This window comes from Ceratotherium simum, chromosome 30 (assembly GCF_057802395.1).
Source record: "Ceratotherium simum simum isolate JZ-2026a chromosome 30, ASM5780239v1, whole genome shotgun sequence".
In the NCBI taxonomy this organism is placed as follows: domain Eukaryota; kingdom Metazoa; phylum Chordata; class Mammalia; order Perissodactyla; family Rhinocerotidae; genus Ceratotherium; species Ceratotherium simum.
In genome coordinates, this window is record NC_141929.1 from 29,896,021 (window position 1) to 29,968,109 (window position 72,089).

The 72,089-nt window shown below is 44.7% G+C and overlaps 1 protein-coding gene, 1 long non-coding RNA gene and 1 pseudogene across 4 annotated transcripts in view; 2 read left to right on the top strand and 1 right to left on the bottom strand.

Moving 5' to 3' along the window:
• The first annotated feature begins 459 nt into the window (after positions 1-459).
• LOC106802017 (liver carboxylesterase 1-like) lies at positions 460-34,046 on the top strand (annotated as a pseudogene).
• On the bottom strand, positions 26,594-38,088 carry LOC147913139 (uncharacterized). Its single transcript, XR_015549168.1, has 3 exons — positions 37,865-38,088; positions 28,007-28,105; positions 26,594-26,889 (listed from the first exon to the last, which is right to left on the bottom strand). It is a non-coding gene; the product is annotated as an uncharacterized LOC147913139 (long non-coding RNA).
• A 26,562-nt stretch (positions 38,089-64,650) lies between these two features.
• LOC147913140 (liver carboxylesterase-like) overlaps positions 64,651-72,089 on the top strand; it is a 29,162-nt gene continuing 21,723 nt past the window's right edge. For 2 of the 3 annotated variants that reach the window (XM_087420237.1, XM_087420238.1), the window contains exons 1-3: positions 64,651-64,702; positions 67,622-67,826; positions 71,245-71,389. In XM_087420237.1, the coding sequence (XP_087276363.1) occupies positions 64,651-64,702; positions 67,622-67,826; positions 71,245-71,389 (402 nt within the window). Of the gene's footprint in view, positions 64,703-67,618; positions 67,827-71,244; positions 71,390-72,089 lie in introns of all 3 variants that reach the window. The other variant, XM_087420236.1, reaches the window with a different exon arrangement.

Below are 72,089 nucleotides of genomic sequence, written 5' to 3' on the forward strand. Positions count from 1 at the left end.
CCAAAAACCTCCCCACTTTTGTCCACAATGATGGCTTCTGATTATTCAGCCAAAGCTGAATTTGAGACTTAAATGTGAGTTCTGGATAAGTAGACGGAGTTTTATTTAATGTAGGAAATAACTATCACTTATTGAGGTTCTGGCGAACTGACCCCTAGACAGCCTAACATGGAGGCCTTTATCTTTGATTTAACACATTTGCCAATTTGACAGGAGGCTTGGGCTGGAGATTCTCGCCCTCAGGAGACTCCGAGGCCTGCAGAGAGAGCTTGGGCATGGAAGGCGAACTCTGGGTGGGCAAATCCTGGCCAAGCAACTTACTATGCTAGGATCTTATTTCCCCTGACTGCAACTTTATTATCTATAAAAGGGGGTCAGGCTGGGGTTCTGGGGCCTGACTACACAGCCCCTCCCAGCGGCGCAGAGACCTGCAGGCCCAGGAGCTGCTGTCCTTCCACCATGTGACTCTTCGCTCTGGTCCTGGTCTCCCTGGCCACTTCCACAGTTTGGGGTGAGTCCTTCTTAAATACAAATAGTGGGGCACACTGGAAATCCTTGTCCAGGGATGAGGTAAGGCAGAGACATATAGGACAAAGGCGTGACAGGTCCCGTTCCACAGCAGCATGCCCTCCAGACTTGGAGCGCCCAGCCCAGCCAGCCTTGGCCCGGGAAGGATAAACACCCTGAGACCTCAGCTGCTGATGCCAAGCACAGGAGGGCACCAGCTAACTTCACACCTCGCAGATGAGGACTTTGGAGAGTTCAGTGTATTTCCCCTTAATATTAGTCCAGACATGTCCAAATCCTAGAGAGTGTCTTAACAGAATATAAAAATCAACTCTGGGGCCAGAGTACATGGGCTCGAGTTCCAGCTCAGCACTTACTAGCTGTGTGTCCTTAGGCAAGGTACTACACTTTTCTGTGCCTCAGGTTCCCTCTCTCTAAAATGGGAGTGACAACAGTGCCTACCTCACTGGGCTGTTGTGAGGAGGAAATGTGTTGCTGTTTCTAAAGACCATAGTGCCTGATATGGAGAAAGTGCAAAAAAGGGATTCATAAATAAATGGATTGTTTTAAAATATGATATATTAATAGAAATTTGAGGTATGGTAAGACCGACAGACCAGGAGCTGACTGCCACTGGAAAGATAGTTTGTTACTCACAGTTCCCAAGGGGAGGGGGCTCGTCGTCGCGATGGTGAGCCACAAAGTGAGGTACACAGGGGGTGGGCAGGAGGCAGAGGGAGGAAGAGGAATTGTGGACAAGAGTCTTTATCATAGTCTTTGGGGGGAGGAAGGGGTGAGGCAGGATAAGCGGTTTAGGGTTGGCAAACTAAACAGTTTCAAGGGCTCTGGGGCCTCGGGGCTGTCTATAGCTGTCAGGTACCTGGCCCTGGAGTGATTAGGGCAGATGCCTGATAAAAAAGATGGCTGAGGTAGGGGCTCTAGCATGCTGGAAGGACAAGATGATTCCCATCTCTAGGAATGGCAGACTCTGGGAGGGGCAGTCCCTCCAGGATCCGCAAGGCCCCAGATGTCAAAGCACCAAATACAGACAGTAAAAGACCTGGTTAATACAGGGGTGTAGCAGGGGCCTCAGAATGCATCTGTGCCATTTGATGGATGGAGAAACTGAGACTCAGACAGGGAAATGTACTTGTCAAAGGTCAACTGGAAAATCATGCTCTGGACTCTCTCTGTGACTCCTGAATCAAGGGCCAGTGCTCTGGCCATCAGTGTCCTGACAGCCCAAGCCCCACCTGGATTTTATCTTCTTTCTGGTGGTGTGACACCATGAGAGGCCTTGAACTGAGAGTAATGGCAGAGTAAGAACCAAATCAGGAGGGATCATTCCCTTACCAATGGTCACCTACTGGCAAGTCCATCCTATTTCCATGTTTAGAGAGTCCATAATGGCTGCCTCCATTTCCTCAGCTTCCTCAACTGTAAAATGGACATATGGACACCAACCTAGCCAGGCTTTTGTGAAGATTAATTAAAGTGACCTGGAATGTGCATCCAACACATAGGAAGTGCTCAGTATATAAACATTTCCTATAACATGCGAGGTAACCACTACTCTTATCATTATTGTTGATGCCTCTCATCCCATCACCCACTTTCTCACCCTTGACAATCTGGCTTCTCTCCACTTCATCTCTCTTGAAGGTTGGCATTGGATATTCTTGTGTAAGAACAATCTGGGTTATTCTTTCTGTTGTAGCAACACATTTTGAGGGACATGTTGACCTTTTGTCTATATCTAAGGGGAGCAGTTGGAAGGATGAGAGGCTAGACATCATTTCCTATGAGGAATGCTTAAACAAACTGAAGACACATAAGAGAAGACCTGAGAGATGGGCACCATCAAGTGTCTGAAAGGCCACCTGCCCCATGAAAGCTCCGGATGGTCCCACAGCAGGTAGAACCAGGGCTGATGGGGAAGCTGCAGGGAGGTGAGTTTCAGCTCAGTGAGGAAGCACTGTCTGCTCCACAAGAATGGAACAGAGAGGAATCTGACCCCCGTCTCTCCCCCTCTGGACGACCCTGCTCAGAGCCACCCGAAGAATCCTCTTCAAGCTGATTGTGTCACTCTCCTGCACCCCAGAACTGTTCCCTGCTGCTCATTTACCCGCTAAATAAAGCCCAAACCCTTAGCCTGGCATTCAAGGCCCTCCCAGACACGAACCCCTCTCATCCCAGGATTCTTTTCCCCTCCCCATAGACTCCCTCTGGCTCAAATGGTCCATCACTCTTCCTCGGGCAGGCCTTGCATTTTGCTGTCTCAGAGCCTCAGTACATTCTCTTCTCTGCTTTATACCTTTATGCCCCCTCTTCCATCTCCCCTTGCTCAGTCCTCCCCCTGCTGCAAGTCCCAGCTCCATGGTCACCTTCTCCATGATGCCACCAGTGGAAGCCCTCGCTCTCTCTTCTCACTCCTGTAGGACCTTACTGGTGCCTCTCTCAGGACACTGACTGCTTTCTTCCCAGCAGGAGGGTCAAGTATGTGTGTGGCTCATTCTTCCTACAAGATTCAGAGCTTCTGAGAAGAGGGGCTGACTCTTGTTCATCCTCCCATCCAGCATGCAGCTCAGCGCCAGGATCCTAGTGGATAATTGTTTCCAGAGGCTCCTGAGAGTGGAAACTCAGTGTCTGTTCACTCCCAGCAGCTCTCCTTCTTGTATTTACTTTTCACTCGATGCTGTTTTACCTCCAATTCCAAGATGCTCCTTGAGATAGCCCTATGAGATAGGAAGGACAGTTAACGTCATCTCCCTTTTACATAAGAAGAAATTGAGGCCTAGAGAGTTGAGGTCACTCATTCAAGGTCAGAGGCTGAAAGTGGGAGACCCACCTGGAATCCAGGTCAAACCTTCCACCCCTCCCTGATGTGTCCTCATTTCCTCTCCATGTCCAGCAGGGCACCCATCCTCACCACCTGTTGTGGACACCGTGCAGGGCAAGGTCCTGGGGAAGTACGTCAGCTTGGAAGGATTTGCACAGCCTGTGGCTGTTTTCCTGGGTGTCCCTTTTGCCAAGCCCCCTCTTGGAACCCTGAGGTTTGCTCCGCCTCAGCCTGCAGAACCAGGGCACTTCGTGAAGAACACCACCTCTTACCCTCCGATGTAAGCCGGGGGAGGGGGGCAGCGGGGCTTGGGCATCTTTCAGTGGGATGTTTGCCTCAAAGTGATGCAGGAAGGAGCCCAGGTAATCCTTTGGGTGACTAATACTTTGTTTTGGAATCCTCAAGATATTGTAGATGCTTAAAGACATTCCAGAACTCTCCCAGCATTCTAGAGCCCTTTATTCAACACATATTTACTAAGCACCTACTCTGTGCCAGGCATGTTCTAGGTTCCTGGGATCCAGTATCGAACAAAACAAAGATCCTTTCCTTCATGGAGCTTACATTCTAGGAGGGAAGACAGATAATTAACAACATGCAAATTAATGAATTATGTCATATGTTAGAATACGGTAAGTGCTTTGGAAAAAAAGAAAAAGGTGAGCAGTGAGGGGGATCAGAAATGGTGGTTCTGTTTATTCTCCTGTCTTGAACTTTGCCATAGTTGGGAAGTGGTGTGATCGAGGCAGTGTGTCAGTGGGGAGTGCTTTAGAGTGTGGACCAGACAGGTCCTCGACTCCCAGGTGTGTCTAGCCACCTAGTGATGAGCAGAGCAATGGTTTGTGTGTCCTAGTCACTCTTGCCAAGTTAAGCAGAGAAGCCCTTCAGCCACCCGCCAGGGAGCCTTCTATACCTACTTGCACCCACTCAGACATTCATCTCAGCAAGGCATTGCTGGGAATTTCTAGGGTCCTGCCTCTTGCTGCCTTCTTTTCTTTTCTTTCTTTTATTTTTTTTCCTCTTTTCTACTCTTCTCTTCCTTTCTTCCTTCCTCTTTTCCTTCTTTAAAAATAATATTCACTGCTTTTATTTCATGATTGCAAGTGTAATATATATTTATTACAGAAAAGTGAGGACACACAGGTAAGGAAAGATAAGAAAAGGAAAATCATGTCCGATTTCACCCCCTGCAGAGAAGCGCTGCTCGTGTTTTAGATTCTGTTGTTCCAGTCTTTTATCCGTTGTATATTTTCTCCCTTAAAAATAGAACCAAGTAAGATTCTCCACCCAATTCAACCTTATGATTTTTTTCCCGTGCCAACAAGCAATTCTCAGATAGCAGCTGGGTGTCCTACAATTCAACTCAATTCTGGCACTATTTACCAGGAGATGGTGTCAGATGCCACAAGTTAAGAGCTCAGTCCCACAAAACTACTCTGCTTCAAATGTCAATCACAAGTCCGGGTTGTTGCCTGTGCTTCTGACAGAGAATCTATAAATCAGAGGTTCACACGACCCTCTCCTTGGGTTCCATTACCTTGCTAGAGCAGCTCACAGAACTCAGGAAATTAGTTTTTCTCACTTGATGACGGGTTTATTATGCAGAATATGACAGGATACGAATCAGCATCCAGATGAAGAGATACACATGACAAGGTCCTGAAGAAAGGAGGTTCTGTCTTCGTGGAGTTTGGAGCCCAGCACGGTGGCACATGGAAGTGTTCTGTTTCGCCAATCTGGAACCTCTTTGAACCCCCGAGCTTTTGTTTTTTTAAGGAGGTTTCATTACATAGGCATGATGGATTAAATCATTGGCCGTTGACCATTGATTCAACCTCCAGCCCCTCTCCCTTCCCCAGGGGTCAGGGGGGTAGACTGAAAGTTCCAACCCTCTAATCACTGGTTGGTTCTCCTGGCAACCAGCCCACATCCTTAGGTGAATTCCAAAAGCCACTTCATTAATATAACAAAAGACACCTTTACAGCTCTCATCACTTATAAAGTTCCCAGGGTTTTAGGAGCTCTGTGGCAGAAACTGGAGAAAGACCAAATGTATATTTCTTATCATCAATTACAGCATCACATCACACCAGACAGAAGATTTGGACGCTGCTTGCTCACTTATCAGTACATCGTGAGCATCATCCTACATCATTAAATATCACAGCCTAACATTTAATAGCTACATTACCTTGGGTGTGGAATCACAGTTTATTCACCCAACCTCTTGTTTGGACTCATTAAGTTGTTCTTGATGTTTTTGATAATAAAAATAGCACTATGATGAACATCTGGTAACTAAATCTTTGTGCACCAGCATGAAAATTTTTGGATAGTTTTAAGAAATGACATTTCTGACCAAAGCATATGTACCTTTTGTTGAATTTCCCTCCAGAAATGTTCCAACTACACTCCTTTCATTAATATATGAAAACCTCCATTCACTGGACCTTTGGCAATGCTTGGGGTTATTAAAAAATGTTTTTTGTTGACGGGTTAGCAAAATAATAGTTATTATTATCATTATCATAATTATATATGTATATATAATTTTGCTATTTATTCTGCATTATTTGAATACTAGCATTGTTCCCTATTTTGACATATGAATTTCTTCTTTTATGGATGTTATGCCCCCTGATCTTAGTGATCCAGCAAAATTTCCCCCAGGATGGAGATCAGGAAGTCGTCTTTGCAGGCTCTGACTCCGACACTTGACAGCTGTGTCATCCAAGCACCTTAGTGCCTCAGTTCCCTCATCTACAGACTGGGGCAGTGACGCCTGCCTTCTGGGTACATTGACATCAGGAAATGTTGCTTATAGTGTCCTTGGAAACATAAGCACTCCATAGTGTGGATCTTTCTGGCTGTGTGAAGGAAGGATTTCTAACCTCTCTTTGCCTGTATTTTCTTGTCTATAAACTCTGTACAATAAGAGAACCTATGTCATGGGGCTGGTTTGAGGATTAAATGAGTTAGCCACATAAGGAGTATTTAAAATAACAACTGGCATGCTGGAGGACTCAGCAAATGTTACCAATCATAATCTGTTTTGAATCTTTAAGATCTGTTATTAAGGCAACCAACAACCGTTGCCTGGGTGGGGTGATGATAGAATCTTAGTATGTCAGGGCTGCAAGACCCTTATAGAAATAACTTCCCTCACCAGGACTTGGAAGATTGAGGCCCAGAGCAGGGAAGGAATTTAACCAAGGTCACTCAGCATCTTAGTGGCTGAGGCAGAACTAGAACACATTTCTTTTAAATTTGCACCACGAATGTTTCATCCCTCACTTGTTGTCCGTCCTAAATGTCTGCCATTTGAGTGACTTCCCATGGTTTATGGAAGTCTCCCATGGACTAGAACACCTGGTTTATGTGGTGTGAACATGGTCACCCTGCAGCCCACCAAAGGAAGCCCAGGGGAGCCAGGGTGTGCAGGAAATGGCCCTATCCCAGGTGTATAGGCGGCCTCCTCTCCTTGACCCGGGGCATCCTGAAGGCTCCAGCAAGGCGACAGGTGCCAGACTTCCTCACTATACACAGTGTTGGAAGACCTTAGTGAGCCCCATCGCCCCCCACCCAGGTCCCCAGGCAGCCTCCTGCCCATTCCAGTGTCTCCAGTCTAGGAAGAACAACTCTATTATAAGCCTAGACATCCCAGTCCAAGGCCCAGCCTGACGACAGGAGACATCTCCTTGCTTAGCTCTGATTGAACTCCAGGAGTTCTTCCTTTCCCTCCTCTCCCAGGTGCTCCCAAGACCCAGTGGTGGGGGAAATGGCCTCAGACCTTGTTTCCAACAGAAAGGCGAACATTCCACTCAAGTTTTCTGAAGACTCTCTTTACTTAAACATTTACACGCCTGCTGACTTGACGAAGAAAAATAGGCTGCCAGTAAGCAGGGGGACCCACTGGTCAAGGCTGGTGAGTTCCAGCCTCCAGGATCTTCTGGTGGAGACTGGAAGAGGATGAGGCAGTTTGGGGTGGGGACATCACCAGCCAAGGCTGTTTCAGGGGCCCCAGGGCTTTCTTTACCCACCACAGCCAGACCACGTGACAACAGGAAACTGCAGGAAATGAAAATTTTTCCCTTCTTCCTTACTAGGTGCTTTGGCTGACCTAATAATCAATTCACATAAGACAGATTAACAGGAGAAATACAAATTTAATTTTTTACTACAGTAGCTCATAAAAATATAAGACTCAAAAAAGTGACTAACGCAAGCAGTATTTATACCTTTCCAACAAAGAAACAATTATTTGTGAAGATTTGACAAAGCAAAGGAGTTTGGGTTGGGGTAACAAGTTAAAGAGGAAGTAACAAAGGTTGTTTACACAGCCTTCTCAGCCTTGAACTCCCTATCTCTATTCATAGGGATGCCTTTTACCCTCCAGGTGCAGGGAGGGTACCCTTCACATGGGAGACTTATTTCCTGCTCTCAGGAGACAAAAGAGGATTAGAGTGTCTTTCTTGCACTTGGTGTTTCCTAAGTAATTTGCTTAAATATGTTTATTAATCAGTATACCAAAATGGTATATTTTGGGGTGGCATATTCTGTTCCCTTTCAACCTGAATTCTCCTGTAACAGACATGGGATCTTCTGGGGAGTTTGCTATACATCTGTAATGCACCTTTCAAGTTTTTCACCTTCTCTTGTGCTAATAGAAGAAGAAGAATGAATATTCTTGGTTCTAAATTAGGAATCTGATACTCAGAGCAGCTAAGACATAATTTCCAGTAAAGTTAGAACTGGAATGTATCTTAGAAATGGGCCAACAACTTAACCCTTCCTTTACAGATAGAGAAACTGAGGCCCAGAGAGGGGAAGGTGAGGTCACACATAGGGTTGGGAGGACAAGAGCATGAGCCTTCCGAACTTCAACAAGTGCTCTTTGACACAGCTGGGAAATTGAGCCTGTGTGTGGCCTGTCCTCAGCACACAAAGATCCCTCTCTGAGGGTGTCCTGTGAGGGAAATGTGGGGACAGAATGTGAGTCAATCCAAGAAGCACTTTCCTTTGCCTTTGGCCAACTATCTGGGACTTAGTTGTAGCTAATTTCCCTCTGTGATTGTCTTTGGCATGGGCTGATGATCCAGTGAGTCAGCATTTACTGAATAAAGGGAGGCCCATAGATGGGGCAGGCTTCCAGACCAGGCTGGAGGGGGAGGGTCTGCTGGAAAAGGAGGGGATCCTCGGGTGGAGAAGGGAGAGTTGTGACTACCCAGCCATCTCCCAGGACACACCTGGCATGATGCCCAGGAGTGGAGGAGGCATCTGTGAACTTGTGACTAGAAGTGGCACTGCACAAGGTGGGGACAAAGGTTCACTCATTCATTGATTCATTTATTCATTCTTCCATTATATACTCAGTGCCCCATAGCTACGCTTGTGGGTTAGGAGAAAGGAGGAACACTATACCGTTACCAAGGAGCCCCTGGCTTTGAGGAACTTACTATCTGGGCTCCACAGACAGAGACTAACTTCAGCAAATCACTGCTGACTGGACTTTGGCTCAGCCTTCACTCAGAGGTGACTCAAACTCAGTCCCTCCACCTGGAGGTAGGGAGGCATCAGATGTGTGGGCCGAGCAGAGGCTCTGGGAACCCGGAGGCAGAGAGACCTCTACTTATGGACCCAGGTTCTGGAACTAGAGTCTCCATTTGAATCCTGGTTCTGCCTTTTACTAGCTGAGAGACGTGGCTCTGTTTCCTCAAAATGGGAATAATCACATTCGACTATTCAGTGATGAATATCAAGATTTATATCAGTGCCTGACACAGCACACAAGACAAGTACTCCTGATATGTTAGAGTTGAAATTGTTCAACTAAAATAAACAAACAGCCAGCTGTTTACAAGCAGAACGGGTTTATGCAGCAACAGCAAATAATTGCAATTCAGGACATGCAGTCTATGGCTAACTTTGTGCAAATCTAGAGAAACAAAGGAGAGAAACTTTCCTTTATGAAGTTGGGAGGGCCTGTTGTAAACAAAGAATCCATTGAAAGAGACTGGGAATTTGAGGTGTAGTGTCTTTTCATTGACTGAATTATGGCAGTCTTTCATCAGCTGAGGTCTTGTTGAACAAGGAGTAATTTCTTCTTCTGCTGGGGTGGTAAGCAATATCACTTGCTGTCTGAGATGCAAGGTCTGCCTCTTCCTGTTGGGATCTGTAGGGTGGGTTGAGTGGCATTTGAGTGAGAGTTCTCTCTTCTGGCCTCCTGATTCCATTTTAATGTGAGATTTCTGTTTATTAATTTTCGCATTTCCCCTTTTGACCAAGATCTTTCTCTGAAAGCATTTTTGATCAAGAGTCAGGTTTCTCTGGTTTTAATAGCCTTCTGTCCCTTGATGCCAGGAAGGAACTTTTCTGGGTGTAGCGTCCCACATCAGAGGGAAAGCAAACAGACTGGATACCTGTTGTGGTCTCATTTAACTAACAAGGGGGTATGGGAGGGAAACTTCTCAGGCATTTCCCATCCAAGTGTATATCCTTCTGATAGGCCTGGTACGGACATCTTGGGAAAGCTGTCTCACCAGAGGTCATCTCCTTCAATTCTGAGAAATCTTTATCTTTAGGTTACCAGACAGTGTACAGACCCACACAGGACTTGGTGCTTTCTTTAGATGTCACATGAATCCAAGAGTCTATTCCCTAGAGTTGGCAGCACAAGGATTAGTCAGCAGTACCTGATAGGAGCCTTTCCAGCGAGGTTGAAGAGAGTTTCTGGAGGTATCTTTTCCAACAGTTGAAATCTCCAGATTGCATGGTGTGATGCTTAAGGTCTTCATCCCCCTGGAGTGCACTGTGAAAAGATTGCTCTACCAGAACATGGTTATTTTTGATAAAAGCAATTAGGCCCGTACAATATTGAAGTATATCTCCTTTTATCAGCTGTAGATCAAGAGTCTGGGACAAGGTGCACTGGGCATCCTGTGGCTCTCTCAAAGGGTGAGAGTTTATGAGTTCCAAAGGGGGTGGATCTGATATTTAGAAGGACCAACGGCAATGCTTTTGTCTGAGGTGTTTGGAGGGTCTCTGAAAATTTGCCAATTGAATCTCAATAAGGCTGCTACTGCATTCAACTAAACCAGGGGATTGAGGGTGTAGCAAGCACAGTGAAAGTGGTGTAAAACCAGCCAAAAAGCAATGACTTGTCAGAGCACCTGACTAGTGACATGGATTCTCATTCACTGTGAAGTTCAAGAGGGGTTCCCCAGGTAGGAATAATCTTTTCCAAAAGGACTTTAGCCACAGAAGAGGCAGTAGCCTGTCTACAAGGGAAGGCTTCAGTCCAGTCGGAAAACACGCAGACCATGACTAAAAATATTTATATCCATGAGACAGGAGCAACTGTATGAAATCCATTTGCCAAGCCTTGAATGGCCCATTAGGCAATTTAAATTTCTGGGAGCAGTGCAAACAGACTTCTCTGGGTTGTGTTTTGGACAGTGGGACAAGTGAGATAGGTACTTTTTGAAGACTTACTAAGATTTTCCCACCCATATTGATTCGGGAATACTATCATCTTGTCGGTGGAACAATGATTTAATGCATGTACAGTGGTTAGGGATGGGAATTTTAGAGTCTCTGAGAGGACTGTGTTGTTATTTGGCCCAAACCAGAGCTTTCTCTTTTTATTAAACGAACAATTGTTGAATTTCCAACCTTGTTTTTCGTTTCCTGGCTCTGATTGTTGGGCTTCTCTGCAGAAAAGAGAGAGAGGTCCCCAACAAGGCCTGGAGAGCTTCACAACACAGAGAGATACAGCCCAAGATCCAGGAGAAAACTCACCTTCAAACTCCAAGGTAGGCGAGAAAGCAGTAAGCTGAATGGGCTTTGTGGGTACTGCACCTGTTTACCCACCAGCATCAGAGCTTTTGGGCGTCTTCCCTGGATGCCCATATGGGTCACCAAATACTGTTGACCATAAAAAAATAAACATCCTGTTATTTTACCAGCAGAATAGATTTTCAGGAGCAGCAAAGAATTGCAATTTGGGACATGTGGTCTAAGGTGAACTATGTGCTTGACCAAAGAATGAAAGAGGAGAAATGTTCTTTTATGAAGTTAAGAGGGGCTGTTGTAAACTAAGTGTTCTTTGGTGGAGACTGGGAGTTTGAAGTGTAGTGGCTTTTTATTGACTGCATTATGGCACTCTTATTGGCTGAGCTGTTGCTGGGCAAGGAGGATTTCTTTCTTTCAGCTGGGCTGTTAAGAAATATCACTTACCATTGGAGATGCAAAGTATGTCTCTTCCTGTTGGGGTTTGTAGTGTGAATAGAGTGGCACGTGCATGAGAGTTCTCTCTTCTGGCCTCCCAACTCCATTTTAAATCGGGGTTCTGTTTATTAACTTTCATAAAGGGAAGATCTTACCTCTACCCTAACAGTTGACCTTCTGTACCGTGGCCATTGGCTGCCGTGTGCTGGGCGACTCCCCCTGTGGACTCTGGAGCCAGACAGCCTGGGTTCATGTTCTGCTTCTACCACTTATTAGCTGTGTGACCTTGGGCAGATTAAGTGCTTCAGTTTCTCTACCTGTTAAATTGGACAATAGTATTCCCTACTTCATGGGTGGTTTATTTTAGAACTGTACTTGGCACACAGTACATTTTATAAGTTCTCTTTTTGAATAACAAATTTTTATAATAACAAAATTATTATAATATTATTATTTTAGGCACTCTTCACTTCCCTGCCGCATGAACTCTTTAAATGCAAGAGCCATGAGTCGTCAGTTGTTTTGTGCACACTCATCCTCAATTTTTATCACAGTCCCTGGACCTGGTTCTCAGATCATGTTAGTCAAATGATTGAATAATTCTTGGAGGAGGTGGTTTTTAGGCTGGGCTTTGGGAGACCAGTGGGATTTGGTAAAACAGAGGAGGCAGAGGGAAAGACTATAAGAAAGAGTTAACACTGGGGGTATGTGTGCTTCTTGAGATAATGACTCACACACAAGAGAAGTTCAATTCGCCATACAAGAGGTAACAAAGATGAAGCTGATATACAAGGGCTGCCCCACGCAGAGAATGCTGCGGTAGGTGAGGGGTCCATGCATACGGATAATGGGAGTGTTGGGAGAAGATGACACTTTTAGCCTTGGCTGTCCCCATGATAGTGTTCTCAGCATACCCCTCTCAAACAGCATACCCCTAGAAGGAGGTGGCACTGGAGCTGGAGAGACAGGCAGGGCCAGCCAGGGTGCATTGAATGTGGTGGTGGCCTGAACCCCAGCTGGGAGAGTGGGGGAGGAGGGTGACTGCCTGATCCAACTTTGCTGGGGACTGGTGGACTTTGGGCCTCCTTGAGTCATGGCCAAGAGGCAGGCGACCAAACCACACAACCTCTTGACATCCTTCCCAGCTCTGCTTCCTACATCCGGTATGGTTTCTTCCTCGCTGTCCAGGTGATGGTGTGGATCCATGGAGGTGGTCTGATGATAGGTGGGGCATCAACCTATGATGGGCTGCCGCTCTCTGCTCATGAAAACGTGGTGGTGGTGACCATTCAGTACCGCCTGGGCATCTGGGGATTCTTCAGGTAAGATATTGGACTCCCCTCACTGCACATTGGTACTCAAAGTGATGGTGCTAGGATCCTGCTCTGTCAGCCCTCAAGGGGATCTTTACTGAATTCCCTAGTGAGGCACCCAAGTCCCTTGAAAATTTGGCTCCAGCTACCTTCTCATTCCCCAGCCACACTGGTCTATTTCCTTGTTTTGCATGTGCTCTTCCCTCTGCCTGGGATGCCCATTCTACCTGAGAAACTGCTATTCATTCTGCAAGGTCCAACTCAAATGTTACCTTCTCTGAAATAGTCCTTTCCTCCTTTTTACCTGTGCTTCCCCGGGACATTGCACACCTGTAAAATGACAGCATGCAGCAGTGTAGTTAGAGCAGCAGTTTATACATCTTACCTCTCATGAGAAATAAGGAAAAGCAGACTCATGGCAGGAGCTTAGTAAATGCTTAAGGGTGAAGGAACGGGTGGCTAGAACTGGGAGGTTGGTGGAGCATCTGAACCCAGTGGAAAACCCTCCCAGTCGATATGTCAGCTCCACTCACCCCATTTTCTTCTGCATTTGGCTTTGGGTAAGACAAGGCTAGAGTCTTCTCCGTGAAGTCTCCATGGAGACAGGAACCAGGTTTCCTGCAGGACATAGTTACTGTGAGCCTTTTCTGAATGCACCAGCCCCTGAACCCCTGACCCTGAGTTGACCGATGGATGGGCTGAGAGAGGGATGAATTTCTTCCTAGAAAGACCTATGGAGCTGTAGGAGGGTTATCACAAGTGAGTCATGACCCGGGATGCATTGCCTTGGTTAAGACTTCTCATCCCTTTCACCTATTGCCTTTTTCTCTGCTCCTCATTACAGTAAAACTACTACATTAGCTCTCCCCAGTTCCTCTCTTCTCAGTCTCTCCTCTACCCATGCAAGTCAGGTATTCACTCAACCACACTGCGAGACTGTTCTGTTCACCAATGACCCACCCTCTCTTGACCCAACTTTAGAAAACATCCACACATCATCTTGGCAGCATCCACACATGACCTTTCACAACTTTTTGAAATGCTTCCTCTCTTGGCTCCTGACCGTCTCCTACTTCACAGACTGCTCCTTCTGAGCCGCTTCACTGGAGCCTCCTCCTCCTTGTCCTTGGGCCTCTGTGTGTCTCTCCCTCTCCATCTCCACTGCTGCCCTGAGTGACCTCAGGGGGCACTTTCACAGCTGCCTATTTTTAGCCCCAACTTCTCCTTGTACACCCGGATGCACATCATTAACTTCGTCCTTCTACCTCCTGCTGTCTCCCCTGGACATATGAATGTCAGCTCACACCTCACAGGGACAAACTTAACCCTTGACTCCCACTGCCCCTCACCCAAATAACACTCCTACTTTCCCCACAGTGCCCCCTGCTCAGCTGCTGGAAGCTCCATCCTTCCTGTTGCTCAGGATAAAAGCCTTGTGGTCAGCCTTGACTCTTCTCTTTTTCTCACACCCCACATCTAGTCGACCAGAAAATCCTCTTGGCTCCACCTTTAAGATTCATTCAGAATCCAGCCCCTTCTCACCTCCTCCCTTGCACCCACCCTAATCAAAGCTCTCTGTGTCTCTTTCCTGAATTACTGTAACAACCTTCTACTTTTATAACTCTGCAACTTTTGTACTGTGTCTGATCTGTAGAGTAGCCAGAGCGATCATATAAGATATAAACGGAGTCATGTCCTTCCCCTGCAGTGACTTCACTCCTTACTTACAGTGACATCGGCATCCTTACCAAGGCCCACAGGGCACTTTCTAGATGCGTTTCCTACTCTCACACTTTGTTCACTGGACTCAGGGGCCTTTGCACTTGCTGATTCTTCCACCTGGAATTCCCGTCTTCGGATGTTTACAAGGCTCTGTGCTCACTCATTCAGGTCTCTACTCAAATGCCACAGCCTCAAAGAGCCTTCCCTGGTCATCTGATCTGAAATAGGATCCCACTGTCCCACCTCTGCCTTTCCCCTTACCAGGTTTTTTTTTCCTGAAAGCACTTTCACTACTTGACATTATATTATATACTTATCTGTTTATTTGTTTAGGTTCTGTAGAGTGAGCTCTGTGTATTCAGAGGTTTGCCTATTTTGTTCTCAGATGTGCTCCTGGCTCTTAGAACAGTGTTTTCATGTGGTAGATGTTCAATAGATAGTTGGGGATGAAGGACTGTACAGCCCACAACAGAACAATGCTCCAGGAGAGGAAGGCAGGTGAAGACCCCTGTGTCAGGGCTGTGGAAGCCCTGTCTCATCCCAGAAGGCTCACCTAGAGCCCCATCTATGGTCCTGAGAGCCCTGCCATGACGTCTCTGCTCCCACCCCATGCTGTTCTCTTACTCACAGCACAGGGGATGAGCACAGCCGGGGAAACTGGGGTCACCTGGACCAGGTGGCCGCACTGCGCTGGGTCCAGGAGAACATTGCCCACTTTGGAGGGGACCCAGGCTCCGTGACCATTTTTGGAGAGTCAGCGGGAGGAGAAAGTGTCTCTGTTCTTGTAAGTGTTCCTGGACCTGATGTAGCTCCTGAGGGGATCCTTGGAGACAAGCCAATTTAGCCATGGGCACCTTTACTTATAAGAATTGGATTCAAGGCTGACCCTACTTTGCACAGCATTGGATGCTGGAGAGCTAATAGCCAAACTCTCATTGATATCCACGAAGCTCAGAGCTCAGCTTAACATCCTGGGGCCATAAGAAACTCCAGCAGCAGCTGAAACAATGGCATTCCTCCTCTTCTCACCTGGTTGAGTTCTCTCTCTCCTTCCTAATCATTTTGACATTAGGACTCACCTCACTTCCTCGGGAAATAGGTGTGTGTATAAATTATGAATAAGAGAGGTCAACCATGAGAGTTGGGCAGAGTGTCATGTTTGGCTTGAATCCAGATCTTCATGTCAGGGGGACATAAGCACTAGGAGCAGGTCAGGGGCCTCCTCTAAAGTGGTCTGATGTCTTGTCCATGCCCAAGAGGGAGGGCAGCAGTCTATGGACTGAGGGATGGAGCTGGGCTGGGGAAGGTGGGTGACAGGGAGGAGGGTTTGGAAGATGGGACTGGGAGGGATGGGACAGGGGATGTGGGACACAGACATGACCTGGGAGCCTGGTGTGGGGAATGGGGCTGAGGGAGACACTGAGGGAAGCAAGGATGGAAAACCAGATTAGAAGGTGCTGGGAGCTGTGGGGAACCCTGCAAGTGTCTCACAGTTGAGCAGAGGGTCAGCATTATTACTGTATTTTTAAAATATATATTGGTTTCATAGTTGAATATTCACAGGGAAATGTTTTTGTATCTTATAAAGTGGTGAAAAAAGAAAAGTATAGATAATCCTAAAGAAGAAAAGAGTCATCCACAATCCCATTATACATGGATACTCACCATGGACATTTTGAGACGTATAACATGACTTTTGTCATGTTTGACATGACTCACGCTATCTATCCATCCATCCATCTATCTATCATCATCTGTCTATCTTTCTATCTATCTATCTATCCATCTGTCTATCTATTGATCTATCTATCATCTACCTACCTACCTACCTATCTATCTATCGATCCATCTATTTATCTAGGATTTCTTTAAACAAACAAAACAAAAACCTTCTTCAACATTATAATACAGCATAAATATTTCCCTAACCATTAAATATTCTTCCATAATTTTATTTTTTAAAGTTGTGTAGTATTCCATGGTAAGAATGAAAGATAGCTTATTTACCCCAACTCATAATATTGGATCCTTGGATTCTTTCCAATTTTTACTCTTTTAAACAACAAGAGCATTCTTAGAAACCATTGTGTGCCTCCATGATTATTTTCCTTTAGGATATATTCTGAGTACTGGAAACACAGAATCAGGACTCTGTCTCTGAAGTGTCGCTGGGAATTGCTAAGAGTGTTTCAGATACTTTTATTGTTAAAATCAGCGCATGCCACACACTTCCTGTCTGTCCCTCACTCTGTGCTCCTGGCTCCCTCCAGCTGAGGCAGATTTTCTTGTAGAAGCTAGGTCCCAGGGTCAGCCTGGGGAACACGCCAGGCCTGGCGAGGACATGTCATGTCCACTGAGCCCCAGGGTCTCCAGGGGAATGGTCCAGGGCAGAGCTGTGGATGAGGGTAGCCCTTGAAGATCCCTCCCTGTGAGCATAAACTCTCTTCCTCTCCCCATGTCTCCCAGGTGTTATCTCCACTGGCCAAGAACCTCTTCCACCGGGCCATCTCTGAGAGTGGCGTGGCCCTCACTGCTGTCCTGGTCAAGAAGGATTCGAAGGCTGCAGCTCAGGTAGGTCTACACTGGACCACCCCTGCGCCCTGTGCTCTGTTCTCCTGGAGTCTTCAGGGCCTTTCTTGCTGTAGGATCCAGCTGACATCCTCAAAGAATCACAGAAGTGAGAATGGATGAGTGGGAAGAACAAGGAGACCCCTCACCCAACCTCCCAGTTATCCAGCTGAGCAAACTGGGCAGAGAGTGGCAGCAGCTTGTCAAGGTCAGAGAGTGATCAGGGCAGAGCTAGGACTCAAGGTCATGACTCTGCACTGTCAGCATAGGGCACTGTCCACTGACAACACTGCCCAAAGTGTGCCAAGGTGGGGGCCGTGCCAGACAGTGGGCAGTGGAGTGTCACTGTATCTTGTCTCGTTCAGAGTCTGAGTTCTGGTGAACCCACTTGCACCATGTGGGCCTGGCCAGGTCCCTCCCGGAGGGCCTTGTGACTGGGAGTGCTTCCTGGAGAATTCATTCATTGATTCATTCTTTCACTCAACAAATAATTTTGAAATAGCCAGACATCTGGCAACCTCATGAATCTTCTTCTAATGGAGGAGACCTATTAATGATAATATAATCCCACGAGTTATAAAATGTCAACAGTGACAAGAGCAATAAAGCAGAGGCACCTGAAGTCATAACAGAATCCAAAAGGAGCAGTTAGTCCAGTGATCAAGGGGAGGTTATCAGGAAAGACTTCCTGAAAAAATCTTCAATGAGTTGAGATCATAAGGATGAACAGTAATTTACTCGGTGAGAAAAGAATATTCTAGAAAGAGGGAACAGCATGTGCAAATGCCCTGTGGCAGGAGAAAGTGGAGAGTTAGCAAGAGTGAGAAAGGCTGATGTTGCCAGAGCAGAAGGAACAGAGAGACCAGGAGTGAGCTGAGGGTGGGGACACTGCAGGGGCCATGCTGCACAGAACCCTGTGAGGACTTTGTCTTTATCTGGAGACTGTTAGGAAGCCAAGGAAGAGTGAGCAACAGGCGGCTCTGCTGAGGAGCGCCCACTGGAGTCAGAGATGTGGAGCGTTTGGTAGGGCTGTGAGAGCTGGTTTCCTGGAGTGGTGGGGGCCGCAGCCAGACTTAGAGGGGCTGGAAAGTAGGAGGAGAGGAAAAGAAGATACCAGGAATTTTTAGGAATTTTGAGAAGATTTTTCAGAACTCTGTGGTTGTAAACAACAAAAGCCCACATGATAAGACCTAGTTGAGAAGGGGTAATTTATTTAAAGGAAACAGAGGTGGAAGATATGGGCCTGGATTTCACTATCAAACTGGAACCAGAAATTGGCAAAATGAAGGGAATCTAAGACTTATTCTTGCTCTTTTTGTTTCTCTCTCTCTCTCTCCTCTGCTTCTCTCTGTGCCTTTTATTTATTTATTTATTTTTTCCCCAAAGCCCCAGTAGATAGTTATATGTCATAGCTGCACATCCTTCTAGTTGCTGTATGTGGGACGTGGCCTCAGCATGGCCGGAGAAGCAATGTGTCAGTGCGCGCCTGGGATCTGAACCTGGGCCGCCAGCAGCGGAGCGCGGACACTTATGTGCCTTTATTTTAAATTCAACAAGTTCGTACTGAGCATAGATTCTGTGTCAGACACTGTACTAGGCTCTGGGGAGCCCTACACACTCCCCAAGGACCTGCCATCATGGAGCCTGCCTTCTGTCCATCTGAGTCTTCTCCTCTGCTCCCACTGTGTAGGTGACTTTCCAGAGGACAAATGGCTAGTAAAGTGGGTGAGCTGAGACTTGAAACCAGACAGTGTGATTCTGGACTCCATGCTTTTAAGCCCCACTCCATGCTGCCTCTCCTTTAGATGCTCAGCTCTGAGATCCTTATGCCCGTTTTAACAGGGATTAAGTAACAGAGACAGAGGCTGTGTAATTGGCATGACTGGAACCAGGACCCACAGCTGCTGGTCTAGAGCATTTTCTGCCACCCCCTCTGCTGCCTTTAGAAATTGAGGTTGGAATAGAATACCTCTCTATTGACTGAAGTAAGGGACATGGATCACGAATCCCGCTGTTGCCTGTGATCTCTGCAGCAAATTGCTGTCTTTGCTGGGTGTAACACCACCACCTCGGCTGTCCTTGTTCACTGCCTGCGCCAGAAGACAGAGGAGGAGCTCCTGGAGACGACGCAGAAAATGGTAGGTGCATCCATTCTCGTGACTGCACAAGCCTCCCTACCCTGTAAACTTGGCCCAGACTTCACCATTTCAGCTGTCCCCTTGCTCCAGAAGAACCACTTGGGTCAGTGTCTCGCCTCTCAGGATCAGTGTCAGCCTCTGGATTTGATGGGGAATTTCTTTTTTGTTGTTGTTATAAAACATCTCAAAAGTTAGCAAAGTCAAAAAATAACATATGGAACAGTGATGTAATAGGCCCCCAGCTCCTCAAAACTTAGTTTTTCCGTTCTTGCTTGCAGATATATTTTTAATAAATTAAAAATTAAAACATTATATATTCCTAGAGGTAACTACCATCCTGAACTTTAGGGATAGGGATATTAAGAACAAGGATTTTCAAGACAGTTTTCACAATTTATCTTAGCTAATTTAGAAACCACCTCGATTCTAACCTATGGTGGCTCAATTTTCTAGATTTTCTGAGACTCTGCCTCAATTGTGATCTAGAATAACTATACATCCACCACTTGTCCATGCAACCAACCATCCATCCATTCATCCATCCTTTCATCGTCTTATTATCCGTCTATCCATCCACCAATCCATCCAACTCGTTGATGTCCTTTCCTCAGTCTAATATCAATTCATCTGTAACATTCATTCATCTATTAACAATCATCTATGCATCATCCATCCACCATATATTCACTCCAACATTCATCCTTCTAAATACAATGATCCATCCATCACCTATATGCTAGTTTTCATCCACCTATCCATTTATGCATTCAATTCACTCATACTCCATATATTGACCAACTCCATCCATCCATCCTTTCATCCATCTATCCACCATCCATCCATCCATGCTAGGTGTGTGGCGGGTAACAAGGAGGGTGATGCAGACACGAATCGGATGTAGTCCTTGTGCAAAAAGAACTATCCAAGGAGAAACGTACCATATGCTTCATGAGCTAAGTGTGGTGGGAGTAGAGAGAGGAGAAACATTTATTATACTCAGCAGGGTGACTGACAATAGAAGGTGACATTTGAGCATTGATGAATGGCTGTGGCAGTGGGTCATCACAGGGACAGACACCCAGAGAAGACAACATCTACGGCCAACAGGAACTATTCGGTTTGTGGGAGGAGGGTTTGAATGTGAGCCCAGGGGTGGCCTGAGCCCCTGGACTCTGCATCTGGATCCTGGACTCCTGAGGATACTCAGGGATTCCCAGGGACAGACCTCTAGCAGTGGACTCTGCTTTATTTTCAAGAGTTGAGTCCACTGTGGCCTTGGGGCTTGGATCCTGGTTTCTCTGTCTCAAATAAGGTGACTAATTGTTCAAAGAATAAAAACATGACTGTTTTGTGTTGCCTGGAAGGGTGCAAATTAGTTTCATCATACTCTGTGTGGCACAAGAGGAGCCAGCATTTAAGGGGAGACTTGGTGATTTTGAGAAAACCCAGAGAGTCTAAGAGCCCATGTTATCCTTCTGAGATTTTCTGAGATCATGTGGAATTGTTTGCAGGGGTATCCTCTCTCTTCAAAACACACACACACACACACACACACACACACCTGGCTAGTGTGGCTACAATCTATAACAGAGGGACCGTTACTGGGCGCTTGCTGCACACTGGTCAGACCTGTTAGCCACAGTGTAGCATTGCAATCAGTGCAATCTTGGTGAACACACAACACAGAGAAACATAGGGTGGGGTGAATTTCCATGAGCTTGTATGACTCAGTACTTTCTAATGCAAGATGATAAAACTCATCTCAAAGTGCCTTGAGCAGAAAAAGGAGTGTGTTGTAACAGACTCTTCAGGTAACTAACTGAAAAATAAACTACAGTTCAGGAGTAGATGGCTACAGGCACGGCTAGACCCAGATTTACATACGATGTTTTTAAAAATCTATCTGGTCCCTAGGGAAGTTAAAGGTAGCATTAGTCCTCTATATTTACATCCTATCTGCTTAGAAATGGTGTTTCACAATAATTCTAGCAAAAGTTTTGGATTAAACTCTATTGAACTGACATGGGCACATGCTCATCCTTGAGCTAATCTCTGTGGTTAGGGAGGTGGAGCAACCCAGGTCATGTATAGATGCCTGGATTCATGGGGTAAGAGGGGGAAAGAGGGAGGTCCCATAAGGAAAAAGAGGGTGTTGTTTCCTGAAAGACCAAGGAGGGGAGATGGATGGAGGGCGGGGCAGGGACAACCACAGACACCCTCTCCAGAGCTCCCCTCCCAGACCTACACCCACACCCTGTGCTCAGGCCCAGGGGAGCCAGTGTCCTGCCCACTTCCTCTTGCCCTAGCCCTGGTGGCGCATGAGGGAGAGCCCAATACCTTTAACGCGCAGCTCACAGGATCAACTTTTCTCCCAGGAAGCTTCTCATCGCATCCTCTGCCTTTGTCTTCACAGAAATTTTTCACTCTTGATTTATTTGGAGACCCCAGAGAGGTAAGGACCTTTGGTTTCTTGATTACAGGTTTTGAGTCTTGATACCTTTAAGCTCCAGTTAAATATGAATGAAAAAATTGCCCCTGTGGACTCATAGTAACTCCTGTATTTACATTGCTGAGGCCCAGAGAGGGGCAGTGACTTGTCTGGATAACACAGCCAGGAGGAACAGACATAAAACTGGAAGCTGTTCCTCTGATTCCCAGTCCAGTGTTCCCAGTCATCAGCTCTGTGTCCCCTCAACCCAGTCTACCCCTCGACCTTGTTTACATTTCCTGCTCCCAAAATGCCCCCAGAGAAGGCTGGAACAGAAACTTCTACTACTGGGAAGTGGAGATAACTGGATAAGGGGTTTGTTCAGGAGCCTTCATTGGGGAGAACAGATCTTCCCCTGGAGGCTGCAGGGTTGACTGGCTGTGCAAGCTGCACCGTCTGCAGGTCCATCAGGAAGAGAGACCAGAATCTCAGTCCTGAGGACACGACCCTCCTCCCAGCCATGAAGGAAACTCCAATGGCTTCCTCTCCATTTTCTTCCTCCTCCCCCTCTACCTCCCAAGGCGTTGTCAGGTTCCGATGACAGTACTTCTTGAACATCCGGCAGTCCTGTCCACTCTGCTCTTTCCCTGGGAATAGCAGCACTTATCTTAAAAGGTGTTGTGAGGATTAAATGATATTCACTCAGTAATTCAGAAAAGATTTAATTAGCACTTACTGTGTGCCAGGACCTGATTCAGGAGCTGGGGATATAGCAGCGAAACAGGCTAAACAGAGACCATCCCTGCCTCCTGGAGTGAGGGAAGAGTCAATAAACAGACAAATAAAATACGTAGTGTGTGTTGACAGTCAGCATTAGGGAGAAAAAGTAATTGGGAAATGGGGCTAGAGTTTGCCAGTGGTGTGAATTTACATGGCAGGGTCGGGAATGGTCCACGAGAAGGTGACATTTGACTCGAGTTCTGGAGGAGGAGAGGAAGCCAGCTGTCAGGAACACTGCAGGAAGAGTGTTCCAGACGGAGGGAAGAGCGACTGCAAAGGCCCTGAGGCAGGAGGCCAGTGTGGCTGGAGTGGAGGGAGTGAGGAACAGGCCTGAGGCTAAAAAGGGACCAGGAGGTGGGAGGGGGTCCTTAAAGGACTTGGATTTTGATTCCAAGTGTGATGGGAAATCTTGGGAGTGTTCTGAACAGAGGAGTGAGAGACCTTGGATTTTACAAAGGTGCTCTTTGACGGCTGTGTTGGAACTGAAGGTAGGGAAGGGGCAGGGCAGATGCAGGGACACCAGCTGGGAACCCTCTGGACTGCAATCATCCAGGCAAAGGATCATGGCGGCCTGGACTAGCCCACAGCAGAGGGGGTAGTGAGAAGGGGTTGGTGCCTGGATATTCTTGAAGTGACAGCTGACAGGATTTGCTAGTGGACAGGATGTGGGGTGTAAGGAAAAGAGAAGGGGTAAGGCAGGCCCCTGGGCCTTTGTCCTGAGCCAGGTGATGCACGAGGCCCACCCGGGGCAGCCACTGGCACCCACTCTGGACAGCGGCGACTCCTGCCATTCTCACGGGTGCTGGTGTCACTCAGCCCCCACTGGACGCAGCCCTGATCGGGCCCTCGTTGTCTCTCCTGGACTTTCACCATCTTCCACCTCTACTGTCCCTCCCACTCCAACACCCCATGGTGCTGCCAGACTCACCGTTGTAGACCCAGGTCAGGGCGTGTCCCCCCTTCTTAAAAGGCTGACCTTCCTGAGAAGACAAACCCCCTCATCTCCATGGAGTTATCCTTCAAAACACATCTGAGTCCCTGCTCTGTGCAGACATTGTGCAGAGAACATGCTGCACCATCTGCTGTCTCTCTAGTCCACGCCCCACAGCTTCCTCCAAGCCCAGGACTCTCGGGGTCTGAGGTTCCTGGGATTAGTCCCGCACAGTGACACCTCTGCCACTCTGTTCATGCCGTTCCCACTGACTGGAACACTGTTCACTCCCCAGAGCCCAAGGGATGGCACGCCTCCACGTGGCCTGCCCTGTGTCCTCCTTCCAGAAGGAGTTGCTCCTCTTGCTGGCTTCCTGCAGCCCTTTCTGAAATGCACAGCCTTTTAAAGAGAACAGTGGTGCACCCACATCCTTTGACCCTATTGTCAGCCATATTGCATTAGGATTTGGGCCCTTGTCCTGCTGAGTCAGATCACTTGAGAGAAGTTCTCCGGGGCAGCCAGAACGAGCTTGTCATTCACTGACCCTTGGAGAGAAGATGTAGGTCCTAGAATTCACAGAGTCTCAAAGCCTGTGGGTTGTCCAGTTTCACCTGCCATCTGGGTAGGGAATATGGCAGATGGAGCTGGTGTCCGTGTGAGGGATCTGTAACAGCTCCGCTAATGAACAATATCCAGTGTTTGTCCAGCCCTTTCCATGTACCAGGTACTGTGCTGAGTATTTTACGTGTGTTCAGTCATTTAAACCCCACATGAACCCATCTCATAGATGAGGAAACTGAGGCACAAACAGGTGTAATTACTTTCCAAGGTTACCAGTTAGTAAGTGGCAGAGTCAGATTTCAAGTCTGGATAGTCTGGCTCCAAAACCCATGCTCTTAACAACTTCCATGACCAAATATGAAACGTAACTACCCAGAACCAGCTTCCCAGATGGTGACCTGTGGGTCGGGCTCTGGGGAATCTGTGGCATGTAAACGTTCTTCACCAAAGGTAAAACCTAAAATTAAGACATTTATCAACATGACGAGAGCCCATCCCTGATTCCTTTTCTCCGGCTCTCCCTCTCTGATAGGGATTCAAGTCTTGGTTTAAGCCCATTGAGTGATGAGGCGCTCACTACCTCCTGGAAGCAAACCACTCAAGAATAGCTCATGTTTAAATGTAGATACACAGATACAGTCAGTTGTCATCAATCGTGATTCTGTATTTGTGAATTCACCTACTCACTGAAATGTATTTGTTACCCAAATCAATACTCGGGGCACTTTGTGGTCATTCAAGGATGTGCACAGAGGGACGGAAAGTTTGAGTCACACGGTGACACATGCGTTCCCATCTGAGATCAAAGACGACAACTCTCTGTCTTCTTGTTTCATCTTTCATGCTATTAACAAGTATCCTTTTCATGGTCTATTTAGTGCCACATTTTTCACATTTTTATGTTTTCTGTTGGGGGTTTCTCTGTGTAAAATGGCCCCCAGCACAGTGCTGAAGTGCTGTCTAGTGTTCTTCAGCACAAGAAGGCTGTGATGTGCCCCACATTTGAGAGATACGTGTGTTAGATGAGCTTTGTCCAGGCGTGGGTTACAGTGCTGTTGGCTGTGAGTTCAGGGTTAATGCATCAACCGTGCAGCACATCCAGAAAAGGAGGAGGAAATTTGCCCTGAGGCCCCTCTGGAAATGCTGAGGTAACATCTGTAGCTGTGATGAGGCTGTGGAAAAGTGGTTACATTTGTAGTTTGGGAGGATGATGATGATAAAAATCACAGTGGATGGCACTGTCGTGATGCTAGAGGCCAAGGAATTTACAGTCATGTTACCAGAGGCTGGAGAGTATGAGCCCTTCTCGGCTGCTGTTTTCCTATAAATAAGAACTAGAGATATAATTATTTGTAAAAAAATATATGTTACATAAGATGTCTTTCAACACACATAAAACGATGTTGTCAAAAATGTGACCAGAGTATCCCAGGAACCCAACCCTGTATTTCCTCTGGGAGCTGTGGCTGTTTCTCTAATTCAGAGTCGCAGTGACTTTATAGAACTAAATTACCAAAATAATGAGAATTGACTTTACACAGAGAGATACATATAGACATACATACACTTCACTTTGAAATATATATAAACATGTGTGTGTATATATCTCAATACTTAAGTATAAACTTATAAATATATGTACATATATATGTAATATATATATTACAATATATATATATTCTGATTTGTCAGAGACTTGCCCACATCACCTGACCACTGCCAGCCCTGCGTGAAGTTCTGTCCTCTGGGGTCACAGAGACTGAGTCTTCTTTGTTGGGACTCTGAGTTCTGTGGTTACTCCCATGGGCATGCAGGTCTATGGTGCTGGCCTCTCGCTCAGACAGGTAGATAGTGGGAGGTGGGTGTTCCTTCAAGAGGGTAAGGACAGACACTATGCCCCCTCTTCCCCAGAACCATCCTTACCTGCCCACTGTTGTTGATGGAGTGCTGCTGCCAAAGATGCCTGAAGAGATTCTGACTGAAAAGACATTCAACACTGTTCCCTACATCATCGGAATCAACAAGCAAGAGTTTGGCTGGCTTCTACCAATGGTAAGAATGTGTTGGTCTTTTAGACTCACCTCCCCTGCCCATCACATCACCCTTCCCATCTCCGATCACCGGAGATCCTCCTTCTCCAGACCCCCTCAGGGTCCAGAGCAACTGTCCCCTTCATGCAAGTTGACATTTCCATGGAAACCTTCTCTGGGATGGCCCAACTATCACCTGGGAGTGTGGCCCTGGGGATCCCTCTCCCCAAACACTCTCTGATTGTTCTCCATCCGAGAATCCTGAAAATGCGACACTGGGACAGCCCGTAGAGACAATCACTGGGCAGATGAGAAAACCAAGGCATGGAAAGGTGAAGGAGCTCAGGAGTTAAGGAGAGTGAGGCCTGGGGCCCTGCAGCCTCTCCCCTTGGGCTTGGTGCTTTCATAGTTTCTCCATAAATCCCACACATGCTCCTAGTCATCTAAGTGGAAAGATTCAGAGGAGCTTGCTTCCTCTGGAGTTAACATTGACTGCTAAAAGCTAGGAAGGGCTTTCCCTTCTGACAAAGATAAACAAAGCCGACACTAGTTGAAGTGGTGAGGACAGGTTTTATTCAGTTAACCACTGCAGTAGGGGAAAGAGTCCAGCGTGAACTGAACTCCAGTCCCAGAAACAAAAGGCTGGAGCCTATTTAAAGGCTGGATGTGCTCAGGGAAAGGCTGTGGGCTGGGAGGGGGGTTTGTCCATGTGACTGGTCCACCTGGATTAGTGAATTGGCTCCTCTTCAGAGGAGAAACAGACTCTCCTGTCTTTCTAACAGGAGACAGTGGTATAAGTTGGAGCAAGATGTCCACTGAAGTTAGGCCTTTCTCCTCCCACAGGAACTGAAAGAGAGAGAGTCATCTCCTGAAAGTCTGCATTTCAAAGGATGGCTCTCAGGTCCTTGAGGAAATAATTTCGGGTGGTTTATTTACATCTTAAAGGTCAGAGATAAGATTTATAATTGCAAACTATCTAAAGTAACTGCTCTAAAAGGGGTTCAGTGATCCATCAACCTATCACCAGGTTTTGGCTGAACAAACAGTGAATTCTCCTGGCAGCAGGGAGCTTTCCCAGGCAGGCAGTTTAAGGGAAGCTGGGGTCATCCTAGGGACAGAGCCTTAAGCTGCTAGAAGCCCTGTCAGAGTTGGGTCAAGTCCCTTAGTACATGTTTGGATGGAGCTGTCATGTGCAGAGTTCTGCAGTTCTCACTTCAGAACAATCTCAGAGGTTATACTGAAGGACCAAAGCCATAGGGCCAGATTTGGGGCTTCCTCAGTCAGCTGAGACTGGGAGGGTATTTGTGAGTCTATGTCCTCTGTCCAGAGCCCTCTACTTCAACTCTAGCCTGGCTTAAACCCTCCTTCTCTGTCTCGATGACCATTGTGGGGACTCTAGCCTGACATACATATATACACATACGTACTGCAAAGGACTGAGACAGCTTCTCTTAACACTTAGTTCATCCTTTTTGCACTCTTTGAGTTTCTGGATATAATAAATCCTTTTGATGCACTGATATTGCCCAGATTATCCAAGACCCATGCCCGTCAACACATGACAAGGTGACCTTCAGACGCCATTGCTTTGGTCGGTTGGTCAGTTTGATTCTTTCTGCTAATTCCCAATGATTCACAATTGATTAAGTTATCGTTTTAACAGATGATGGGCTACCCCCTCTCTGAAGGCAAGCTGGACCAGAAGACGGCCACGTCACTCTTGTGGAAGTCCTACGCCATGGCTGTAAGAATCTATGGAATCACAGCAACTGGCTGAGACCCAAGGAGGGGAGGGGCTTGCCCCAAATCACAGACAATTAAATGGCAGAAGGAAGACTGTTGTTGGCGGGTTGTACCCCCATTTTTCTGCCTTTCTCACTCACCACCTAGGATGGGGGAGGGTGGATTGCATGGGAATCAGGTGGTTCACCATTAACACAAGAAGACAAGCTGTGTCACTCACCAGAGGGTGGGGATCACTTTCACTCTTGATCCATTTCAGGAAATCCCTGAGGAACTGACTCCAGTGGCCACTGAGAATTATTAGGAGGGACCAATGACCCTGTCAAAAAGAAAGACCTGTTCCTGGATTTGATGGGAGATGTGATGTTTGGTGTCCCGTCTGTGACTGTGGCCCGCTTCCACAGAGGTATGAGTCCCAGATGTTGGACAACAAAGAGACACTGACCCCACTAGCTTCCCTGTTAGTCCTGTCCAACCCTCAGCATAGACAGATATGTGGAAACTGCCAAGGGCAAGGCCTCTGAGGTCATTCCATATGGCCTGGAGTGGGACACTATCCTATTATTTGCTTTCACTAGAAGCAGACTCTGAGAAAAGGATCTGAAAGCAAGTAGTTTATTTGGTAAACAATCCCAGAAAACACCAGTAGAGGAGTGGAGTAGTGACAAGGGAAGGAGAAGGAAGCCAATCCATGCTGCACTGTCAAGCAAGTATCCACAGTGGACACTGGAGCTGGGGAACTCTGGGAAACCAGCAGAAGACAGTCTCATGGTTATCCCAAGTGAGCAGCGTGGGAGCTGGTGTATTTATCCTCCAACTCCCATGAGTGATTGGTTGAAGGCTGTTCCCAAGGTTAACTGGTTCCCAGGTCAATTTCCTGGTGCTTTGACCTGCTGTATACATGAGCAGAGTGGTCTCTGGTTGCCAAAGACCTAGGCAAATAGTTATCAATGCCAGAGATGGAATCAGGCTGGCATGTCCAGAAGTAGAGCATATGGTGAGGCACTGACAGCATCTGCTACAGGGACTCCTCACCTGACGTTATGATTACAAGGCAAATCTTGGAGGATGTGTCTTGGAAGGTGTTCAAAGTCAGAGCTAACTGTAAACTAGTCTGTTAACCAGTGGATCTGGGGGTACAGTGAAGCCAAGCATAGGATCCGGAGGATTGTAGTGGACCGAGAAAGCCAAGAGGAGTGAGCAGTGGGAGGGGGAAGACAGGTGTCAATGTCTCCAGCTGGCTTTTGTCCATCCCAATGTATGCTGGGTCTACCACAGGACCTTCCACTTTGACCCAAGGGATTTGAGGTCAGGGGTGGATGAGCTCACCTAGAGAGGAGGTGTTGCTTCTGGGTGCCTTTTTGAGGTCGTCACAGGACCCATCCTTTTCTGGGAGCCCTCCTTCACCTAATCTCCAAGCCAAGTAGTGGTTCTCTAGTCCAGACCTCTCCCTCTAACTGTGCTGGGAGGATTTTCAATTCAGGATGTTATACGCCTGATAAAAAGTATCTATAGCTGACCTACTATGTGCCCAAGCACTCAGGACAGTAACGTACATGTGCTGGTTACCACTTCCTCCTCCCGAGGGTCCTGATGAAACTCTTCAGCTGGGGGCCACCTGAGGTCAAATCTGTTCTTTCATAAACTTGGTCTTGTTTCTTACTATGTGCCTGAATTGTGGTATCCCTGGCTGCATCATCTCCTGGTCCAGCCACACTGGACTTGTGTGTTTTATCTGATATTTCATGACTTTGAGTTCAGGGTCTTTTGACAGGACTACCCAGATTTTATCAATGTTATTCTTTCATTTTTGTGTTTGTCTCTCTTTTTGATAAAAAAGAACTTTTCTGAATATAAAATTAATATATAATAATATATAATATCTTACAGTTGTAGAAAGTTTTGAAAATATGGGAACATATAAAGAAGAAACTAGATATCACTCATAACTCCTCCACCTAGAAGTATCTGCTAAAATTTTTTTTTTTGAGGAAGATTGGCCCTGCGCTAATGTCTGTTGCCAATCTTCCTCTTTTTTTTTCTTTTTTGTCCCCAAAGTCCCAATACACAGTTGTATATCATAGTAGTTGAGGTTTAGCTCTTCTGTGTGGAATGCTGCCTCAGCCTGGCTTGGTGAGCGGTGAGTACGTCTGCGTCCAGGTTCTGAACCGTCAAACCCTGTGCCACAGAAGCAGAAAGTGCGAACTTAACCACTACACCACCAGGCCGGCCCTCCTATAAATTTTTGATATCTTTTCTTCTAATAATATTTTCATGTCTTACATATAATGTAAAAACTAATTTTAGGGCCGGCCTGGTGGCTTAGCGGTTAAGCGCGCACGCTCCGCTGCTGGCGGCCGGGGTTCGGATCCCGGGCGCGCACCGACGCACTGCTTCTCCGGCCATGCTGAGGCCGCGTCCCACGTACAGCAACTAGAAGGATGTGCAGCTATGACATACAGCAATCTACTGGGGCTTTGGGGGGAAAAATAAATAAATAAAATCTTAAAAAAAAAAAAACTAATTTTATATTATGTGTTTGTTCCTATAGGCATTTCCTAGCTGCCAATAAAAACTCATTGAAAAAAGCCATTATTTCATGGATTAAAATTTACTTTAGCATTCCTGTCCTGTTGGATATTTAGGCTGGCTGCTCATATTTTGATGCCACAAAAACATTATGCTCACCCTTATGTGCATAAATCTTTAACCATGTCTCTAGTAATTTTCTTAGGATTGGTTTTTAGAAGTGAAATTATTAGGCTGGACTGCAGGAGCATTTTAAACTTCTCGATACAGATTTCAAAATTGGTTTCCAGTGTATAAGAGTGTGAGTTTCTTAACACTCTCACTTGGGATAGTCTGTTTAAAAAATAAAAATAATGCTGCCCATTTCATAAGCCCTTCCCCGCCAAAAAAAGAACATCACGCTGTTTCAGTTTGCCTATTTTTGATTACTGGCTCTCTCTTTGACTCTGCTTCTCTTATTGTTCTCGATTGTTATTGTCCAAGTCTGCACCCTACTTAACTTTGAAGACTTGTGTTGTGATTGTAGGAATTTTATACATCTCAGAGGTTTAAGACAGAAAGTTTTTAAAAAAACTTTAAAATATCCTATTGGGCAGCATCTTACCAAAAATAAGTTCTCTCATTCACAAAAGGTCTTTCTTCTATGTTGTGTTCCGAATTCCTTTCTAAAAATTTTGAGTGGCAGAGGCACAGATAATCCCCTCCTTTTCAGGAGTTCTGCTTGACTTTGAAGCAGCTGTTTAACAGGTGGGTTACAGAACCACAGAAGGATTGCTTCTTCCAAACAACTCCTTTTGCTAAACCAAGGGTGCAATATTGGGAGCGAGGGAGGAAATTAAATAAATTATTCTACATCCTCATATCAGGATGGAATGTATTGTTAAATCACTTTTTTGACAAATATTTAATGATGTGAAGAAATGATTATGATCATTACAAAATAACGTACAATGCTGTCCCAATTTTATATACATATATGGGATATGTGCTAAAATATTAATAGAGGTTCTTCTGAGCGGTGGGATTATAAGTGATCTTTTTATTCATTTCCCTTTTTTCTTCCTTTTCTGCATTTGTTACTGTGCCCACGGGGGGAAAAAGTTGTAAAATTTCTCCACCAGCTGACTCGAAGCCTGACCCTTCCCGTGTTGGAGTCACTCACCATGGACCTCATGATCCACGCAAAGTGTGGATCTCCATGGCCAGGTGGGCCAGGAGTTAGCCCTGAAGGAGCAGCGATGGCAACTCTGGGGAAGCATCATCAGGAAAATTGACATCTCTGGGGCTTGGAGGGGGAGGTGAGAGAGGAGGGAGGCAGGGGGAGGAGGAGAGGGGCAGGAGAGAGGCAACTTCCTCCTTCCTCAGCCCCTCTTCTCTCTCCACCACCTCAACACTCCCCAGGCCAAGCAGGAGGCAAGACATGTGAGGTGACAGAGATATAGGAAAGGCTGAGTTTGTGGTTTTCTGAGACAGAAGAGACAGATTGTCCCCTTTCTGCATATGTTTGTATTTAAATATTCACGCTTTCAGACCAGAAACTTGGATTTGCTTCACTCTTCTCACAATAGTGAGAGAAACACTGGAAACACTCAAAACTGACCAGAAGAGAAGACCCCAATTGGGCTGCAGATATTCTACAAAGGAATGAAAACTAGCCTGTTATCAATGGAATACAGTAGTGTAAACTGTATGTATGCAGATGTTCTTGAGTGTAAATGCATCAGTAGGCAAAGGGGTTTATGTGAATTGACCTGGTGCCCTTATATTAGTTATTTTGAGCAGATCCACCTAAAGTTTCAACATTCATTCATTCGTTCAATCTTCACTCATTCATTCAACAAATACCTGGCTCAAATCCAGTTCCACCTTCACCAGGTATGTGGTCTTAAGCAAGTCACAGAAATTTTCAAAATTATGTCTCTATTATGTTGACAACCAGGGGTTTCCTGCAGGGCCACACAGTGTCCAGCACACAGCTGACACTCACAATGGGCAGCTGTTATTAATACTGCTGTTGTTGTGTACTCAGGACCCGGGTGTGCCACCCATTCGCTGAGTGCTCAGGGGACCCGGAGACCTTGATACCATCCAGGTGTGCGTCAGGTAAAATGAACTGTGCTTGAATCCATGTCTTCTCAGATGCTGGAGCCTCCACCTACATGTCTGAGTTTCAGTATCGCCCAAGCTTCTCATCAGACCTGAAACCCAAGACGGTGATAGGGGACCACGGGGATGAGCTCTTCTCAGACTTTGGGGCTCCGCTTTTCAAAGGTGATGGCCCTTTGGTGACTACAAACTTGGACTTATGAGATCTGGTTTCAACTTTTGGTTTGGTGGTCTTGGGAAAGCTCTTCCTTCTCTCCAGGTCTTAGTTTCTGGAATTCGCGATAACAAGCTTGAACTGCAAAAGTCCTCAACCTTTCTCTTGCTCTAAGATGCATGATGGAGAATGTGTATTCATGTCCCCTCATTCACGATCACTACAAGAATCCAGACCTGGGGGTCAATATGACAGGTGGTGGGTCACTAGCTGGGCTCTGCTCAAGGGCTTGAATGCCCCCACCCACTTCCCACTCACAAGAGCATATCAGAACTTGAGCTTGAATCAGGGCTAACCTGCATCTCTCTGTTTCCAACTATCTATCTATCCATCTAAAAGTCATATCTTATTAAATTTCAAATATTTAGGAATATATTAAAAAAAAAACCTTTCACACATGTTTTCAAAACCTTAACTATCAACAGTTACAGACTACTTGTACCCGCCTCAGGGCTATTTGTGACACACCAGTGCCTCTGGGCATTACTTGGTTAGATGACTCGTTAGGGCCATTGCAGCTCCGTTATTTTGCAGATTCTATGTGTATGTGGGTGGGTGAAGGGGATTGTAAAAAGACCCAAGGAAAGCAATCCTGGGAGGTTGGGTTGCTGTATTTGAAACTCTGGGTTGTGGCATTGTGACCCTGAAGGCAGCCTTCTCACAGATTGATGACAGCCCTTCACTGAGTTCTACATCAGTAACTCTCAAGCTTAAAGTGCACATAAATTACCCAGAATCTTCTTAAAATGTAGCTATTGACTCAGTAGATCTTGAGTAAGGGCTCAGATTATGAATTTCTAATAAGCTCTCAAGAGATGTTATTGCTGCAGGCCCATGAACCACACTTTGAATATCAAAGACTTTTGTCTTCTTCCCCACAGAGGGTGCCTCAGAAGAGGAGATCAAACTCAGCAAGATGGTGATGAAATTCTGGGCCAACTTTGCTCGCAATGGGTAAGTTTGATGGCAAAGATGGAGCAAGGTTGGGAAGGGGTAGAGCATATCTATTGGGAAGTGGTAGCTTATAATGTTTGATGGTAAAATTCCTGGCCCTGTGGCCTCTGACATAGGAGCTCTCTAACAATGGACAGGCTGCCAGGAGATGGTGATCTCCCTATCTCTAAGGAGCCTCTTGGTCCAGATGACACCAGGGGTTCCCTGAAACTTCAGAGGGTTGTGGGGACCACACAGTAGCTTTGGAGAATTTCTATTTGATTCTGTTCCCAGGAACCCCAATGGGGTGGGGCTGCCCCATTGGCCAGCATATGACCAGAAGGAAGGGTACCTGCAGATTGGCATCACCACCCAGGCAGCCCAGAAGCTGAAAGACAAGGAAGTGGCTTTCTGGACTGAACTCCTGGCCAAGGCGGCAGTGGAGGAGCAACACCAGACAGAACATGTTGAACTGTGAATGGGTGGCCCAGCCAGCCTCATGGTCCTCAGGGAGCCAGCACGGAGGTATTCTACAAAAGGTGTTTATGGGCCAAAGAGGCATCTTAATGCGGAATCTGGGGAATTGCCCAATGGGAGTGGGCAGAGGTTGGGGAGGGGGAATTTCTGTATCAATGGCCTCAATTTTGGGAATAAATATTCCTTTGGAGACCAAGTTAGTGTCTGTCTCATGGGCTGGAGATTATGCCATCCTCCTTAGAGAGAGAAGGATGAAGAGAGAGGGCACCATCAGCAGGCAGGTGCCTCTGACAGGGCTGGCTTGGCCTCTAGACAAGCAGAGTCCAGCAGGCTGGGCCCTGGAAGCTGCCAAGGGGGACTCTGGATCTGCTCCATGTCTAGGGGCCCACAACAATTTCCAACAACAGATTGTGGGGTGGCCAGAGTATGGTGACCATCCCCTCCGTATAGAGCTAAGTGTAGAGACAGAGGTGGTGCAGACTGATAATGTACCTGGAGAGGGGGAGAGAGGTAGGTGCCGTGGTGACCATGTGACACTGCTGTGTGGCCATTGCTGACCCCTCCACGGGTCTACAATTCTTTCTTCAACATACACAGTGTTCTCCCAGGCCCTCCCTGATGCCATCTCTTCCAACATCTCATCGGAGCCCCTTCTGTAGCCTGGACCACTTCAGGTCCGAGCAGTGACCACCTTGGGGTGAGTCCCTGAAGTGTTACCCTAAAACTGCCTGTTTCAGAATCTCTGGGGTGACTTCTGGCTTCTGCTGGATTGTAGAAAGCTCTAAGGAGTGTCACTCCCCCCCAATAGCAAGAAAAAGCTAGATTATCCTCAAAATCATGACTTTTCCTGCACCATTCAAAGAGCTGAGATTTCAGGTGAACAATTACACTGAAGTCTCAGGAAGACAGGCACTTTGGAGAAAGATGGGACGTGGATGCTGACTTACTGTCTGCCACAGGTGGAAGATGGGGTCACCATAGGTGTGAGTACCATTACTCTAAAATTGCCAATCAAGTGCTCAAGGCCAAGTGTGGGCTAATATGAGGGTATAAAGCCCTCGGGAGCCAGGGACCCGTGGGGGAATTTACACAGACTCTTCTCCACTGACCTCCATCAGGGGCTCCTGAGAAAGATCGGGAACAGGTAGAAAGACCAGAGAATGCCTGCCTCAGTGGTGCAGGCATAAAGTCCTTCTCAGACACTTCTCCCTTAAAGCACAAAATCCCTAAACCATTGAGAAAAGCAGCAATCCCACCTCCCTTGGGGTCCTGGGGAAGACCTGTTGAGGGTGAGGAAAGGAGGACAATTTAAAAACTCTCTCCCCGTGGGAGAGGTACAGGAGATCATCCTGGGTCCTGGTCCTTAGAGGTCTTTTACTGCTGGGGAGGGGCAGAATCACTGAGAAAGGCCCCTCTCCGTGACTAAGGGACACAGGGTCTGCCTAAGGCTGAGACTGGACCAGGACAAGAGAAATGACTCTTGGATGCCAGCACCCAGTTTTACAAAGTGGTGTTGCCTTTTTAACTCCTCCCAGCAATGTACACTCTGCATCTTTGCCAACACTTGATATAGTTAGACGTTTTTAGCCCTTTTGATGAGTATGTAATAGTACTCACTGCGGTTTTAGTTACATTACTGTGAGGGCTAATGATTGAGCACCCTTTGATGTTTATTAGCTATTTGGGTAGCTTCATTTGTAAAATGTCTGCTCAAGTCTTTTGCCCATTTTTAATTAGGTTTTTGTCTTTTTATTATTGAAGTGTGAGAATCCTTGTACATTCCAGATATGATTCCTTTGTCAGATATACATATTATGAATATTTTTCTCAATTGTGGCTTGTCTTCTTGCCTTCTTAATGGTGTATCTTGAGGCGCAGAAGTTTTTAATTTTCATGAGGTCCAATTTATCAATTTTTTTTCTTTTCTGATCAGTGCCTTTGTATTTTCTCTCAGAAACCTTTGCCTATCCTAACATCATGAAAATATTCTCCTATGTTTTTAGTTTAGTTTTAAGCTTTTTAGCTTAGTTTTCACTTTAAGTTTATGATCTGTCCTGAATTAATTTTTGTGTATGATGAAGTAGGGGTCAAGGTACCTTTATGGTAAGTGTCAATATTTGCTATGTAAGTCCTCCAACACATTTCAAGGTCCTTTCAGTTTCCATATAAGTTTTAGAATCAGCTTTTAAATTTATAACAACAACAAAGCCTGCTGGAGTTTTCATTTGGATTGAATTCACTCTATTGATCAATTTGAGGAGAATCAATATCTTAATAATATTGAATCCTCAAATCCATGAACATGGTTTATCTCTCCATTTATTTAGATCTTTAATTTCTCTTAGCAATGTTTTGTAGTTTTTAAGTCACAGGTCTTCAAATCTCCTGTTAAATGTATCCCTTAGTATTTGATGCTTTTGACAATTATAATTAGCATTTAAATATTTTATTTTCTCATTTTTTTATTGGTAGAAACAACTTGATTTTTTCATATTGAAAATAAATATGTTTCCACAAACTGAGTAACAGACTGATTGTTCTGTATCTCTGGTAACAAGTAGCCTCCAGAATTGGTTTTAAACTTGTTCAATTGACCCATGACAAAATGCTTCAGTGAACATACTTTTGCAAATCACTAAATCATTCTTAGCCCCTTACTTCTGAAAATTAGCTTACCAGGGACAAACTCACTTTAATAAACACACTTGTGAGCGCTCAGCAAACAACAACAGTGTCACCTGAGTAACCATGCTTCTACAGGTGATGTCAACCCACATATGTTATCTGCAATTCCACCAATCCCTGAGCTCCACTGTCTAATTTCCCCTGCGATTTTTTCCTTTGACCCATGGGTACTTTGGAAGTATATTACTTAATTTTCAAATGTTTGCAAATTTTCTAATGGTCTTTTTGTCATTGATTTCTACATGGTGATCAGAGAATATATTCTGTATTATTTTAATACTTTGCAATTTATTAAAGCTTGTTTTAGGGCCAGCGTATGGTCTATGTTGGTAAATGTTCCATGTGTACTTGAAAAGAATGTATAATCTGTCGTTGTTAGTGTAGTGTTTTGTATATGTCAATTAGGTCAAATTGATTAGTACTGTTGTTCAAATACATATCTTTACTGATTTTTTCTACTTGTTCTATTAATTATAGACCAAACTGTAGTAAAACTTCTAACTATGATTGCAATATTTTCTATTTCTTCTTTTGTTCAATTTTTGCTTCATGTACTGTGAGGCCCTGAGAATCAGTATTGTTATTCTCATCACGGTATTTCTTTTTATCACTCAAAAATGATCCTGGTGGGAGTCAAGATGGCGGCATAGGCAGACTCTGAACTCACTTCCTCCCGTGGACACAGCCAATTTACAACTACTCGTGGAAAAATTACCCCTGAGACAGAACTGAAAACTGGATAAGAGGAACTCCTGCAACAACGGACAATCCTAACTGGGGTAGAAGAGGCAAAGACTCCCTTCTGGAGAGGAAAAACGCCGCCTTCACAAGCCGCCAGCTTCACGGCCGCCGGGAGCAGCTCACAGGTACGCAGCCTCCCTGGAGGCGCGGGACCCTGAGCCGGGGAGCGCCCCCGCTGTGGGCATTTTGTGGACCCAGCACAATTGAGACCAGCAGCATAATATCTGACTTTGCCTGCTCCTAAAGCATTGGGTAGCACCCCCAGAAAACCCGGTTCACAAAGAAACTAAAACTGGCTCTTAAAGGGCCCGCGCACAAACTCACCCGTTCCAGAAAGCATCCTAAAATCACCAGAAAGAAAGGTGCACAGTGCTTCGGTGACAAGAGACTCACCTAATAGGCCCTGAGTGCATCTCGGTGAGGGGTGAGACCTCTCCAGGGACTGGGACATTGGCGGCCATTGTTGTGGCCTGGTGTGAGCGTGCTGACACAGACGCCATTGGAGTTCTCCCTGAGGCCTGCTAGCCCAGGGTCTGCCCCACCCGCTAGAGCACCGATTTAATCCAGCTCAGCCAGGGCAGGCAGCCCACCCTAGAGACTAGCCCCACCCAACAACAAGCCCTCAGGCAACGTGTGGGCCTGCATAGATTGGTGACTGGATTCTCTGCAGCCTGGCAACTGAGCTGACTTGAGCGGGGCAGGGTGTGCACAAGGAGCGGGTGGAGAGTGTGGGGAGGTGGCAGAGTGTGTGGGGCTCCCGCCTTGGAGAGACTGGGTCCACTTGGGGAGGTCGGGGTGCTCACACGGGGCAGGACTGTGTTGACTGTGTGTGTGGACCTGTGGGCGGCAGGGCTTCTCAGCCACAGAAGACTTGTACTTCTCAAAGACCCACATAGGAGGTTTGCTCCACCTTCCAAAACCTGAAACAATTGGGTGCTCCTGTGCCTGAGGCCAGCCCCACCCAGCTGCAATCCTCAGAGAGCTGACAAGAGACCTAATAGGCTAGAGGCTTACAGCAATTGTAAGGCCCTGAGCCTAACAACCTGCCAGGGTGGGGGCCTACTCACTTAAAAGAAATACTGCAACACAAATGTGGTATTAGAACTTGCAGCCAACTGTGCTGGGGCTCCCCACAGCTGATAAAGAGACTGAAGGGCCCACAACAACTACAAGCAGCTGAGCATTACAACAGCTGGCCAGGAGCATAACTCAGCCTCCTGGGCGCCTACAGGGAGAGCAAACAGGCCACAGCAGAAGGATACACGTAGCCCACATAGGGGTCACCCTGGAACATTGAGAACTGAGGGAAGCACACTGGAAGCCTCCTAAGCCATCACTTACATAAGGTCACCTATCCAAGAGCAGGAGACGTAGCTGACCTACCTAATACGTAGACACAAGCACAGGGAAAGAGGCAAAATGAAGAGGCAAAAGAATACATTCCAAGTAAGGGAACAGGACAAAACCCCAGAAAAGGAACTTAGTGAAACAGAAATGAGCAACCTACCCGACAGAGAGTTCAAACTAAGAGTGTTAAGGATGCTCACTGATCTGGGGAGAAGAATAGATGGACTCAGTGAGAATGTCAACAAAGAAATGGAAGATATAAAAAAGAACCAATCAGAAATGAAGAATACAATACTGGAAATGAAAAACTCATTAGAGGGACTCAAAAGCAGAGTAGAGGACACAGAAGAACGGATCTGTGAGCTGGAAGAAAGACTAGAAGAAATTACCCAAGGTGAACAGGTAAAAGAGAAAAGAATTAAAAAGAGTGAGGACAGTCTAAGGGACCTCTGGGACAACATCAAGCGCACTAACATCCGTGTTATAGGTGTCCCGGAAGGAGAAGAGCGAGACAAGGGGGCAGAGAATCTATTTCAAGAAATAATAGATGAAAACTTCCCTAACCTAAGGAAGGAAACAGACATCCAGGTACAGGAGGCACAGAGAGCCCCAAACAAGATAAACCCAAAGAGGCCCACACCAAGACACATCATAATCAAAATGTCCAGAATTAAAGATAAAGAGAGAATCCTAAAAGCCGCAAGAGAATGTCAAGTTACATACAAAGGAAACCCCATAAGGCTATCAGCTGACTTCTCAGCAGAAACCTTACAGGCTAGAAGAGAATGGCATGATATATTTAAAGTGCTAAAAGGAAAAAACTTACAGCCAAGAATACTCTACCCAGCAAGGTTATCGTTCAAAATGGAAGGAGAGATCAAAATTTTCCCAGATAAGCAAAAATTAAAGGAGTTTGTCACCAAGAAACCAGTGTTACAAGAAATGTTAAAGGGACTGATTTAAGGGGAAAAGAGAAGACCACAAATAGGAAAAATTATCTATTTCCACGATTAGAACGTAATGGATACAAATGCACAAAAAGAGGTTGGATATGATATCAAAAACATAAAAGGAGGGAGGAGGGTAGTTAAAGAGTACAGCTTTAGACAGAGGTCAAACTAAAGTGACCATCAATTCTGTATAGAAGAAGTAAGGAACAGAGAAGGACTACTAAAACACTGAGGGGAAAAAAAAAGTTGAAAAATGGCAGTAAGTACATACTTATCAATAGCTACTTTAAACGTCAATGGACTAAATGCTCCAATTAAAAGGCATAGGGTGGCTGACTGGATAAAAACAAGACCCATATATATGCTGCATACAAGAGACACACTTCAGACCTAAAGACACTCACAAACTGAAAGTGAAGGGATGGAAAAAGATACTCCACGCAAATGGCAATGAAAAGAAAGCTGGGGTAGCAGTACTCATATCAGACAAAATAGACTTTAAAACAAAAACTGTAAAACGAGACAAAGAAGGGCATTACATAATGATCAAGGGAACAATCCAACAAGAGGATATAACACTTGTAAATATCTACGCACCCAATGTAGGTGCACCTAAATATATAAAGCAATTATTAACAGACATAAAAACAGAAATAGACAGTAACACAATAATAGTAGGGGACTTTAACACTCCACTTACACCAACGGATAGATCATCCAAACAGAAGATCAATAAGGAAACATTGGCCTTAAACGACACACTAGAACAGATGGACCTAGTAGATATATACAGAGCATTCCATCCAAAAACCGAAGAATACACGTTCTTTTCAAATGCACATGGAACGTTCTCCAGGATTGATCACATATTAGGCCACAAAACAAGTCTCCATAAATTTAAGAAGATTGAAATAATACCAAGCATCTTTTCTGACCACAAAGGTATGAAACTAGAAATCAACTATAGGAAGAAAATCAGAAAAGCCACAAATACATGGAGATTAAACAAAATGCTACTGAACAACGACTGGGTTAATGAAGAAATCAAAGAAGAAATCAAAAATACCTGGAGACAAATGAAAATGAAAATACGACATGCCAGAATTTATGGGATACAGCAAAAGCGGTTCTAAGAGGGAAGTTTATAGCAATACAGGCCTATCTCAACAAACAAGAAAAATCTCAAATAAACAATCTAACAATGCACCTAAAGGAACTGGAAAAAGAAGAACAAACAAAGCCCAAAATCAGTAGAAGAAGGGAAATAATAAAAATCAGAGCAGAAATAAATGAAATAGAGACCAAAAAAACAATAGAAAAATTAATAAAACCAAGAGCTGGTTCTTTGAAAAGATCAACAAAATAGACAAACCTTTAGCTAGACTCACCAAGAAAAAAAGAGAGAAGGCACAAATAAGTAAAATCAGAAATGAAAGAGGAGAGGTTACAACAGACACCTCAGAAATACAAAAGATTATAAGAGAATACTATGAAAAACTATATGCCAACTGATTCGACAATCTGGAAGAAATGGATAAATTCTTAGAATCATACAACCTTCCAAAACTGGATCAAGAAGAAGTAGAGAATTTGAATAGACCAATCACCAGTAAGGAGATCGAAACAGTAATCAAAAACCTCCCCAAAAATAAAAGTCCAGGACCAGACGGCTTCCCTGGTGAATTCTACCAAACATTCAAAGAAGACTTAATACCTATCCTTCTCAAACTCTTCCAAAAATTGAGGAGGGGGAAGCTCCCTAACTCATTCTACGAAGCTGACATTACCCTGATACCAAAACCAGACAAGGACAACACAAAAAAAGAAAATTACAGGCCAATATCACTGATGAACATCGATGCGAAAATCCTCAACAAAATAGTAGCAAATCGCATACAACAATATGTTAAAAAGATTATACACCATGATCAAGTGGGATTTATTCCAGGTATGCAGGGATGGTTTAACATTCGCAAATCAATCAACGTAATACACCACATTAATAAAATGAAGAACAAAAATCACATGATCATCTCAATAGATGCAGAGAAAGCATTTGACAAGATCCAGCATCCATTTATGATAAAAACTCTGAATAAAATGGGTATAGAAGGAAAGTACCTCAACATAATAAAGACCATATATGACAAACCCACAGCTAATATCATCCTCAATGGTGAAAAACTGAAAGCTATCCCTCTAAGAACAGGAACCAGACAAGGATGCCCACTGTCACCACTCCTATTTAACATAGTATTGGAAGTCCTAGCCAGAGCAATCAGGCAAGAGAAAGAAATAAAAGGGATCCAAATTGGAAAGGAAGAAGTGAAACTGTCACTATTTGCAGATGACATGATTTTATATATAGAAAACCCTAAAGAATCCACCAGAAAACTTTTAGAAGTAATAAACGAATATGGTAAAGTTGCAGGATACAAAATCAACATACAAAAATCAGTTGCATTTCTGTACACTAACAACGAAGTAGCAGAAAGAGAAATTAAGAATACCATCCCATTTACAATTGCAACAAAAAGAATAAAATACCTAGGAATAAACTTAACCAAAGAGGTGAAAGATCTGTACACCGAAAACTATGAAACATTTCTGAAAGAAATTGAAGAAGACACAAAGAAATGGAAAGATATTCCGTGCTCTTGGATTGGAAGAATTAACATAGTTAAGATGTCCATACTTCCTAAAGCCATCTATAGATTCAACGCAATCCCTATCAAAGTTCCAACAACATTTTTCACAGAAATAGAACAAAGAATCCTAAAATTTATATGGAACAACAAAAGACCGCGAATAGCTAAAGGAATCCTGAGAAAAAAGAACAAAGCTGGAGGTATCACACTCCCTGATTTCAAAATGTACTACAAAGCTATAGTAACCAAAACAGCATGGTACTGGCACAAAAACAGACACACAGATCAATGGAATAGAATCGAAAGCCCAGAAATAAACCCACACATCTATGGACAGCTAATCTTTGACAAAGGAGCCAAGAACATACAATGGGGAAAAGAAAGTCTCTTCAACAAATGGTGTTGGGAAAACTGGATAGCCATATGCAAAAAAATGAAAGTAGACTCTTACCTTACACCATACACAAAAATTAACTCCAAATGGATTAAAGACTTGAATGTAAGACCTGAAACTGTGAAAGTTCTAGAAGAAAACATAGGCAGTACGCTCTTCGACATCAGTCTTAGCAACATCTTTTCAAACACCACATCTGACCGGGCAAGAGAAACAATAGAAAAAATAAACAAATGGGACTACATCAAACTAAAAAGCTTCTGCACAGCAAAGGAAACCATCAACAAAACGAAAAGACAACCTAACAATTGGGAGAAGATATTTGCAAACCATACATCTGATAAGGGCTTAATCTCCAAAATATATAAAGAACTCATGCATCTCAACAACAAAAAAACTACCAACCCAATTAAAAAATGGGCAAAAGACCTGAACAGACATTTCTCCAAAGAAGATATACAGATGGCCAACAGACACATGAAAAGATGTTCAAAATCACTAACTATCAGCGAATGCAAATCAAAACTACAATGAGATATCACCTCACGCCCGTCAGAATGGCTATAATTAACAAGACAGGAAACAACATGTGTTGGAGAGGTTGTGGAGAGAAGGGAACTCTCATACACTGCTGGTGGGAGTGCAAACTGGTGCAGCCACTATGGAAAACAGTATGGAGATTCCTCAAAAAATCAACGATAGAACTACCATATGATCCAGCTATTCCACTGTTGGGTATTTATCCAAAGAACTTGAAAACACCAATTTGCAAAGGTACATGCACCCCTGTGTTCATTGCAGCCTTATTCACGATAGCCAAGACTTGGAAGCAACCTAAGTGCCCATCAAGGGACGAATGGATAAAAAGCTGTGGTATATATACACAATGGAATACTACTCAGCCATAAGAAATGATGAAATCCAGCCATTTGTGACAACATGGATGGACATTGAGGGCATGATGCAAAGTGAAATAAGTCAGAGGGAGAAGGCCAAATACCGTATGATTTCCTTCATTAAGTAGTAGATAATAACAACAATAAACAAACACATAGGGACAGAGATTGGATTGGTGGTTACCAGAGGGGAAGGGGGGAGGGAGGAGGGTGAAAGGGATAATTGGGTACATGTGTGTGGTGATGGGTTGTAATTAGTATTTTGGTGGTGAACATGATGTAATCTATGCAGAAATAGAAGTACAATGATGTACACCTGAAATTTTTACAATGTTATAAACCAATGTTACTGCAATAAACAAAAAATTAAAAAAAAAAAATAAAATGATCCTGTCTATGTCTGGTAATATTTCTTATCTTAAAATCTATTGTACTGAATATGCTGGACATCTCTGTCTTAAACTGCAGTGCTTAGTCCATTTTCACTAAAAGTGTTTACTAATATGGGTAGGCTTAAGTCTACCATCTGGCTATTGGTTTTGTATTTTGTATTTGGCAATTAAGCAATCTGCCACATAGAGTCTCTGGTGTAAAGAGTTAAAGTTATCATAGTACAGAAGGCCAAATGGAAACCTCTGAAACTGCCAGAATCCAGGAGGCACCACCCCATGGCCATGATAGAAAATAAGAAAAGAATATTGTATCCTCGGTGAGGGGCATGGCAGAGAGTAGTGTCACCATTGAGGACCTAAAAGATGGGGGAATGGTGGTCCCTCTCACATCTTCATTTAATTCCATAATCAGGCACAAGCAGATACTTAATGGATCCTAGAGAATGACTATAGATTACCACAGACTAAACCAAGTATTAACCCTGGTCGTGGCTGCTGTGTTAGGTGTGGTATCCTTGCTTGAGCACACTAATAAGGCCTCAGCTACAAGGTATGCAGCCGTTGATTTGATAAATGCAGTCTTTCTATTCCAATTAGAAAAGAAGATCAGAAAAAATTCACATTCACATGGGATGAATGATACTCACTTACAGGGCTAAATTCTCCCTCTGTCTGTCATAATACAGTCCAAAGACATCTAGACTTCCAGGTGTCCCACGGAACATCACACTCACCCATTACAGTTACAAATCGACGCTGACTGGACAGGATGGGCAAGAGGCGGCTAGTCCTCTGGAGGCCTTGTGCTCCGGAGGGTAGGAGATAAATCCTGTAGATATTCAGGGACTAGACTCTTCAGTGAAGGTTTTAGGAATCCAGGTGTTAGGGGCATAGCAGGATCTCCCCTCTAAAGTAAAAGACAAATGTATACATCTTGCAATTCTCGTCTAAAAGAAAGAAGCAAGGCGTTTTGGGTTCTGTAGGCACCACATTCCACACCAAGGCATATTGCTCTGGCCCAAATAACAAGTGACATGAAAGGCTGCCAGCACTGACTGTTGTCTGAAGAGGAAATGGCACTGTGGGGCAATCAGCCCAGCTGTCTGTGTGATAGGATCTGCCAGACCCTATGATGTTGGATATGTCAGGGGTAGGATGAGGTACAGTCTGGAGCTTGTGGCAAGCTCCAGTGGGAGAATCATGGTACAGGTCCCTGGAGCTCTGGAGTAAGGCCATGCCCACTGCAGCAGAGAATTACATGCCCTTTAAGAAGCATCTCCTGGTGTGTTACTGGGTCCTGGTAGAGAATAAATGCTAACATGGACACCAAGTGACCACGCATCTGGAACTTCTCATGAGATGAGTTGTGGCTACAAAGCCCCTTAGGGAAGGATTGGGGGAATGTTTATCATATATATTTGTATAGCATTGTGTAGTTCTTCCTTCAGGGACCCAGCATCCTTTAATCAGTGGACTCAGTAGGTTTGAGAAGTTGTTTAGAGAGATCTGGGAAATGATTGTGATTTTTCGTTGTTATGGCTGAGACAAAACTTCTGCTCACCAGCTCTTGACTTTTTCTAGTTTTATAAGTTAAATAATGTTCAAGTTGGCTGCCTACGTATGTTACTTCTAGGAATACCATGGTACATTAATCACTGTGATAGATCTCTGTGGACAAGGCACCGTGATAGCCACTCTGTCTTTGCTGCCCATTAAGGTAATTATTTCCACCTTATCTCTGAGGGTTGTATAGCACTACCTGGCCTCTGTTATTCCAGATTAATTCGCATTGGCTGAATCTGAATTAATCTTATTTTCATGGTAGCATTGCCTATTGTCAACTCTGACCTAACAAGAACTGTCACCACTGGGATTCTCAAAGATGCTAGTGCCCTCTGCAGTGGTGCATTCCTTACTGTCCTAGTGAACAGAGCTCTTGGATGCAGCACGTAAACATCATCAGGTGGTGGGTTCCCCTCATTCTAGGAAATAGATTTACTCTAACCAACCCACAATCCCTCACCTTTTGATCTCTTCATCAACACTTCTCCATGGGAATTCTGGCCTCTTCGTCTCACTTACTGTAGGCTGTCATCATGTCTGAGCTTCAAGGAGCCATTCCTGCAGGATTACTAGACCAGCCAGAGGCTTTCTTTCAGGACAATAAATTCTGAGTCATGAGAATGTGCTCTTGTATTAATCAATACTCTCCTACCCAGTCTTATTTTCTGCCCCAGCCCTCAGGTCCACCACCCTCAGGATTCACTCCCACACATGTTTTTCTCAGTTCCTACCAGGACATATTAGCCACGTCATGCAATTAATTCAGTGAGAAAGCCACTTCTTCCCAGAGAAAGGACTATATTTCCTTGTTCAAGCTGTGCTGAGACCTGACGCTACTTCTTGGCCTGGGGCAATGCATGGAATAGGGTGATCTTGATGAGGAAAAGCATTTTCATGCAAGACACATATCACAGATCAAGTCTGCTCTTCTCTAGTAAGAAGAGGGCTGCTCCTGCTAGTTTAGAGGCTTTAGGAGAGTCTCGGTGTTCATGGTTCTCAAACGCATCCATCCAAATGTCTCTATCCCATCTCTCAGGTCCCAATCATGCCTTATCTGTGCCCTGACTTTAATATAAGAGATGTTTCAATCTGCTTTGTAGTTCCTCACTCTTATGGTTAAATCTCGAGTCCAATTTTTAGCACGGTCTACCTATGGTTCTAGGAGATAAGATTATCTTAATAGCTGCCAGGAGGCCTTCTAATTTTCATGGCATTCTCTGTGTTGAGAGCTGATTGAACTGAGCCAGTCATTTTCTTCCAGGTTTCTGAGGCAGCTAACAAAATCCAGCCAACACCACAAACCTTACAATTACCCTTACCTCTATACCCTAGGGGTGATGGGTTAATGCATAGCTCAGTACTGCCCCTCCAGCTGGACCGCATCCCCACCCACCACTGAGAGTCTTAGTGACATGATGCTGTCTGACTGGTGAGTGATCCAGTTAGAGAATCCCACTGAGGATCTGCTTTCTAGGTTTCCGTCTAGTACCAATGGACTTTGCCTGGTCTTCTTAGAGCAGAGCCTGAGGCAGGGAGAGGAAGAGGAAAAGACAAGATAAGTGTGTCTTGCTGAGACTGCTGGTGAGCAGTGATAATCCAATTTCTCTAGGATCTCCTGCCTCCTGAGCAGTGTACAGAATGCCTCCAGAGGAGAAGCATGCATCTCCCAGCTCTCCCGACCCTTTGTTGAGGGTTTCTTCTGGGCACTTTAACTCTCCTGTAATTTCAGTCCCACTTGAGCAAAGACAGAGGGTCTTTTGTGATGGGGGAGAACGTCCTGAATCTACAGAAGGTAGTTTCTTGGTTTCCAGGGGATATGGGGAGGGGCAATTGGGGAGTGACAATTCAATGGGTCTGGGGTTTCTGTTTGGGGTGCTGAAAACATTCTGGACCTAGGTAGTGTGACAGATGCACAACATTCAAAAGGTCCTACAAGCCACTGATTTATACACTGTGAAATGACTAAACTGAAGAATTTTATGTTATGTGTATTTTACCTAAAAAAACAATGCAAGCCACAGACTGGAAGAAAATATTCACGATTTGATTATCTGACAAAAACTTCATATCTAGAACAGAAGAACTCTTACACTTCAGTAATGAAAGACAAACAATCGCATTACAAATGAGTAAAAGGCTTAAAATAATACTTCACAAAAGAAGATACATGAAAGCCAAAATCACATGAAAAAGTGCTCAACCTTGTTATTCACCAGGGAAATGCAAAATAAACACTAGGTGAGGAAACCATTCACACCTGCTAGTATGGCTATTATTAAAAACACAAACCATATCAAGAAGTATTGCCAAGAATGTGGAATGTTCAGAACAATCATGCACTTCTGTGGGGAAAATAGTCCAGCCACTCTGGAAAATTGTCATTTTCTTATAAAGTTGAGTATATACGTACCCTATTACTCAACCATTCTACTCTGAGGTATTCATGGAAGAGGACTGAAAGCATTTGTCCACACAAAAGACTTTCTATGGATATCCATAGCAGCGTCATCATAATAGCCTTGTATTAGAAAGAACCCAAATGTCTATCATCAGATGAATGGATAAATACATTGTGGTCGTATATTCTTGAAATACTTGGTGATTAAAAGGAATCAACTATTGATACATGCAACAACATAGCTGATTCTCAAAAACCTTATGCTGAGCAAAAGAAGTGAGACACAAACAAGTATGTACTGGGTTATTCCATTTACGTGGAGGTCAGGAACAGGCAAGATTAATCTATGGTGACAGGAATGAAAACAGTGATTACCTCTTGGTACAGTGACTAGAAGGAGACACAAGGGAACTTTCTGGGGTGATGGAAATGCTCTGTCTCATGATTGGGGAGGTGGTTACAAGAATGTGTATACATTTATAAAAACTCATTAAATTGTACACTTAAAAACTGTGCTTTTTATTGTTCATAAATGATACGTCAATTAAGACAGAGAGAGAGAATGAGAGGAGAGGAAGCATAAAGAGTGAGTATAAGGCAACTGTATTGTGGGGTCTTGCTAGGAGGGATTTAGAGACATAAGCCAGTAACTGGAGGAGAAGCTGAGACCAAGAGTATGTATGTTTTGTGTCCACGTGTGTGCCTGTGTGTCTGTTCCCATGCATGTGTATGTGTGTGCATGCATACGTTTGTGTCTGCACGTGTGTGTTTGTGTGTGTGTGCTTTAATGGGAGACTCTGTAAGCATGTTTGTTACTGATGGTGATGATCCAATAGAGAAAAATGGATGATGCCGAGAAAGAGGGGGGAATTATAGCACAAAGACCTTTAGTAGAAGAGAGGTGAAGGAACGCAGGACACATCTCAGAAGCAAGGAATAACTTCGTTCCCTTTGTCTCCAGGTGGTTGAACCAGAGTCAGTGAGAGGAAGTCACGAGGAGGTAGATCTTGGCTCGATCTGAAAGGTTTCTTAGAGAAGTAGACTATCGCCCTCTCAGGCTGCCTGAGGGGTAGTGAGCTCTTCGTCACCAGGGGTGTGAGTGCTGCTGTGGCAGGAAATGCTAGTCTCAGTGAGGAAGAGGGAAGTTAGCTTGCTTCAGGTCGCCTCTTGTCTCTGGGCTGTCCCACCCGTGGGTCTGAGAATCCAGGAGTAGATGGATGGGGATGCAAGGCCAGTCCCCGCTCCACCCTGCATGCCTGCCGGGGTCCTCTCCTACTTTCTGCAGATGTAGTGCACCTGTCTGCTTTACTGAGTCTCAGCATTGGCCTCACTGCTTAAAGCTGGCTTGCACCAAAGCTGATCACTCTGATGAAATACATTTTGTCTTTGGAGGTGCCTTCCTGAAGGGCGACATTGTCATGTTCAGTAAGGTACTGGCCTCGGGGGCTCCTGCCCTTGCAGGAACTCGAGCTTGGGATGAGCTGGGGAAAAGACATGACTCTCCACTGAGCACAAAGGCCCCACCAGCCCTAACACTATGCAAACGCCCAGGAGGACTGCGGGTTGGGATATAATCTATGGATTATAGACACAGTCTTTCCCTGGAAAATGTTACCCACTAGCATTTTTAGAAACCAAGATGAAAATGAGCTGCCAACATTTACTTGATAAGTGTTTCTCTTTGTACTAAAGCCTATAGGGGTGGGCACTTATGGGCACTCATAAGCTTAATGTTTTTGAAAACTAGAACCACTTTCTTCCTTCTCTTGGACCACCGGCCTCACCCTCCCTGCTCTTCTCAAAACTCCCGTGAGGCTACCACCCAGAGCTTTAAAAGGCATGAACCACGTTTTCATAATTTCAGCCCAAATTGGTTTGGATCCAGATGATCTAATGTAAATGCTGTGAACTGTTACTAGTCAGGTTAGTTCATTTACTCCTGAATTTATTACCTGTTCTGCACCTAAAATAAAAAGGCAAACAGACTAGGTTATCAATAGAAAAAATTATAGGAAGTGCACACAGGCGATATCACTAAAATATTCAGTTAAAAAATTTTGCAAAACAGGCTCTTAACCAGTTCATTCTGGTTGCCTGATGATGAGGACAGAGCATCTCACATGAGTGTGTTTGTAGGCTTTATAGGCAACAATGTAGAACTATCTCCTAGATACAATTTTAGTAAAAAGAGAAATATGCAGACTACGTGCCCATATGATACTGAGTATGTAAAAAGGTGTCTGCTTAAACCCTTGCACGTGTCTAGCCTGCCTTCAGAGGGCGCTCAAAAAGCTGGTATCAATGGTTGCATCAGAGGCTGGGAACTGGTGTCTGGAGGGAAGAGATGGGAGGGAAACGTCTTTTCATTAGATATACGCTTGACGCATTTTGGATTTTGTACTTTGAGCAAGTATTACTTTTTCAAGTAAAGAAATGCAATAATTAATTAATTGTCTGAGAGAGATGGAGACATGGTCTCTGTCCCAAGGCATTGCAGCCTCATGGGAATGGCCGGAAGAGCGTTGGGTGGACAGGGAAGATGTGTGTTCGGCCTCTGCCCTTTGGAAGCCAGGATTCCTTGGGCAAGTCAGGGCTGCTCTGAGCCTCAGTATCCACATGTACAGAATGAGCACAGTGACTTGGTAGGCTGGTGAGGATCCAAGCGGGGGAGACTGTGAATGTGATTCATCAAATGTGAGACAACTTGGGGTCTGGGAATCATTGTGAGAGCCGGGTTTTGTGATTATCTCCTTCAGAAGGAGCCACAGAGGAGGAGAAGGTGCTGAGCGGGAAGATGATGAGATACTGGGCTAACTTTGCTCGAACCAGGTAAGTAAACCTCCCAGCTTCCCCCACAACCAGGTGTCTGAGGATGAAAATCTCACCGCTGTTCCTCCTCTCACTTCCAGCGATCCTAACGGGGAAGGTCTGCCTCTGCAGCCGGCCCACAACCAGACCGAGCTGTACATGCAGTTGGACTTGGACATGAGCCTGGGACAGAGTCTGAAGGAGCTGGAGGTGGAGTTTTGGGTGGATACCCTCCCCCTGATAATGTCCACTTCTGGATCACTCCTCAGTTCTCTTTCCTCCTTGATCACCCTTTCTCTGCTCCTGCCTTTCTGTTTCTCTTTTGCTCCTTGAGAAGTTATGTCTGTGTGACTTCAGTTTTCCTTCTTCTGCAATTTCTCCTGTAAATATTAGCTTCATTCTGTGTTTGGCTACTTTGTGGAATCAGCTGCATTTGCTGATGTTTTATGGACTTGGGGATGATCCTTGGGGAATTCTTTTCAACATCAAAAATGCAGTTTGCTTTGGAAGGCTACCAGATTTCTTCAATAAATCTGCAAGAGAGCTGGCCTATTAGTGGGCATAATATTGATTTTTTTAGCAACGTGGAATAAAGTCAGAATGTAAAATGTGAACAGGGAACAGAATTAATTCTCTGCTGCAAATTCCTCCCTACCCCAGTCTTTAGCACCTAAGATTAAGGACTTTCTATCAAAGACAGTGTCCATGTGTTACCTGAAATATGAGTCCTCTAACCTCACTCCAGTTGGGTTTCTGCCACAAGGCAAGCATGGGTATCCTGAACATCACTGGCTTGATCTGGGTCTCTTCTCTGGCACAGGAGATATGTGTGGGAGGGGGGCGTGCTGGAGAGCCTCCTTCTCAGCAATGAAAATAAGAAGTCCTCTAAAGTGAAGAACCCAGAAGTCAAATGCCAGGCAGCAAGGTCAGGTCAGGTCAGGAAGGACAAGGAGAAAAGATGTTTCCCTGATGGGTTCAATGTTAATCTATCATTCAACAAATCTACATTGGGTGTCTGATATGTACCAAGCGTATCCCCACTGGGGATACAATGGTGAGTAAAGAAATGCTCTCCACCAAACGGTGAGCAAACACACAGTAAGGAAACATTCACACAAGTGAATATCTTAATGACATAAAATTGGTAAGTTCGCTCAGGAAAAGTAAGATGTTTTGAGAAAGTGTAACAGGGGAACCTAATTTAGACTGAAGTTCTAGGAGATTCTCTTTGGAAAAATAACACTTACATTAAGAAAAGATGAACTAAAGTTAACCACGTGATAAGTAGGGAGAATGTTGTATGTAACATCACTCAAAGGATGTACTTTTACTTTTTATATCCATATAATCCCAATTATATCAATATAATCCACATTATATCCATGCAATCCCTACTATATCCGTATCATCCACATTATATCCTATAATTTACCAGGGTGATTAGTTTCTCTTTGTGATTGCTGCAAGATTACACTTGAGGAGCAGAGAATAGGAGGGTTTCTGAGATGTCAGTAACTTAGTCATCTGGGTCAGAGATCTCCAACTCACAGCCTGAATCTGGCCCCAGAAGTGTTCTGGTTAGCCCATTCAATATAAGAAATGTTTTGGAATTAATTTCCAGCTAATTTTAAGTTAGGGAAATTCCGCATTAACAGCCATATTTCCAGCTTCTCCAGAAAAAAAGATTTGGCCACAGTGGAGCTGCATTCTCACATGGTAACCAGGGCTTCTGACAGCCCATCCAGCACCTTTGTGCAAACTAGGTGTCCTTTCCTCGAAACCCTCTACAGACATTTTCCAGAAAATTAACGTTGATAAATATCTATATCTATGATATGAATGATACCTCCTCTGGAAGTAGTGCCCTTGTACAGTGCACAACCTGCATAACTGTTCTCTGTGACCCTTGGAGACAACTGATATGGAGGAGCTGAGTGGTGGCTGCCCCCTCTACAAAGGCATGAGCTCTCAACTTTCCACAGTCCTCAGTATTCCCCTTTGTCTTTTGCCTGGCCTATTTCCCCCAATGATACTACCTGATCCCTGAAGGTGTTTGAGTTTGGACCCCTGACCTCTCATGTCACAGTAATCTGTGGAGTGGTGAAGACAGTCACCCAAGATCACGCGGTGAGTCAGCAGCAAGTCACAGCCAGGCCCTGAGTCTCTTGTCTCTCCAGAGCAGGACTCTTCCTGCCATGCAGCCTGCCTCCCTCAGCAGATGGCCCAAGGCTGTTGGGTTGTCTCTGGTTTAGGTGGTTGCGGGAGCTGGATCACGATGTGTGAGCCACTTTATGGCTCTGGGAAGAGGGACTGAGCCACACACGAGGAAGCTGGAAATTCCGTTTCCTCTGCAGCTGTGGAAGGCGGATGTCTACATTGATATTTGGTGAAACTAACAGCTGAAAAACACCACTCAACTCATTTAAAAATATTATCATATTAAATAACATTACACATATTATTTATTCACTGCTCACAGTCCCAGCCTCCTCAAATATGATTCTAATGTTGGTAGATGTCGTGCAAGAGAGAGCATACTTCCAAGTCCTCCAGATACAGGGGTCTCTTCCCTGCTTGTTCCCGTCCACATGCAATCAGGTGTTTTATCGAATTAGAGTTGAAATATAAACGCTAGTTGGCATCCTGCTTTTACTTTGAATTTGGGGTTTTCTATGGGGTGCAAGTAGAAGACTCACTTGGAGAGCTTTTCCTAAATTCCAATGCCCAGGCCACTCCCCAGTCCAACCGAAGCAAATCTTCCTGGATGGGACCTGGAAAACTGTATTTTCAGTTTTTCAGTGTTGGATGCACCCTCCTGATTAAGAACTGCTGATATTAACAGTGTGGCATATGTATTTTCCACTTTGCTGGAGGAACTTCCAAAAAATAAGCTTTCATATCTGCCCGATGTGGATCCATCACAGTCTCTTTAGCCACCAGCTGCTCCTGGACATTCATGGGCAAAATTTGATAAGCAACTTTGGGAATGAATACTTTTCCTTTGTAAATGATTTCTGGCATCTGGATTTGCAGGAGCAGACAGACCGGGTCAAAGGCCATGCCCTTTTTAAACTGTCTCCTTGTGTTCTACACATTCACTTCCCTAAGGGGTCACATCACCTCATCCTCCTCAGCAACACAGGTACATGTAGTTCACAGTCACCTCTGCTTCTCCATCGTTGTAAAAACATAAAGTATTTAATTACTTTCTTAGTGTAAATTAAACACTTTACTTTTTTACAGAAAATCCTCTCTTCTTTTTTTTTTTCTTCAAACAATCTTGGACCTGAAGCATAAAATCAATTCCAAACAAGACTTTGGCGACAACGCAAATCAGCCTGCCCCTGTGATTTTTCTAATGTCCAGCAGAGAGCAGCATTACAAAAGAAAAAAAAGCTTCCCTCCATTTTGTCTCCTGGGGTGATGGTGACGTGATGCTGTAGAACTTGGAAGGAACAGAAAACCAAACAGTTAAATTACAAACCAATACAATTTATCATTGTACTTTTTCCCTGTAACATTTGGAAAGGGGAAAAGTATAATCCATTACTTGAAATGTCTGACTGAAATGACTAAACTCACAGGCAGAACAATTTGGGGTCAGCACTGTTTTTCTTTCCTAATTTTCTTTCCTAATTTCTTCCTGAATTTATCTTCCCAACACCGAGGCCCAATTCTCCTCCGTCTCAGCCTCTGGCCCTGGCTGCAAGTCACAGGTTTCTCCCTGGGCAGAAGTGGGAGGCGAGCTCAAGCCCTGCACCTGGGAAGCTGCCCTGTCTGGCACTGCCCCAGGTAACACATCTACAGGATGAACCTCCCTTCCCACAGCTGAGACAGACCCATTCTGTCACAGCCCTTATGCTCTGCTGAAAGTTTGTGTTAAGAGTGCACCTCATTTTATTCCCAGGGAATGGAGGAGTGGGGAGAGAAAAACCTAAGTTGTGACTTGATTGTGTCAAAACACAAGGGAATTACTTGGCAAAGAGATTGCTGTTCTCTGTGCATGGATTGGGGCTCAAGTTGGGACTGAAAGACTGGATAGGATGATAAAGTCCAGCAGAGGTGTAGTGACAGCATGGCCATGAATGTGCAGTGGTGCTGAGGGGCCCAGCTCAGTAGGCAGCATGGCTGGTATTGGCAAGGTTTCTGGACACACCCTGGAGGCCTAGAGGAACAGCTTTTATACCTTGACCTGTAGGAAAAAGATTTCTTTATTTACAGGGGATGATTGATAAATGATGAAATTATCTACCAATCTAGCTATCTGTCTATCTATCCATCCATCCCATCCATCTATCCATCCTTCCATCCATCCATCATCTATCTTGTCTGTGCATTGATCCATCAATGTATCTATCCTCTATCTCTCTATCTCTCTATCTCTCTATCTATCTATCTATCTATCTATCTATCTATCTATCCATCTATCCTCTATCTATCTGGGCCCCTTTATAGAATTACACTTGAAGCTCTATTTACCTCCTAGACTTTTCATATGTGAGAGCCAATGTACTCAATATATGCTTTAGGTAAGTTTTAAGTAGGATTTTTGTTAATACATGCTAGAAAGTCCCAATTTAAATAATTGCACATTTGACTATTTACATTCTATTCTGTTTCTATGATTTATATAGTCCTCAGTAATTTTATCTATAACACTCTTCTCTCCTGTATTAAACAATAAGTTCTTAGGATCTGGTACAAATTTTTGAGATTTCAAAGTGAATATAACACACAAACAAAAAAGTGTCTATGTATATATATTATATATGGATACATATATACTATATATGTATTCTCTTGATGAATTTTCACTAACTGATCATGTCTGTGTAACAGCACCCAGATTAAGACACAGAATATGGTGAGCATCCCGGATTCCGTCTGTGCCCAGTCCCAGGCCCTGCCCACCACCCCTCTTCCTCCCCCATCACCCACAATGGTAACCATGATCCTGACCTCTAGCAGCAAATTTTAGTTTTCTGGGTGTTGTTCCTCATATAAACAGACTCTGGTACTCTTTCGTCCAGCTTCTCTCTCTCAACATCATGTTTATGACACTCATCCATATAGTATGTGGTTATCGTTTGCTCATTATCATTACTGGATGGTCAGTATTTGTGTATGACATAATTTATCCATTCTACTGTTGTTGGACACTTGGATAGTTTCCAGTTTCAGTTTTTTTATGAATAGAGTTGCTTTGAATATTCTAGAACATGTCTTAGTGACTGTATGCATGGATTTATCTTAGATATTTACCTATGAGCAGCTTTGCTGGGTCACAGGAGTTGCATATGTCAACTTTATAGTAGACACTCCAAACAGTTTTCCAAGGTGGTTGTACAAATTTGCCCTCCTCTCAACAGAGTAAGAGATTTCCAGCTGCTCTCTATTGATGTTAACACTTGATATTTTCTGAAAGACTCTACAATTTTATTCTTATTAATTACTGTACATTTCTTCGCTGAGTTTTACTATATGCAACAATTGATTTACAAAATTGCATTCCTGAAAGTAAGTTACTCAATGGGAAAAGTGGACCATTTATGGTCAGTTAGTAGTATAAGGGCAGGGACAATCTTGCCCACCATCATGACCACTAGTTAGGTGACGAGGCATTGGCTTCGTCAAGGGTGGCTGTTACTGCACCATTTCCTGGACCTTCAGGGAATTTCTTGTTGAAGCTCACATCTCTGGACAGAAATCACATGATGTTGATGCTGCCAAGGCCCCTCTGATGCTCTGTTCTAATCAGGTGTTCAGATTCCCCAGATTCAATCCAATTCTAGGACTGACAGAGGCAGAGCACCAATGGGGAACTTCGGCCTGGGGGTGTATCTGAGAGGGGAGAGCTGAACGCTCCTGTGCATAAGTGGGAGATATCTGCACCCCACTTTCATAGGTACCTGGTAGCTCTAAATCCAGAGAATTTTCTACTGCCTCCACCTCGAGTCTGTGTGTCTGGGGGCTCCCTCCTCCCTGTGCACTGACTTTCACTTTCTCTGCTCAAAAAGCAGTTGTCATTCCTCTGTCCATCTTCCAGCTTCCAGAATGCTTCCATTCTGTGTGTCCATGTGGGCTTGTGTCTTTAAAGACTATTTTACTATCCTTTTAGATGCATTTGAGGAGAGAGTGAAAATAAATGCAAGTTATGATCCTTCTTCTTTAACAGGAAGTGGCAAACTGCTTTTTTAATGAACGTTTAACAACAATACTACATATGTTCCCACATTTTTGACAGCTACATAACATCCCATAGTAGGTATACTTAATAAATTACTTAACCATTTACTATTTTTGGTCACTAGGTTATTTCATAGTTCTTAGTACTGTCAGTATCACTGAGGTAAACCATCTGGTGCATACACCTTTAGGCTCATTCAGAATTATTCCTAGAGAGACAATAGCTAGGGCAATGGAGATGCCCCTGTTAAGTACAATTGGCCCTCCGTGTCTGTGGGTTCCACAATGGCAGATTCAGCCAACTAACGATGGTGCACTATGTTTATGATCCATGGTTGGTTGAATCTGGGCATGAGCGTCTGCGAATTTTGGTATCCACAGGGAGTCCTGGAACCAATCCCCCGCAGATACCCAGGGATGCCTGTTTGGATAGATTTTTTCAAATTGCCTCCCAAAAATGCCTGTACTAGTTTATCTCTCACATCAGCGGTGAAAGTTCCTGTTTTCCGTATCTTTCCAATACTTAGCACGACCACTAAAATAATAGGGGTACAAATTCTTGACAATTTGATAGGGGCAATTTGAGAATCTGGTTTTAATTTGCTCATCTTAATGTTCGTGCTTATTGGGATGTTGAAATGATATTTTATACGTATGAGCCTGAAAAGCCCTTGGAACCTGGGTGATGGGACTGGGGACCATGGACTGACTCGTTCTCCCACACACACTCCTGTGTCCTCCCCAATGTGCTCCAGACCTGCTTCCACAGAAGGACACGTAGGACAGAACAGACAATGACTGGGGGGATCTCAGGGGGTTACCACTTCTGTGGCTTCCGTGACCTTCTAAAGTGAGAACTGAGAACCAGCATCAATAGATCCAGAGATTTGGCAAAGCTTTCTGCAGTCCAGCATTTTGAAAACACTTATGTCATTATTCTTGCTGAGGCCTGTGGGACCCCAAAAGGCTAAGCATTCACACGCAGAGACCTTAGCCATCTTTGGAAAGGAGAGCTCACCCTCTACCCTCCCAGTGAGTACCTGGAGTTTCCTTTACAGAGTAACCCCATTGGCCCCTCCAATGGCTTATCTGAGCCTGCCAGATTCTGCTTTAGGAAATGCCGTTTTTATCTTGTCATTCCCTGGATTAAAGCACTTAAATGGCTCCCCATTGTCCAGGGTGAAAGCCAGTTCTCCTTAATTTGGCATTTCAGCCCTCTCTCCTTATTCATCCTTCCATCCCAAATGACATCCCCAAGAAGCCTCCAAACCCACCTTCCACCACTGCTAATGTCCTATGTTTTCTGCTCCTCCAAACACCACCTTCCTGTTAATGCCCAGTATAATGAGGAAAAGTCATGGGAAGTTTGGGGCATTAATATATATAAACTTTCAGGATAAGAAAACACACAAACACTTCTCTAGTTGAGATCCCTGTATTCACCCAGATGTCTACAATAAAGTCTATAATAGTAATTTGAATTGCTGAGCCCTTTCCAGAATATGATTTAACTTAACCTTTCTGGGCCTAAATCTTTACATGTCTTTCGGATTCACCCGTTTACCTTCTTTATTCTTAAAAGGCTGAAGGAAACCTTTAGAGAGTAGCCTTAGCAAGTAGGGACTGGGTTTACAATCAGGCTCTTTGAATTTAAACCAAAGAAGTACAAAATTTCAGTGCTTATAAAAGTATAGTACACTTATTCCCAGAGTTATGCAGGATCATTTCAGATGGCGTGCAAACAAACTTTAAAGCATTTAATAGTGGTTACATATTTGTTTTGCTGTGTATTAGGAAAATATCCCTAATATAAAATCTGTAATATAATGGATATTATTTGTGACAGGAGTTGCTAGCTGTCCATCAAAGTCTGTCTTACCTTCTTTGGGGCACAACCAGACCACACTTCCCAGTCTTCCTTGCAATCATATTGGCCGTGTGGCTAAGTTCTTTCGAGTGGAATGTGAGTGGAAGTGAGGAGTGCCACATCCAGGGCTGGCCCACAATGCCCCCCTGCACCATGTTCTCTTCTTCATGATCCTCCCCACTGCAGCTGACTGGAATCAACACCCATAACAACATTAGAGACCAAGGGTTAAAGACGGCAAAGCCACCATGGTCTAGATCAGTGGTCTGTAAGCTCTGCTCTATGGGCCAAATCTGGCCTACCATGTTTTTAAAATAAAGTTTTATTGAAACACAGCTATAGCAGTCTGCCTGGGCGTTGTCTATGCTGCTTTTGCTACAAGAACAGAGTTCAGGAGCTGCCACAGAGACGATAGGGCCCACCAAGCCTAAAATATTTACCATGTGGCCCTTACGGAATAAGTTTGCTGAGCCCCTGGCTATATTCCTGAGTCACCATATGGAGGACAGCCACTTTGTTGAGCTGAACAGCACCCCAGTCCCTTACATAAGCAAGGAATAAGCCCCTGTAATTCTGGGCCCATTTGCTGCCATAGTTTGCCCTACTCTCACAACACATTCTTACTCAGCAGGAGCTAAACTAGGCAGTCCCACGTGATTGCCTGATGTAGGTGACCTGACCGTCAGTTGTTAGTGCCATGCGGGATGACCACTATGCCCAGTGGGCAGCGTTTCCCCTCAGGAGTCATCCCCAGGCCACAATTTCCCACAGGTGCTCTCTCTCACTCAGTTCTAGGACCAGCTTGATCCCTGGGAGTCTGACCACCTAATTATAGCCGAGCATCAAGGGCCTTGAGAGGAGTGAACATAATGGGATTTCTCCCCAGTGATCTGAGTGTCAAAGAGAAGAAGGTCCCTGAAACTCAAGGAAATGGCTGCAGTAACAATAACCCTAATGAAGCCAATTCCTGGGGAATTATCTAGTGGTCATGATGGTGGACAAGGTTGTCCCTGCCCTTATATTACTAACAGACTATCACTGCTCCACTTTTCCCATTAAGTAACGTATTTTGAGGTGTACACTTTTGTAAATCATTTAGAGGTGTTATTACTTATATTTTCTTTTTAATTTTACCATCATTTTAATGTTTAAAAATACAATAACACATTTTCCATGCTTACAATTAATTCATGGCAAGTTATTGAGGTCTTCCATTTATGGAAATAGTGTAAAATTTCCTTTTGAATGAGAGTGCTAAAGTAAAGTATTAACCCATTTAAGAAAACTGACAATAATAGTACAGATGGTATGCTGATATGTTAAAAAACATGATGGTATTATGAGAATAACTGAGGTTCTAGCAACACTGCTTATATCTAGGCTGCATTGGAAAATGTCTCAGGATTCTAGATTCAGGATTCCAGAATATTGATCCAGGGTGAGCAGTGCATGAGAAGTTACCTCATCCATTGCCACTCTTGCCTTTAATCTCCCCCTTTCCAGAAAGGATCCCTGAATGGCACCCACTGGGGTTCCCAGACCTCTGGTCTCCAGTGCCATGTTCCCCACCATGAAGGCTCTGCCTGATTAATCCCGTGATTAATAGATGAAGTCAAGTGAAGGGCCCAGTGGGACAGGGGCTCCTACTAGTCCAGTGCTTGTTCTAACATGTGCTCTCCATGTATCTATTGCATAAACTGATGGAGATGGAGAGGTTTGGGGGGCTAATTTGGAGCCCCCAGAGGTGTCTTCTCTCCTGAGACCTGCCCAACCACTTGGGAGTTAAGGCCAGTTCCTAGGACTTTACTCTTCAGACCATGTAGTTCCACACGGGAAACCTCAGGGAGTTCCCTGAGGGAACAGCAATAATCCCAGTCAATGGGCACTGAAACAAGAAGAGCTGGATCGCCTACAGCTAATGTGACGCAGGGAGATTATACATGTTAAGTAAAACTGAGGTCTGGCTTCAGGCTTCGTAGACTGCAGCCTCACCCATCACTTCTGCAGAGTCATCATGAGCCAGGAATGGGCTTCCAGGCTGCAGCCAGACACGGTGAGGTCAGGAAGTAACTGCCTGTGTTTGCAGAATTGGTTGGTGTCACAAGCGGGTGTGTGATTGAACAGTGGAATTGGGAGATTAATTTATCCCTGCCCTTTATATTGTGCTAAGTCAGCATCCTACTGGCTTCGTAGGCTATGTGCCAGAGAGAAATTCATCCCTGCCTTTTATATTGTGCTAAGTCAGCATGCTACAGTCCTCATAGGCTAAGAGCCAAGGCTGTGTTCCCAGGTTGCAAAGGCCAGTTGGCCAGGGTAAAAGGCAAGATCATTATGTCTTAACAGGTGTGCGTATGCGTGTGTGTGCGTGTGTTTGTGTGTGGTGTGCTAAGTGATTAGAAATAGCCTTGTCTGCTCATAAGACCACCCAGATTGTCCCACGTGCATAGAGATAGGGGTGCTCTTCATTAGGGTGGTATTTATGACCCGTGTTTCTTTCCTGGATAAAAGGGAGGACCCCCAGGCCAGGGCAATCTCTGCAGAAGCAATCACCTCTGGGTACCAACACTAATGCTGTCCCAATGTCCTCACCCCTCCACAGGGCTCCCCCTCACTGGCCTGCCACAGTGTCTGGAATTAGTGTAAATGAGCATCCGTTATTTGAATTTTGATCCCCCAGAAGCTTCGTTTCATCTATAACCCATGGCCTTGGCCAAGAACCTGTGAGATTTTTCTAGGATTGTCATGTATTTTATGGCTGCTGGTTGCCCTGTTTTGCCTGATGTCAATATTGGTCTGGCCTGGACAAGGGCAGGCTTGTCAAATGACACTGGAAAAACAGTGTGAGCGTGGAGAAGGCACAGCTGTCTCTTTACTGTGCTGGCCTGGAGACAACCCTGCTTCACATCCGCCCTTGCTGCATTGACAAGAATGAATCTCATGACTCCAGTTAATGTGACGGGGCATGGGGCATGCATCCCTGGCTGGGCAGCACCTCCTCGGTGAGAAGTCCGCACAGGGAGAGGGGATCATGAAGTGTGAGCCATCAGCAAGCCCTCCACCACCTGGTCACTACCTCTCCCAGGAGCCCCAGCACCCCTGTTTCCAACCATCCTTCCAGGCAGCCTGAGGACCCAGGAGGGGTCAGCAGCAAGGTGCGGCACTTTGAAGGGGCCAATGTGGAGGAGATTCCAGAAGAGAGAGGCTACATGAGCTCACCCACAGGGGAACCAAGCATGTGCTTAGGGCACCAACAAAGTCAGTTTGTCAAAAAGTTTTTAACACCGCAGCAGAGTGGTTGTGAGTATGCGCTGTAATGTTATGCAGCATTTGTTCAATCCTCAGCTCTTCCTCATACTCGATATGTGACTGTGGGCCAGTTCCTGGACCACACTGAGCCCCGGGAGATAATGGTATCAACTCACGGGTCGTTTTGACAACTAAGTGAGATCCTGCAAACAAAACACTCAGCACAGTGTTCGCCACACAGTCAAATTAATGTCTGAATGAATAAAAGTGGAAAATAAGAAGTATTCACACATAATATTACAGCCAGTAAATGGCTGCTATAATACTAATTAAATGTATAACCTTCCAGAATTTTTCCTATGCAAGCAAAGATATATATTTTATTAAAGTGGGATATTATACATGACTAGATTTTTAAAAAAATATTTATTTATTGGATAATAATTTACATACCATAAAATTCACCTTTTATTTTTCTTTGAGGAAGATTAGCCCTGAGCTAATATCTGTTGCCAATCTTCCTCTTTTTCCTTTTTCTCCCCAAAGCCCCAGTACGTAGTTGCATGTCCTAGTTGTAGGTCCTCTAGTCCTTCTAGTTCTTCTATGTGAAACGTTGCCTCAGCATGGCTTGATAAGTGGTGACTAAGTCTGTGCCCAGGATCCGAACTGGTGTTACCCTGGGCTGGTCTTCCTCACAAAAATAAAAACTTAGCTGCTAAAAAATCAAAAAAGGCTGGTGTCTAAAATTAAAAAAAATCTTTTAAAGTGTACAATTCAGTGGTATTAGTATATTCTCAAAGTTGTGTAACAATCACCACTATCTAATCCCAGAACATTTCCATCACTCCAAAAAGAAACCTCATGCCAATTAACACTCACTCCTTCTCTTTTGCCCTAGCCTCTAGCAACCTCTAATCTGCTTTCTGTCTCTATGAATTTCCTTATTAGGGACATTTTTTATAAATCGAATTGCACAGTATGTGACCTTTTGTTTTTGGCTTCTTTCATTGGCATAACATTTTCAAGGTTCATTGATGTTGTAACGTATATCCATACTTCATTTATTTCTATGGCTGAATGATATTTCCTTGTATGGATAGATCACATTTTATTTGTTCATTCATCAGTTGATGGACATTTGGGTTGTTTCCACTTTTGGTTATTATGAATAATGCTACTATTTGTGTACAAGTGTTCTTATGGACATGTTTTCAATTATTTTGGGTGATTACCTAGGAGTGGAAACGTTGGGAAATATGATAACTCTGTGTTTAATTTTTGAGGAACTGTGAAACTTTTTCCCAAAGCAGCTGTAACTATTTTATAACCTGCTCTTTTTTCCCCTTAACATTGGTTATGACTGTCTTTTCTTGTCAATAAATAGAGATGTGCATCACTACTTTGAGTGAATGCATAGTATTTCCTTAGCCTGCTGTATGAGTATATTTAACGAATTCCCTGTTGTTGGACATTTAATGGTCTGTGAAACAGGCTTTGAGCATCTTCCTCGTGTCTCCAGCAAGTAAGGGACACTTTCCCAGGTGTACTCAGAGCAGTTTGTATCCCTCTATTTTGGTATTTTTATATTGCACTGCAAATCACACCCCCCCACACACACCCTATCTGTTTTATCTACTCCACAGTGAGCTCCTTGAGGAGATGGAACGTCTTGAATTCTTCTTTGTATATACAACACCCAGCGTAGTGCCAGGCATTTGGTAAATTTTGGAGAATGAATGAATAAATGGAATAAAGAATAAAAGGAAAGATGGATGGATGGTTAGAGCCAGGCACTATGGAGAGCTGGAGTTCATTACTGTGAGAACATTCTATCCCAAGATTCCTATCTGGAAAAGTAGTGAGTTCCCTGACCTTGGAGGTGTGCGACAGGAGGCTGACTCAATTGGCAGGAATATTGTAAAGTTAATTTATGCATCAGAAGGAAGACTGGATGAAATTTAAGATGCTTCCATACTTGGCAACATAGAGCTCTATGAAATAGAAGCCCAGGGAAGGTGAGAGATTTGTCCTCAGTTCCCCGGCTGCAGCTGTGGGGCTGGGAGTTGGTCTAAAAGTTTTTATGCTTATTCTAAGAGCCCCAGACCAAAGCCTCCTGTTGCCAAAAGGCATCTGTTGCTTGTGCCTGCCTTTGGGAAGCTCACAGCACTATGGTTAGAGTCCAGGAAGGGAGAGACCCTTATGTAACAAGTTGTGTGACCAATCTGTGGCTATCTGTAACTGGAGACTTCAGGACAGGCTGTTCAGATAAAAGAGGGTAAACTCTGGGCAGGGGTGACTTTGAGGCTCCAAAAAAGTCCAGAGCCAACTTTGGAAGGGAGAGAGCTTTTCTGCCTGATTAGGCTATCAACAGCAGGAGCAGGTGCTGAGGGGCGGGGCGAGCTGGGGCTCTGGAGGGCTCTGGACTGCACAGCCCCTATAAGCAGCATGGGGACCTGCAGGCCCAGGAGCTGCTGTCCTTCCACGATGTGGCTCTTCGCTCTGGTCCTGGTCCCCCTGGCCACTTCCAAGTCTTGGGGTGAGTCCTTCTGAAATACAAATAGCAGGGCACATTGGAAATCCTTGTCTGGGGACAAGGTGGAGGAGACGCGTACAGGACAAAGACATGACAGGTCCGGTTCAGCCGTAGCTCCCCCCCCAGACTTGGAGCTCAGAGGCTCCTAAGCCCTGGGTCTGACAGAGATGTAACGGAGGGTAAACACCCTGAAACCTTGGCTGCCCGCACATTCACAGGAGGGCAACCACCTAACCTCATGCCTCCAGATGAGGACTTTGGAGAGCTCAGTTTATTTTCCCCTTGATTATTAGTGCAGATATGGCCAAATCATGGAGAGTGGCTTAAAAAATATTAACATCAACTCTGGGGCCAGAGTGCACAGGTTCGAATCTCATCTCAGCACTTACTAGCTGTGTATCCTTAGACAAGGTACTTCACATTTCTGTGCCTCAGTTTCCCCCTTTAAAATGGTGTAGACAACAGTGCCTACCTCACTAGGCTGTTGTGAGAATGAAATGGGTTGTTGTTTCTAAAGCTCATAGTTCCTGGTGTAGAGAGAGTGCAAAATAAAGATTCATAAATAAGGGGTTGTTTGAAATTATAATGTATTAATAGAAATTTGGGGAATGGTAAGACCTACAGACCAGGAGCTGAATGCCACTGAAAAGATAGTCTGTTACTCATAGTTCCCAAGGGGATGAGTCACGTCACCACCATGGTGGGCCACAGGGGGAAGCACTTGGGGGTCAGGATACAGAGGGAGGAGGAGGAATTGTGAGCGAGAGTCTTTATCATGATTACTGGAGGGAGGAAGGGGTGAGGCAGGATAAGTAGGTTTAGGGTTGGCAAACTGAACAATTTCAATGGGCTCTGGGGCCTCGGGGCTGTCTGCAGTTGTCAGGTACCTGGTCCTGTGTGATTAGGGCAGGAGCCTGATAAAGAAGGTGGTTGGGGTATGGGCTGTGGCATGCTGGAAGGACAAGCTGATTCCCAACTCTAGGAATGGCTGCCTCTGGGAGGGACAGTCCCTCCAGGGTCAGCAAGGCCCCGGATGTCAAAGCATCAAACACAGACACTAAGGACATGGTTAATACAAGGGTGCAACAAGGAACCTCGGAACGCATGTGTGCCATTTGATGGATGGAGAAACTGAGGTTCAGACAGGGAAATGGCCTGGTCCAAGGTCAGCTGGAAAATCACGCTCTTGGACTCTCTCTGTGACTCCTGAGTCCAGAGCAAGTGCTCTGGCCACCAGTGTCCTGACAGCCCAGGCCCATCTTGAGTCTATCTTCTTTCTGGTGGTATGGCACCGTGAGAGGCCTGGAACTTTGTGTAAGGGCAGAGTAAGAATAAAATTAGAGATTAGAGGGGGGATCACTCCTTTACTAATGGTCCCCCTTTAGCAAGGCCATCACATTGCATCTTCAAAAAGTCCATACTGGCTTCCTCCATTTCCTCAGCTTCCTCATCTGTAAAATGGGCATATGGATACCTACCTAGCAAAGCTTTTGTAAAGATTAATTAAACTGAGCTGAAATGCACATCTGGCACAAAGGAAGTGCTCAGTATATAATCATTACCTATTACATACGTGGTAACTGCCGCTCTTACCATTACTGCTGATGCCTCTCACCCATCACCCACGTTCTCACCCTTAACAATCTGGCTCCTGTCTACTTCATCTCTCTTGAAGGTTAGCATTCGATATTCTTCTATAAGAACAAATCTGAGTTATTCTTTCTGCTCTAGCCAGACACTTTGAAGGATAGTTGACCTTTTGTCCACATCTAAAGGAGACCAACTGGGAAGATGGGAGGCTAGACATCATTTCTTATGAGGAATACTTAAACAAACTGAAGACACATAAGAGAAGACCTGAGGGATGGGCACGATCAAGTGTCTGAAAGGCCACCTGTCCCATGACAGCTCAGGATGGTCCCACAGCAGCTAGAACCAGGGCTGATGGGGAAGCTGCAGGGAGGTGAGTTTCTAGTTCAGTGAGGAGGCACTGTCTGCTCCACAAGAATGGAACAGAGAGGAATCTGACCCCATATCTCTCCCTCTCTGGACGACCCTGCTCAGAGCCACCAGAAGAACCCTCTTCAAGCTGATTGTGTCACTCTCCTGCACTCCAGAACTGTTCCCTGCTGCTCATTTACCCGCTAAATAAAGCCTAAACCCTTAGCCTGGCATTCGAGGCCCTCCCAGACATGAACCACTCTCAGCCCAGGATTCTTTTCCCCTCCCCACAGACTCCCTCTGGCTCAAATGGTCCATCACTCTTCCTCGGGCAGGCCTTGCATTTTGCTGTCTCAGAGCCTCAGCACATTCTCTTCTCTGCTTTATACCTGTATACCCCCTCTTCCGTCTCCCCTTACTCAGTCCTCCTCCTGCTGCAAGTCCCCACTCCAAGGTCACGGCCTCCATGATGCCACCAATCAGAAGGCCTCGGTTCCTCTTCTCACTCCTGTAGGACCTTACTGGTGCCTCTCTCAGGACACTGACCACTTCCTTCCCAGCAGGAGGGTCAGGTATGTGTGTGGCTCATTCTTCCTACAAGATTCAGAGCTTCTGAGAAGAGGGCCACCTCTTATTCACCCTCCCATCCAGCGTGCAGCTCAGCACCGGGATCCTAGTGGATAATTGTTTCCAGAGGCTCCTGAGAGTGGAAACCCAGTGTCTGTTCACTCCCAGCAGCTCTCCTTCTTGCTTTTACATTTACTTGGTGTTGTTTTACCTCCAATTCCACTTTGCTCCTTAAGATAGCCCGATGAGTTAGGAAGGACAGTTAACTTCGTCTCTCTTTTACATAAGAAGAAACTGAGGATTAGAGAGTTGTGGTCACTCATTCAAGGTCACATGCTGAAAGTGGGAGACCCATCTGGAATCCAGGTCAAACCTTCCATCCCTGATGTGTCATTTCCTCTCCATGTCCAGCAGGGCTCCCATCCTTGCCGCCTGTTGTGGACACTGTGCAGGGCAAGGTCCTGGGGAAGTACGTCAGCCTAGAAGGAATTGCACAGCCTGTGGCCGTTTTCCTTGGAGTCCCTTTTGCCAAGCCCCCTCTTGGACCCCTGAGGTTTGCTCCGCCGCAGCCTGCAGAACCATGGCACTTCGTGAAGAACACCACCTCCTACCCTCCTATGTAAGCCGGGGGGTGGCTTTGGCAACTTTCAGTGGGACATTTGCCTCAAAGTGATGCAGGAAGGAGCCCAGACAATCCTCTGAGTGGCTTATAATTTATTCTGGAATCCTCCAGAAACTGTAGATCCTTAGAGACATTCCAGAACTCTCACAGCACTCTAGAGCCCTTTATTCAGCATATAGTTATTGAGCACTTACTGTGTGCCAGCCATATTCTAGGTTCCTGGGATTCATTAATGAACAGAACAAAGATCACATCTTCATGGGTCTTGCATTCTAGGAGAAGAGACAGATAATAAACAATATGCAAATTAATAAATGAATTATTTAGTATGTTAGAGTATGATAAGTGCTTTGGAAAAAAATAAAAATGTGAGCAAGTGCAAAGGATCAGAAGCAGTGTTTCCGTTTATTTTCCTGTCCGTACTTTGCCATAGTTGGCCAGTGGGGTGAACCAGGCAGTGTGTGGGTGGGGAGTGCTTTGGGGTGTTGGCCAGGCAGGTTCTCAACTCCCAGGTGTGTCTAGCCACCTAGTCACGAGCAGAGCAGTGGTTGTTGCATCTCAGTCACTCTAGACAAATTGGGCAAATAAGTCCCCCAGCCTCACCCCAGGGCACCCAGATTCCTGCATGCATCCATTCAGACTTTATTCATTTTAGCAAGGCATTTCTAGTAATTTCCAGGGTCCTGCCTCTTGCCTCCTTTTCTTTTTTTTCCTCGTCTCTACTTTTCTCCCCTTGCTTTCTTCCTTCCTTAAAAGTAATATTCACTGTTTTTATTTTCTGATGCAAGTGTAATACATACTTAATACAGAAAAGTGAGGAAGTACAGGTAAGGAAAGGTAAGAAAATGAAAATTGTATATGATTTCACCTCCTGGAGAAAACTGCTGCTCATATTTTAGATTCTATTTAGTCTTTTATCTGTTGCATATTTTCTCCCTTAAAAATATAACTATGTAAGAATCCGCACACAATTCCAATATGTGTTGTTTTATTCCACACCAGCAAGCCATTCTCAGACACCAGCTGGGTGTCCTGTAATTCAACTCAATTCTGACACTATTTAAGAAGAGGTGGTATCTGATACCACAGTTTAAGGGATCAGTCCCACAATACTGCCCTCTGCTTCTGATGCCAATTCCAAGTCCACGTTGCACTTTTGACTGACCGGCTATAAATCAGAAGTTCCCATGACCCACTCCAAGCCATTAATTTGCTAGAGTGACTCATAGAACTCAGGAAACTAGTTTACTCACTAGATGGCCAGTTTATTGCAAAGAATATTAAAGGGTTCGAATCAACAGCAGATGAAGAGATACATATGGCGAGGTCCTAAAGAAAGGAGCTTCTGTTCTCGTGGAGTTTGGGGCCTGGCACAGCGGCACATGGAAATGTTCTGGTTCACCAACCTGGAAGCTCTCTGAACCCCGTCCTCTACTTTTTTTATGGAGGTTCATTACATAGGCATGATTGATTAAATCATCGACCACTGACCATTGATTCAAGCTCCAGCCCCTCTCTCTTCCCCAGATGTTAGCAGGGAGGGACTGAAAGTTCCAACCCTCTAATCACTGGTTAGTTCTCCTGGCAACAAGCCCCTTTCCTCAGGTGCAGTCCAAAAGTCACTTCATTAATATAACATAAGACGTCTTCATAGCTCTCAACACAGGAAATTCCAATATTTCAGGAGCTCTGTGCCGGAAACTGGACAAAAAACAAATATATATTTCTTATTATAAATCACAATATCCCATCACACTATACAATTGTTTGGATACCGGCTTTGCTCATTTATCAGTACATCATGAACATCATTCTATGTCATTAAATATCACAGCCTGATATTTAATAGCTGCATTACCTTGGGTATTGAATCATAATTTATTTACCTAATCTGTTATTTGAGGTCATTAATTTGTTCCAGATATTTTGGATAATATACATAACTCTCTAATGAACATCCTGTAGGTAAATCTTTATGCACACTCATGAATATTTTTGGATAAGTTCCAATAAATGACTTTTATGAGTCCAAGAATATGCACCTTTTGTTAAATTTCCCTCCAGAAATGTCCCAACTACACTCATTCGATTAATGTATGAAAACCTCCATTCACGGCACTTTCGGCAATGTTTGGGATTATTAAATGTTTTTTTGGCAAATGGATAGGCAAAATAATAATAATCATCATCATAATTATATATATAATTTTGCTATTTATTCTCAATTATTTGAATACTAATGTTGTTCCCTTTTTTGACATTTGAATTTCTTATTTTATGAATATTATGACCCTTGTTCTTGGTGATCTGGGCAAAGTTCCCACAGGATAGAAATCAGGAAGTCCTGACTCCTGATTTTGCAGGCTCTGACTCTGCCGCTTGACAGCTGTGCCATCCAAGCACCTTTGTGGCTCAGTTTCCTCATCTACACACTGGAGGCAGTGATGCCTGCCTTCTGGGTACATTGACATTCACAAAATGTTGCTTATAACATCCTTGGAAACATAAGCGCTCCACAGTATGGATCTTTCTGGCTGTGTGAAGGAAGGAGTTCTAACTTCTCTTTGCCTTAATTTTCTTGTCTATAAAATCTGGAGAATAATAGAACCTATGTCATGGGGCTGATTTGAGGATTAAATGAGTTAATACACAAAGAGTACAACACCTGGCATGCTGGGAGGACTCAGTAAATGTTGCCAATTATAATCTCCGTTGGATCTTTAAGATCGGTTATTTGGGCAAGCATTAGTGCTTGTGCGGGATGGGTGATGATAGAGTCTTAGTATGTTAGGGCTGCAGACTCCTGATAGAAATCACTCCCTCACCTAGATCTAGCAGATTAAGGCCAAGAGCAGGGAAGGAATTCAACCAAAGTCACCCAGCGTCTTAATGGCTGAGGCAGGACTAGAACACAGTTCTTTTAATGCTGCCCTACAAATGTTTCACCCTTACCTGTTGTATGACTTAAATGTCTGCCATTTGAGTGACTTCTCATGCTTTATGTAACTCTCCCATGGCCTAGGATGGTTTACCTGGTGAGAACATCTTCACCCTGCAGCCCACCGTACAAAGCCCAGAGGAGAGCCAGGCTGTGTCCAGGGCATGCAGGAAATGGTCATCACCCAGGTGCATATGCAGCCTCCCCTCTTGACCACGGGCATCCCCCAATATCTGGGTTGGGACAGGTGCCAGGCCTCCTAGCTGTACACAGTCCCGGAAGAACTTAGTGAGCCCCAGGGCCTCCCTCACAGATCCTGAGATAGTCTCCTGCCCATTCCAGTGTCTCCAGTCTGGTAAGAACAACTCTATTACAGGCCTAACCTCCCTAGTCCAAGACCCCACTTGACAGCAGGAGACACCTCATTGCTTAGATCTGATTGAACTTCAGGAGTTCTTCGTTTCCCTCCCTTCCCAGGTGCTCCCAAGATGCAGTAATGGGGCAGGAATTCTCAGACTACCTTACCAACAGAAGGGAGAAAATTTCTTTCAAGTTTTCTGAAGACTGTCTTTACCTAAATATTTACACTCCTGCTGACTTGACGAAGAAAAATAGGCTGCCGGTAAGCAGTGGGAACCACTGGTCAAGGTTGGTGAGTTCCAGCCTCCAGGATCTTCTGGTGGAGAATGGAAGAGGATGAAGGCAGTTTGGGGTGGGGACACACCATCCATGGCTGTTTCAGGGGCCCCAGGGCTTTCTTTACCCACCACAGCCAGACCACGTGACCGCAGGAAACTGCAGGGGATGAAAACTTTTCTCTTCTTCCTTACTAAGTTCTTTGGCTGGCCTAATAACTAAATTGACATAAGACAGATTAACAGGAGAAAAACAAATTTAATTTCGTACATACAGGAGCTCATAAAAATTTGAACATCAAAGAAGCAACCAAAACAAGCAGCATTTATCCATTTTAAACAAAGACAGAATTATTCGTGAAGATCTGACAAAGCAAAGGGCTTTGGGTTGGGGTAAGAAGTTAAAGAGGAAGTAACAAAGGTTGTTTATACAGCCTTCTCAGCCTTAAATTCCCTATCTCTGGTGATAAGGATGCCTTTTACCCTCCTGGTGCAGGGAGGGTACCCTTCACATGGAAGATTTCTTTCCTGCTTTTGGAGGGACAAAAGCAGTTAGAATGTGCTTCTTACACTCACTCTTTCCTAAGTAGCTTTCTTAAGTAAGTTTATTTCAAAATAATCAGCATACTAAAATGGTATATTTTGGGGTGGCATGTTCTGCTCCCCTTCAACCTCACTTTCCCTAGT